This window comes from Nicotiana tabacum, chromosome 9 (assembly GCF_000715075.1).
Source record: "Nicotiana tabacum cultivar K326 chromosome 9, ASM71507v2, whole genome shotgun sequence".
Taxonomy (NCBI): domain Eukaryota; kingdom Viridiplantae; phylum Streptophyta; class Magnoliopsida; order Solanales; family Solanaceae; genus Nicotiana; species Nicotiana tabacum.
This window is the reverse complement of record NC_134088.1, coordinates 114,803,297-114,875,385: the sequence shown is the minus strand read 5'-3', so window position 1 is coordinate 114,875,385 and position 72,089 is coordinate 114,803,297. Positions and strand designations below refer to the sequence as shown.

At 38.7% G+C, this 72,089-nt stretch overlaps 2 protein-coding genes, 1 long non-coding RNA gene and 1 pseudogene across 5 annotated transcripts; 2 read left to right on the top strand and 2 right to left on the bottom strand.

Moving 5' to 3' along the window:
• Positions 1-22,120: 22,120 nt before the first annotated feature.
• Positions 22,121-22,552, bottom strand: LOC142164099 (uncharacterized). Its single transcript, XM_075221276.1, has one exon. It carries the CDS (start codon positions 22,550-22,552, stop codon positions 22,121-22,123), a length of 432 nt encoding a protein of 143 aa, XP_075077377.1.
• Positions 22,553-35,501: 12,949 nt separating this feature from the next.
• Positions 35,502-39,557, bottom strand: LOC107786241 (uncharacterized). Of its 3 annotated transcripts, none has more exons than XR_012695033.1 (5): positions 39,219-39,557; positions 38,700-38,770; positions 38,413-38,454; positions 36,493-36,759; positions 35,502-36,419 (listed from the first exon to the last, which is right to left on the bottom strand). It is a non-coding gene; the product is annotated as an uncharacterized LOC107786241 (long non-coding RNA). The 3 variants fall into 3 exon arrangements; XR_012695032.1 differs by having other exon boundaries at positions 36,493-36,684; positions 39,219-39,545; XR_001648093.2 differs by lacking the exon at positions 39,219-39,557 and having other exon boundaries at positions 36,493-36,684; positions 38,700-39,212.
• A 5,978-nt stretch (positions 39,558-45,535) lies between these two features.
• Positions 45,536-51,177, top strand: LOC107786238 (nudix hydrolase 9-like; annotated as a pseudogene).
• Positions 51,178-52,549: 1,372 nt separating this feature from the next.
• Positions 52,550-56,481, top strand: LOC107786240 (ankyrin repeat-containing protein At5g02620-like). Its single transcript, XM_075222366.1, has 4 exons — positions 52,550-52,947; positions 53,494-54,065; positions 54,534-54,943; positions 55,590-56,481. The coding sequence occupies exons 2-4, from the start codon at positions 53,732-53,734 to the stop codon at positions 56,457-56,459; spliced, it is 1,614 nt and encodes a 537-aa protein (XP_075078467.1). The 5' UTR covers positions 52,550-52,947; positions 53,494-53,731; the 3' UTR covers positions 56,460-56,481.
• The last annotated feature ends 15,608 nt before the right edge of the window (positions 56,482-72,089 follow it).

The window sequence follows — 72,089 nt, the reverse complement described above, 5'->3', positions numbered from 1 at the left end:
AACGATTCGCCCTGAGTTCGATTCTAACTAGGGTTTGGATTCCGAATTTTCTTTTACTGGTTCTATCATTGATTGCATGTGATATTTTCTTTCCTTATTTTGTGCTTAATTGACTATCTTCTATGTTTGTCCGTTCAACTTCTACCACTATATAAACCCCTCCCCTAATTTCGCAGAACGAATGGCTTATTCACTGAAATTAACCACTATTACTCTCTTGTTCTCTCATTCTATATTGTTTTGAACTTTGGCTTTTGACCGGCTGAAAGCCAAGGCCATCGAAATTTGACTAGTTAACCTTTATTAGTACGAGCACTGCCCGGGGTTCATCTAAAACCCTTGGGAACTCTGACGCACTAAGATTATTTTGGGTTATGTTGCTCTGTTGACATTTGAACTACCGTTGAGACTGCTCTGTCCGTTTATTGGTCTGTCAATTGATAGCTGTTTATTGTTGTTCGGGTGTGAGTCATTCATTTGGGCTTGATGTTTGGTTTTATATGATGTTGGTTTTGGCTGTTGGATTCAGATTTACAATACTGGTCTTATGAGCTGGGGATTTGAGTCTACTGGTCATATGAAAGGGAGTTGTCGAAGGCTCGGAAAACACTGGGTTATTTTGTATTGGGCCTATCATTAGGCCAATAGTTTTCGCTTTTTGTAACTGTTCATATTTGGTTTGTATTATTCCATTTGGGTTGTAATAACGAATAATGGGGAAATTATTGAAAAGGGGTTGGGGTATTCTAATGTTTACATAAAAGGGTTAGAAAACATGCCTATAGGGTCTACGTATTTTGTTTGCTATCTTGTTCAGCATGACTTATATTCTATTTAGTAGGTTGTATATTAATAGAATTCACTGCCTATAGGGATTACACACACCTCACTCATACATTGTTCAAGCATGTTAATCCAAGGTATTTGCCCCACTTGTTTCTATGTTACTATTGTGCAGTTAGATACCATGATTATAGGTCGTGACGACATATCCTTTGTAAATTTAGATACCATGCCTATATGACCCCAATTAATCAATGAATCACTTGCTTCTGTTACGCTACTCCTTTAGATATCATGCATATAGGATCTTAATCAACTACTTGGTGACTTTTTCGCTTTACCATACTTAGACGACATGACAATAAGGATAAATATATTTTTCAACTGTTAGAAACCATGCCTATAGGACATTGTCATTTTCCTAAGAAGCATGCCTATAAAATCAGTACTGGTAATTCAGATTGTTTCACTACTTCGTTGTGTAAACAATCAGAAATCATGCCTAGGACCTGCAATGCTTTAACCTACCTATACGCTGCAGTACTACCTAGGTAATATTAATTAGAATCACATAGGAACCATGCCTAGAAATCTGATCACGTGCTTTTGTGCTTATGTGTGGAGGCTAACTTGAGCCTTTCATTGCTATTATGTGCAGTCCTACATGTTTTGAATGTCGCCTAGTTTTATCATTTTGAGCACATTAAGTGAGGTCTAGAACCACCCGAATAGTAGGTCCAAAGCCTCCTGGACCATAGGCATGGGACGGGTAATGCACGCATAAGATACTATATAGAATTGAATTAGAGTGCCTTTAAGTAAACAACTTCAACGTAGTAATTGAGTAGCATGAGATGATAGTTTGTGACCGCTAAATAATATGAGCAACCCCTAACCTAATAGAGTTGTGAAGTATTATTTATGTTGCACGGGGTGATCCTTTAGGCTAAAAAACTTAGGACCCCCTACCTTTATATGCTTGTTGTTCACACTAATTAGTCATTAAATATAGACCAACACAGTTGTGTCCCTGTAACCTTTAAGATTTGTATTGATTTAATTTAATTCTTATGGTATTTTCTTTCCATTTGTTATAATAGAGCCTTCAATTCCCACATCTTTCTTCCCTCATATGATCACCTAGCCTAATTATCTAATCCACATAGTTTAAAATTCGGCCGGGAACCACAGTTATAGACCTTGAAGTGTGCCTAACCCCTTCTCTTTGAGGTAATTTGAGCCCTTACCCGGTCTTTGGTGACGTAGACTAGTTAAATAGATTTATTTGCAAGTAGGTACCCTAACGCACCTTAAATATCGTTAGGTGTCGACTCTTCTTTTTTAATACCTCTTTTTAAAGAGTTGTCACACGTCAAATCCCGCTTTCATGAGAAAACAGGGCACGACACTCGCTGCTTCTGGGCGGCCAACCGGACCATGTCGGCCTCCCATTTTTCGTCCAACAGTTCTAGGCTCGAGATCATGGCCTCACCATTTGACTCTTCGGTAGCATACTAGAATCCGAGGCTCGATTCCCCCACCTCGACTGGTATTAAGGCTTCAGCTCCGTAGACCAGAGAAAACGGGGTGGCCCCGGTGCATGATTTATAAGTCGTACGGTAGACCCACAAAACATCGGGCAAGATTTCATTCCATTTTACTTTCGATACGATCAACATCTTTTTTCAGGTTTTGGAGTATAGTTTTGTTCGTTGATTCTTCCTGCCTAGGGTTATACATGGATCAGATCGGATTTAGCACATGTCGGATTGTAATTTCGGATTTTGAATTCTATAAAATGCAATCCGAATCTTATCCGAATTAATATCGGATCATATCGGATTTTAAAGTTTGGATTGGATAAATATTTCGAATTTTCGGATCAGATTATACGTATTATTAAGTCTACTGCTAATCTAATTGGCTGATGCATCTGCTTCTTTTGTGTTCTATGCTAATACAAACATCTCTTTGATTTTCATCCCCTTTATCAGTATTGCATCTCTAAGAAAATATTTCTCCGGAGGTTCAAGTTGTTATGCCTCTAAGTTGCAAAACTCATACTTGTATTTTCTTTGTAGAAGAGGCAATACCGCAAGAAAAATTCATGTTTATGCAATTATGAGGGTACTATGGTGCCAATGTAGCTAAATCCAGCAATTGTAAAGGTAATAACTTGGAGAAAGATCTAAAGGAAGTATTGGCTATCCAAAATTAAAGTTTAGTATTTATACATGCCCTAATAATTTTGGATTTCGGATCGGGTTAAAATTATACCAATCCAAATTCGATCCGGATATCCGAATTTTAATAAACATAATCCGAAATTCGATCCAAATATTCAAAATCCGAAATCCAAAATTGAGCGGATAGGTTCGAATTTAGGATATCCGATCCAAATGCACAACCCTACGCCTGCCCATTCCCACTAGGGTGATAAAGCGTTGATAATATCTTTTTTATTTTGTGATCTTCGAAAAACTTACTCACCTTGTTGCCGACGAATTATTTCCCGTTGTTGCAAACGATCTCGGATGGTATTGCAAATCGACATATTATGTGATCCCAGATGAAGTCAATGACTTCTTTCTCTCAGGCCTTCTCGAACACCTGAGCCTCGACCCATTTGGAAAAATAATCAGTCATGAATAATATGAATTGAGTTTTACCGAGCACCCATGTAGGGGACCGACGATGTCCATCCCCCACTTCATAAATGGCCACGGAGACAGGACCGAGTGGAGCATTTCTCCCGATTGGTAGATCATCGGGGCATGTCTCTGGCACTCGTCGCATTTCCGTACGAAGTTTTTCAAATCTTTCTCCATTTCGGTCCAATAGTATCCATCTCTAATTAGTTTCTGAACTAAGGATTTTGCCCCCGAATGGTTCCCGCATGTGCCCTCGTGAACTTCTCTCATGGCATACTCGATCTCTCCCGGCCCTAAACGTCTGGCCAGTAGATCGAAGAAGGATTTTCTGAACAATGCCCCTTTGACTAAGCAAAATCTGGCAGCTTTGGTACGCAGGGCTCTCGATTCCTTGGGATCCGAAGGCAACTTTCTTGTCTTTAGGTAGTATATGTATTTGTTTCTCCAATCCCAAGTTAAACTTGTCAGGTTTACTTCGGCATGACCTTTCTCTACCACCAAGTTCATCAGTTGCACCACTGCCCCCGAGCTGAATCCATCAGAGCTGACAGACGACCCCAAGTTGGCCAATGCATCGGCCATTGTCCATGACCTCGATGTCAGCCTCCGGTCCGTTAGATCTTCACGGAAAAATCTTTTCGCTGAGGTCGGCCAGCTTAAAGAAGAATTTCAGGCCGACCAGCATCCCTCATTGTTGAAAAAACATATGTTATGTATAGTATGAGGAGAAAAACCTTGGAAGAGGCCAAAGCAGGTGTCATTGACTTTGATGCCGAAATCGCTAAGGCCCGTGAGCTGGAGTTAGCCACAAAAAGGGGTCTCCCGGCCTGACCTGATGCTACCGATTCTTCTGGTTCTGGTTTTGAGATCTCGATAACTGAAGAGGAACCAGATGGCGATGATGGTGAAGGCCAAAATGACGAAGGCCAAAATATCAAACCGGGGGGGATCCACCTAGTTCTCCTAGGGGCGTAGATGTTTCTCTTCCTCCGGGTTCCGGAGATGCTGCAACTTAGTTTTTGTTTTCGTTTTCAAACTTTTGTACTTGTGCTGTTTGGCACATTTATTGTAAATAAGAACACTTTTTCGTTCAAGTATCGTATAAGTTTTCCTTTCTGCGTACGTTCGTTTAAATATTTGCGCAAGGTTGCTCTTTGCGGCTTTTATCGTTTAAGTATTTGTGCAGGTTTTACTGTTTTGCGTTTTTTTTGTTTAAGTATTCTCACAAGTTTTCCACACCTAGATATACGAGGCTTAGTGTATTTTTTATTTGGATTCCAGGCATAAATTCTTCCGAAATCAACCCTTTAACGTGTGGGTTTTATAAGAGAGGTCCCTATTATGTTTACGGTGCTCTTGAAGAGGACATCTGCTATCCATTACGATACTAACATTTGAAGTACTTGTTTAACTTTCAAATGAAAAAATCAATTCATCACTCAAACAGGAAACAAGATGGAAACAAAAGGATTTTATTATTCCTTCCATTTTAAAAAGTACATAAGCATTCGTTGTGCTACAAAGAAATTACCATTTCTTGTGGCTAACTTGTACAACTTGAAATTGCCATTTCTTGTGGCTAACTTGTACAACTTAAAATTGTCATTTTTTGTGGCTAAGTTGTACAACTTGTTTCTATGGGGTTGGTCGCGCAGTCCCCGATCCCGATGATACAACTATGTTTCTATATTTCGTATTCCAATCGAAGTGGCAGTCGTAGTTGTCGTATCCTCGTATCATTCCCCCTCAGTGGTCGAATGCGAAGAATGCAAATTGGAACACTGGAACTTTTTCACCTTTGAGGATTCCACTAGTGAATTGCTAGATAATCTTCAGTTTGATAACAAACTTCTCTTTTCCTTAGTAATTTATGCTATCGAGCCAAAGATTATCTAACAATCCCTCAGTGTCCTGCACTTGTGAACGGTCGGGTAATCTCTGTTCTACAGCAAACTTAACTTCCCGGTAGGAACTTTTCTATCGAGCAAAAGACTATCTAACCGCTCCGTAGTGGATTTTAGCTTGTGGGCCTTGTCATTTAAAGGTCTTATTGTTGCTGCTAAAGCTTCCTTCGTAGTATGTTTTCTGCTGCTGCCTCATTAAACCTTGCTAGAAAAACTTAAATGGGACAAAACCTGGATGAAGGGAAAAAGAGTCCAGTATATACTTTCAATACATGCGATGTTTATCAGCATTAGTATCTATTAAGGTGTGCTACGTTCCAGTTGCTTGGAATCTTTTCTCCGTCTTGATTTTCTAACGCGTATGATCCTTTCCCAGTGACAGCTGAAATCCGGTAGGGGCCTTCCCATGTTGGACTTAGCTTCCCCATATTGAATTCCCGGTTGTTCTGAGTTATTTTCCTTAACACTAAGTCTCCCACTTTGAAATAAAGGAGGTTGGATCTTTGATTGTAATATCTCTCTATTCTCTATTTTTGGGCGGCCATCCTTATATGCGCCAAGTCCCTGCGTTCATCGAGCAACTCCAGATTGACTGACATTGCTTCATTGTTTGCTTCTTCATTTTCCCGAAAATATCTCAGGGTAGGCTCCCTTATTTCCACCGGGATAAGGGTTTCTGCTCCGTACATAAGAGATTAAAAGAGTCTCTCCCATGCTTGATTTGGCCGTTGTTCGGTACGCCCATAGTACACCTGACAGCTCTTCAGACCATTTACCTTTAGCTGCTTCCAATTTCTGCTTGAGATTTTATATAATCCTTTTGTTTGTTAATTCTGCTTGTCCGTTTGCGCTCGGATGATGGGGCGATGATGTGATTCTTTTGATTTTCAAATCTTCAAGGAATTTCGTGATCTTTGCGCCTATAAATTGTGGCCCATTATCGTAGGCTATCTCTTTTGGTATCCCAAATCTTCAAATTATGTTCTCCCACAAGAAATCTTCCACTTCACGCTCGCCGATCTTCTGATAAGGACCTTCTTTAACCTACTTAGAAAATTAGTCAGTTAAAATCAAAAGAAATATTACCTTATCAGGGGCCGACGATAGTGGTCCGACAACATCCATTCCCAGTTTATGAACGGCCATAGTGACAAAACTGAGTGCAATGGCTCTGTCGGTTGATGTACTAACGGTGCATAGCGTTGACATTTATCACATTTTTGAACATAAGCCTTAGCGTCTTGTTCCATCCGGGGCCAATAGTATCCTGCCCTTATCAATTTTAGTACTACAGAATCTGCGCTTGAGTGATTTTCGCAGATCCATTCGCGGACTTCTCGCATAACATAATTGGCATCGGAATCTCCCAAACATCGGGACAACGGGCCTTGGAAAGATCTTCTGTATAATTGACCCCACTTGAAGCTGTATCGTGCTGCTTTAGTGCGCAGTTCCCGAGATGCCTTAGGATCTTTAAGCAATTTCCCATTTTTAATGTAGTCAATAATCTCGTTTCTCCAGTCTGAAACCAAATTAGTTGCGTTTACTTCGTAATAGCTATTTGCGTTCAGTATCGAGTGCATAAGCTGCACGACCGTATCGGAGTCTGATCCTTTCATTTCCGTAGACGAGCCAAGGTTAGCTAGTGCACCTTCTTCGATGCTTTCTTCCCACGGGATGTGCGTAATTGACCACTCCCAGAATCGAGCAAGGAAAGCCCATTATTATGTATTGTTGCATGCATTCCTCTTTGTCTTCGAAGATCCAGTAGACTTGATTTACCACCAACTAGGAGTCGCATTTTATTTATATGACCTCGGAGTCCAGTCCTTGGGCCAATTCGAGCCCTACAATCAAATTTTCATACTCCGCTTCATTGTTAGTCAGAGGAACAGTTCTTATGGGCTGCGTTAGGATTTCTCCCGAAGGCGTGGTTAATACTATGCCGAACCCGGACCCTTTCACATTGGATGATCCGTCCGTGAACAAGGTCCAAACTCCTGATATCGATTCCGACACCATTACTACTTCTTTGGTAGCCAGAGGTTAAAGTCCTGGACTGAAATCGGCCACAAAGTCAGCCAAAACCTGGAAGTTAATTGTAGTCCTAGGTTTATATTCTATGTCAAATTCGCTCATTTCGACGACCCATTTGGCTAGCCTACCTGAATCTTCAGGCTTGTGAAGAATGTTCCGCAGGGAAAAAATGGTCACCACAGCTATCAGATGACATTGGAAATAAGTCCTAAGCTTTTGTGAGGTGACTACGAGATCTAAGGCCAATTTTTCCAGATGTGGGTAGCCTGTTTCTGCTCCCGTTAGAATCTTACTAACATAATAAATAGGAGATTACGTACCTTCGTACTCACGGACTAAAACAGCACTTTCCGCTACCTCCGAGACCGCTAAGTAGATCAATAGTTGTTCACCTTCCTCCGGTTTTGATAGCAACAGAGGTCTTGACAAATACCTTTTTAAATCCCTCAAAGCCTGCTGACATTCCAGGGTCCATTCGAAGTTGTCCTTCTTTTTTAGAAGCAAGAAGAAATGATGTCATTTCTCTGAAGACCGGGAAACGAATATGCTTAATGCGGCCAGTCTCCCTGTTAGCCTTTGAACTTCTTTTACGCTTGATAGCTGGTTCGGGGATGTCTTCGATGGCTTTGATTTTATCGGGTTAACATCGATCCCCCTATACGATACCAGGAATCCCAGGAACTTACCGAAGCTGACCCCGAACGCATACTTCTCGGGTTTAAAACTTCATGCTTCCTTAAGATATCAAAAGTTTCTTGAAAGTGTTTGAGATAATCACATGCGTTCAAATACTTGACAAGCATATCATCTATGTAAACTTTCATGGTTTTCCCTATTTGCTTTTCGAACATTTTGTTCACGATCCATTGATATGTGGCTCTGGCGTTCTTTAGCCCAAAAGGCATCACATTGTAACAGTATGTGCCAAAGTTCGTTGTGAACAAAGTTTTTTCCTAATCCTCCGGGTTCATCTTAATTTGGTTATACCAGGAGTAAGCATCGAGGAAACACATTAACTTGTGCCCGACCGTTGCGTCAATCATTTGATCAATGTTCGGCATGGGAATGAGTCTTTTGGGCATGCCTTATTTAAATCCTTATAGTCTACGCACATGCGAAACTTATTCTTCTTCTTTGGAACTACAACTACGTTAGCTAGCCAGGCAGGATACTTTACTTTTTGGATTGAACCATCTCCTTCTCTACATCTGTATCTATCAACTTTGAGGGAAACTTTTGGGTTATCACTATGACATTCTCATGATTATATCTAAATATTGGTTGCATCTGTAAGAAACAATCTTTTTGAGTTGAACTTTTCTTTTTTCATAAATATCAATAACTTTGTTGTATATATTATGCTAAGACTAAGTCATCCCTTTTCATAAAAGCTAAGTCATAATCATGTTTGTTATAGTTGACTGGTAGTTGGTTTAAGCTGAACACACTGCCTCATGTTTAGATAAAGCCTTTAGTTACATGTTTAAGTCAAAACATGTCTGGTATAGTACTGTCTTGTCTTTTATCTCTTTTGTGACACTGTTAACTTTGTGAAGCTTACATCCAGCTATTCTCAAGTTGTCTTTCATAAAAAAATAGGACATAGTCATTCTTTTTATAATTGAGTGATAACTATTTTCAACTGAATATGACTGCTTCATATTCAGATGTTAATTTTAGCCTATACACTTGAGTTGAACCCGTTTAGTATAATCCTTCCCTTGTCTATAACTCTCTCCCTTCATGGCATTGCTGATTTGATTCTATAATAGGTAAAGCTTACCCTGCCTTTGCAACATCATTAAAGTATATGCGCATAGTTAATTTTAAATGTTGTATGTTCCCCTATTTGGCTTATGTTCCCTATAGCCTATATGGATGTTTTCTAGGTGAGCAGTGTGATAAGAATAGCAACAACAACAGTTTAATTAATCAATTAAGGTCCTATAGACATGGTATCTAGATGAGTCACGTGGGTGGAGGAAATATCAATCGAAACAAGTCTTAACTACTTAACACGATCCAATAGGCATGATATCTAACAATCACACAGAAATAGAGCAAGTTGAGCAAAATAGCCAATGATGTTTAAATCCTATAGGCATGCTATCTAATAGTGTATAGAAGTGGAGCATGTGAACAAGTGAAACTCTTAGATTCTTATAGGCATGCTTTCTAACAGTGTGCAGGAATAGGACATGTTGATCAAGTGAAGTTCTTAGATTCTTATAGGCATGCTTTCTATCAGTGTATAGAAATAGAGCATGTCAAACAAGATTGCAAATAAAGTATTTAGACCCTATAGGCATGTTTTCTACCCATTCATGCGAGAATTAGAGTACCTCAACCCCCCTTTCACTACTGTTGCATTATTGGAAGTCCGAAGTCTTCTGCTTCTATCTCTTTACTGCTCGGCCTGCCTTCTTGAGGCCTAATTACCAAAGTCCAGTCCTCTTTCCCTCAACTCCTTTATTATTGTTTATTGTTTCAGTAGTTTAGCCCATTGCTTTGTTATATCTTTGTTATTCTTCTATCTCACATGTATATAACACTCACATAATAGATCACATACTTTATTTTATGCTTTAATGTCATATAAAACTTAGGCAAGCTCTAAAGAACATAGGACTAAAGGAATTAGTTAGTAATTAATCCCCAGTTTGCTAATTATATTTATTTATATCATATTATGTTTTTTGATCACCTACTTTTCTTAACAACATTTTGAAGCCCATAACTTAGCAAAAAATAGCAGCCTTCATTTTCAAAGAAGAATCAGATCCGAATCACAAGGCTAGCTTTCTAAAAATCGACCCTTCCAAAAAACCAAAGTGATGCTGCCCAGCAAAGATTTCTAAACGACTTCTCAAGTCTAATACTGAAGATTTCAGAAACTAAGGTATATCTTAGGCTCACTGTTTTATGAACATATCTTAGAGTTACATGAACACCCATTCTCTAAACCAAGTGTTTTCACAACTTAACCTCGTTTCACAAGCTTTATAAATATAAACCACTTACATACATATTTCAAACATCTTTTAATTATATCCACCAGCATATCTTTAGACTCATTTATAAATTCATATCCCTTTAAAGGTCTCGGGCTCCTTTTTATCATACCATCATTTAGATATACAGTAAGCCGTACTCTTTAATTCTAATTAAGGTATAGTATAAAAAATTGATCCCAAATCTAGTCTAAGTCCTATGGAGCTACCTCTGGTAAATTTTAAGGAGTGCCTAATACCTTTCCCTTAGAAGAACAAGATCCCTTACCCATAATCTCGCTGGTTAGCGGAATATTAATGAATATGACTTAGTAATTAAATAAGTACCCTAGTATACCTTTAAATATTAGGTGACGACTCTCTTTTATTAACAGAGAAACCACAAGTTGAATCTTGTTTTGACTAATACAAAATAGGGTGCAACAACATGGCGACTCTGCTGGGAACATTTCATGTACTTAGGTTCTGACCTTAGCAGACTTAAACTAATTTGGCATCTAGATTTATTTGTACATTGCATTAATTGTAGATAAAATTGCAATTACATGCTTACATGATTTATGTGCTCTTTATGCTTATTGTTGCTACACCCTTGTCTGTTACTACTTTATATACACTGTTATCACATTTATTCCTATCGAGTCTTGGCCGTACACTATCACACACAATGGCACGCGAGGGTTGTCTTTTACAACCATCCAACCCTTTTTTTTCAAAACTCTCTAGTTTCAGAGAATGGATTTGTTAGGTAAACTGACATAACTTCTCACAATCTTCAGTCCAGCTCATAAGTAGGAAACACTCTACTCATAGTAAAATAGTTCATACTGCATAAATCTTAGGTGAGTTGGTCTTTGGCACTAACGCACAATTAGGAAAGCCACCCTAATGTCAACGAGTCATGCACCTAATGATATGACTTCTGTGGAAAGACAAACAAACCTAACAAGATACTTAAAGATCCTAAGCAAACACTTACCGAACATCTTTCTTTTACCCACCTCAGAAAATAGAAATCAACTGATGGTAATGGGAGCACCACATAAATTGAAGTAGTGGTGAAAGAATATTCGTCGGGAACACGAAAATGAGGTTCGAACACACCTGGGGGCATTAACCGTTTTGCTGAATAATTGAGCAGATAGGGTGCTCACTCGCCTGTTGATAGAATTTTGGGATCTGGCTAAGGTGGTGTTCAAATTTGCCAATTGTGAGTTACTACCAACATTGGAATAATTCAAAAGTTTCACGGAGCTGCCGTTCAATGGAAAGAAGCCAATATTGGCAGTTACTATGCTCGGTTACCGGTTCTTGGATGCTTTAGGCCTGGCCAATAGTAGGAGTCTCAGAAGTATCGAGGACGGATGGGTGAGCCTCGACCAGTTGTTTGACAGATTTGTGCACCGTGAAAGCTAGGAGTGGTATTCAGGAGAGTTTCAATATGACCGAGCAATGTGGGAGAGTCTCAAGCCTATCACTTTCTCAATGGAACTATTGGGACTATTGATCTTCCCGTAACGAAGAGGTCGGATCAACACCAACTTACTACCTGTGGTTCTGCCGACCTTCCGCGGCAATCTTTAAGCTAATTTAGTGCCGATGGTGCTAGCCGAGATGTTGAGGGCTTTGTCCGGATATGCATGAGGGAATGATTTCTTTAAAGGTTATAACTTGCTGCTTCAGATCTAGGCTACTGAATATTTCTTCCAGCGAGAGGCCACCATCGACTACTTTGTGGGCGTCAGCAATATGATCTGCAGCCAGAACGAAAGAATGAGACATTGGGTCTCCCCACATGGGCAAGAAAAGTGGAGGGAAATGCTTACCAACCTGAGTTGGGAATGGATCAACCAGAAGAGATCCTGGTTAGGTGGAAGAGCAATCTTGAGAACTCCTTAAAAATATTTTATTAAGCTGATCAAACTTGAAGGTATTCAACCATACTCACCCCTGCGGGTCCTCAGACAGTTCGAGATGATCCAAGATGTGCCTCTGTGAACAAGGACAACGATATACGCATGAGTACAATAGACAGATTCTGATCTTTAGGATAAGAAGGCTCCAAGAAGTGTGGAATGACCTAGTCACAATGCCTATGGGTCAAAACTCGTGGTGTACTCCTGAGTATTACGTCTGGATCAATGAGGAAGAAGAGATGGCCCGGGAAAACAGAGAGGGTATAGCCTGGTTAGAGAACTTAGTGGCTGCTTAGCAAATTTACCATGAGATCCTGCCACATTACCTTGTAACCACTTCAATGCACCGTCAGGTGGTCCCATGATCCATTGAACACATGTTGCCACCTGTTAAAGACGACGATCGGGTAGTGAAGTGTATCCAAATAGAGTCTAGCACAGAGCCAGAAGAAGATCTGAATGAGGAGTCGATGTTCAACGATGACGAAGAGGAGTTTGAGGAAGACCCGGAGGAGGATCCGGAAGAGGAGCCAGAAGAAGAGGAGGATATGGGAAACGACTCAGGGGATAGATATTAGAGTCGGTCGATTTCCCCCTATTCCCCGCTTTGTACCCTTATCCATAGTTTCTCTTTTACTTTCCAAAAGGGCAAATTGTCCAAGCCCATGCAGTTCTATGAAACAGTGATATAATCTTTGTTCCCACTTGTATTAGTCCAAATAATCAATGAAAATAAATTGCTTCGGATCTAAATGTATCAAGTCTAAATGTCTATCAAACATCTGCGATTTAGGCCTACCTCTGGCAATGAGAGGTCCCTGCGAATTCTAGGAAACGCGCTAGCTGTAATGCACGAATTAATTGCTTTGTGTGATTTCCTGTTTATATAAATGAAGAAATTAACTTTTGTTCCTTTTTCTTTTCTTTCTTCTTATTATTCTTTTGCTTTATTACTATCTCCCCCCCCCCAAAAAAAAAAAAAAATTGGTTTGTGTCGACCGTAATTGGCGGAACAACCATACAATCTAAGGTCAAAGGGAAAGATGTCAGCCGCAGAAAATCCAACTGAACATGCTCTGGTCATAGCCGACAGCCCGGGGCGATCGGGGGGAAATGATGACACTAGAAATGATGAACATGTGGCCAGGATGGCCTTGTAAATAGAGTCTCTAAGGTAGGAGTTACAACATATCATGGAACTAGCGCACCTGGCCGTGCCAACACTTCCTCAACCACCTCGATTCCCTTCTTTGGATTCACTCCCTTACCGCTTTCCTTCCACATCACGCCAAAACAAGAACACCCCAACTACAGCTCTTACCATTCAAGTCATACCCTCAGTAACCCCCGCAAATCCACCAAATCTCTATATCCACACTCCCTACGCACCACAGTACGTTCAGACACCACAAAACCCGCATATTACCACCAATGCAACTCACACCCCTCCTTGTAACGGGGTCACTTTTACTACCAACCAGCACATACATGTGGTACATGTTGCCGCCTATGAGCGGTATGTTCCCCCTGTATATGCCATTTCTAAACCTACCTTTATAGCACCTGTTACGGTCAGGGTGCCTTATGAGATTGACTAATACGCCGAGATGGAAAGAGAAGCCAGGCATAAGGAAGAAGAGTCAATATCTGAGCAGTTGCAAATCACGAGGAAGAAGATGAAGAGCCTCCAAGTTGCCCAAGGAAGTGAAAGTTTGGACTACGAGGACCTGTGTATTCATCCGGATGTAGATATGCCAGCAGGGTATAAACCCCTAAAGTTCGATATCTTCGATGGGACGGGTGATCCCCGCGCACATCTGAGGGCATATTGTGACAAGTTAGTCAAAGTTGGGAGGCATGAGAAGTTAATGATGAAGTTATTTATAAGAAGTTTGACGGGGGAAGCACTCACCTGGTACACTTGACAGGATCCGTGGAATTGGAGAACTTGGCAAGATATGGCGGAGGACTTAATGAATCATTTTCGATTCAACACAGAGATCACTCCCGATCGGTTTGCACTACCTGTAGAAAAAACCATCTGGGTCATTCCAAGAATATGCACGTTGGTGGAGGTTAGAGGCAACCTGGGCGCAATCTCCACTAGACGACAGTGAATTAACCAAGTATTTCATCAGATCCCAAGAAGGGATATAGTTTGAAAAGATGATGGGACTGATGAGACGGAAATTCCCCGAACTAAACAAGATGGGAGATTTCTTGAGGGCATAAAATCTGGTAAAGTAGAATCCATGGCAGCACTGCAAGCGTCCAGCAAGGCCATCCAATCAGGGTCAATCAATAGCGGAAAGAAGAAGAAAGAGGAGGTCTCAATAATCATCCCTTACTATCAACCAAATCACAAAAGCACTTCCTATTCCCCAAACAACCATTCACCACCACCCACTTACGCTCCAGTCTATAACACCCAGCCATATTACCACCCTCAACCACAATACAACCCTTCTCGAGCCAACAACAACCAAAATCCACATCGACCATATGCTCTTGTACAAACCACTATTCACTAAAACTGACGTGCCTATGCACCACGCCCTCATCCCAACTTTGAAGAGGGGGGTCCTAGAAATTATACCCTGATTGCTGAGCCTCTAGACCAATTATTCGAGAGCTTAACAAGGGTAGGATTGATACACCCAGTTGAAGGAAGGCTTTTTGAACATCCCTCCAAGTATTTCAACGCAACTAAAAGATGTGTGTACCACTCCATCGTACCTGGGCATGATACTGAAGATTGTTTTAAGCTGAAAAATAATATTGAAACATTGATCAAGAACGGAGCCATTCAGTGCACTCCGGGGCCACCCAATGTGAATCACAATCAGCTGCCAAATCACCGAAACTATGGAGTTAACATGATCACATTGGACGAAGAGTATAACCTAAAAGGAACAATCATCACTATAGGAAATGCAGAAGCCGCTAGGATCCCTCCTCAAAGGGTTCCAATGATTACAGTACAATTGAGGACCACGGTGACGGTTCAGACTTATCCGCAATAACCTGTCATCGCTACAGAAGATGAAGAAAGTTGGGGGTACAAAACCGTCCCATGGACGTACCAGCAAAAAGGAAAGGCCAAAATGATAGACTCCGGCACAACCCATGGTATGACTAGGTCTGGGAGATGGTATACTCCTAAAGATGTCAATCGAGGAAATCCAGGGAGAGAGCAAATTCTAAGAAGGAACATAACAGACACAGAGGCCGTCGAGTCCTGGAAAAGGATGTCGACCAAAGAGTATTCTGTGGAGGAGCAGCTGAAGAAAACCCAGCACAAATATCAATCATGGATCTATTGATGAGATCTGACAGTCATAAGAACGCCTTATTGAAAGTACTGAGTGGAGTAAGTTTACCAAGTAACACTACCAGTGAGGCATTGACCGTAACAATTGGGAAGATAGTCAAAGCAAATATGATCACCTTCAGGAGAGATGAACTTCCTGTCGAGGGTGTGAGCCAAAACAAAGCTCTTCATATCACTGTCAAATGTGGAGACAAGGTGGTGTCCCGAGTGTTGGTTGATGGAGGGTCATAAGTCGATATTTATCCGCTCTCCACCCTACGAGAGTTAGGAATTCATTTGAGGGAAGTCAAGGAAAGTCACGTGAGGATGAGGGCCTTTGATGGTTCGCAAAAGGATGTTATTGGAGAACTTTATTTGGCCTTGCATATCGGGCCGGTCAATTTTCCCATATTGTTTCAAGTAATCGACATCTCCTTTTCTTACAACTTGTTGGTGGGAAGGCCTTGGATATATATGGCAGGGGTCATCCTATCCACTTTACACCAATTCATGAAATTCGAGTGGGGATGTCAAGAGATCGTGGTTCATGGGGAGTGGGGTCACTCTGCTTATTTGGAGTATGTTATTTTGTTCATCGAAAGGCTAGACGGAGTTTCTTTCCATGAAGTGGAAATCATGCAGACTACCGAAAATAGAAAAGACTTAACAGAACCTAGGAATGCAGTATCCGTATAGATCTAATATGGCTATGATAGAGATGATGAAATATGGATACAGGCCAGGAACAGGGCTGGGAGCCAGGTCGAACGGAATCACAGAGCCAATTGAACATAATGGGCAGAAAGAAAGGGTTCCTTGCTAAAGCATGTTTTTGTGTTTTGGGGTGTGGGGGACGAAGTAGGGCACTAAAAATGACCCCTCCCCCCCCCCCCCCGGGTGCACTCCCACACACCTGAAGGCCCAACTGCACACCTGGGCGCGCACCTGGGCAGTAGCATTACCACAAGTGCGCGTCCGCACACGGGACCATCTGGGCGCGTACCTGGGCATGCATACTGTGCATTGTCCAGTAAAACTCACATAACCCTTGACTCAGAAATCCGTTCAAGCTCCACAATATATCATTGGAAAGCTATTTCAAAGGCTACAACTTTTATATTTTATGTTGTCCCAAATTCCTTACTGATGTTCACGAAATATTGATGGAAGACAAACCTTCCATTTTCTCACTCTCCGTCTTGATTTCAAAACAACTATTTCCACCTATACTCATCCCGGTAGGACTTCACATGCCTAAAATATCAAATTAATACCCATTTAACATATTCACACCTAGTCCAAATGTACGGGGTATTACACTGGTGCCATACGATTCGGAGGTATAGAAATGGGTTGAGTTCCCGGCACCAAGTCAATTCCAAAGTCAATATACCTGTCGGTCGGCATGCCTGGCAGGTCTGACAGAAACTCACACCACCAGAACAGAGTCAATAGCAGGAGTATCAGTACCAACATCCCTCACAAAAGCCAAATATGACAGACATCCCTTCCCAACCATCCGTTGGGCCTTTAAATATGAAATCACTCTGCTGGGAACATAATCTAGAGAACCTCTCCACTCGATCCTTGGTAGCCCCGGCATCGCCAATGTCATGGTCTTAGCGTGATAATACAGAATAGCATGATATAGAGACAACTAATCCATACCCAAGATCACGTCGAAATCAAACATACTAAGCAGCAAGAGATCAACTCTAGTCTCCAATCTTCCTATGGTCACTACACACGACCGGTATAGATGGTCCACAATAATAGTATCGCCCACCGGCGTATATACATGAATAGATGAAACTAAGGACTCACAGGGCATATCCAGATAATGAGCAAAATATGATGATACATACGAATAGGTGGAACTAGGGTCAAATAATGCAGAAGCATCTCTGTGGCATACTGAGACAATACCTGTAATCACTGGTCTGGCAGGAAGAGCATAGAATCGGGCCTGAGCGCCACCTGATCAGCCTCCCCCTCTAGGGAGACCCCTAGCTGCCTGAGTCCTACCCTGAGCTGGCTGGGCGGGTGGTGAAGTAACTGGTGCTGAAGTCGTAGTCTAACTCCTCTGCTGAGATGGACCTCCCGAAAGGCGGGGGAAATGTCTCTTCATATGACCCAAATCTCCACAATCAAAACAACCCCTCTCGAACAATGGCGACAAGCACTAAGGAGGACCCCGAGAACCAGAATAACTATCAGAAGAACCTGGAACAGATGAACCTTGAACTGATGGTGCACGAGATGAACTCTAAGATGGAAGAGCACTGAGAGATGACTAACTCGGACGGGCACTGAATGAACCATGGCTAGATGATGCACCACAGTGAACTGGACGAGCCATCTGAGCGAGCCTATAAGGATGACCCCTGTTGTGGTAAGACTGTCCCATAGAAGGAACACCACTGGGACCACCCAAACCTCGAGGCCTCTTGGCCTCCCTGTCTTCACGCTCCTGACTACGGACCATCTCTATCTGCTGAGCAAAATCGACCACCTCATCCAAAGTAGCACCAGATACCCTCTCCCGAGTTATAAGCAAACGCAACTGATAGGTGAGGCCATCAATGAATCTCTTAATCCTCTCCCTCTCGGTGGGAACCAACTAAACTATGTGACTAGCCTACTATGAGAACCTGATCTCGTACTGGGTCACAAACATGCCGTCTTGACGTAGCTGCTCAAACTGTCTACATAGCTCTTCCCTGCGAGACTGTGGTACGAACTTCTCCAAGAAGAGAACGGAGAACTCATGCCATGTAAGTGGTGTTGCACCGACAGGCCTGCACCTCTCATAAGCCTTCCACCATCTAAAGGCAGCCCCAGTAAACTGAAAGTAGTAAATGAGACCCCACTGGTCTCCAGAATACCTGTCGTGTCAAGAATCCGCTAGCACCTGTCCAAAGAGTCCTGGGCATCCTCAAACTCAGCCCCACTGAATGATGGAGGCTTAAGTCTCCCAAATCTCTCTAGTCTCCTCTGCTCATCATTTGTCATAACGAGACCCACCTAGGCCTGAGCAGTTACAACCGGCTGGACTGGTGATACCCCCGGTGTCTGAAGTCCCTACATCACCTACTCTGGAGTACGGGCGGCGGGAGTCTAAATACCTCCCCCGGCCTGAAAAGTGGCTGCTACGGCCGGAATAGAAACCGCATGAGCAAGGCTGGTGCACACAGTCAAAATCTAAGCCAAAGCCTCTTGAAGGCCTAGAGTCACAATGGGCACAGTTGGTGCTAGAGATGGCCCCACTGACTAAACCATATATGGTACATGCTCCTGAGCTGGAGCAACTAGTGGATCTACAGGTACTGCTCTAGCTGCTGTACGAGCTGCACCTCTGCCGCTACCGCGACCCCGACCTCTCGTGGCCCTAGTCGGTGGTACTGGTGGCTGTCCATCCTGACCGGTAGCACGTGTCCTCCCTATCTGTGAGAGAATAGAACAACAGAAGTTTAATGATCGGAATCAACAAATCTGCACGACAAGAATACAAGAATGTGACGTTTCCTAAGGGTTCGGCAACCTCTCAAAGATAAGTACATATGTCTTTGTACCGATCAGCAAGACTCTACTAAACCTGCTCATGACTCGTGAGAACTATGTAACCTAGGCTCTGATACCAACTTGTCACGAACCAAATCTTAGCCTGTCGTGATGGCGCCCAACGTGGTACTAGGCAAGCCGACACCTTAAAAACATTTCCAACACTTTTAAATGAAAAAAATTAAATAACACAGGTTTAACTAGTTAAAGCTCTCATAAACTGGATAGAAAATCATAACTCAATACGGAAGTTCCCAAAATCAGGGTGTCACTGAGTACATGAGCGTTTATACAACATGAGCCTGAAAATATTGTCTATGAAAAACTGAAACTAAATACATAAAGCTGAAAGATAGGGAGGAGAGTCAAGATCTGCGAAAGTCAGGCAGCTACCTCGAAATCTCCGAATGATCAAGCTGCTCAGAAAATCAACACCCACGTTGTCCGGTAACACCTAGATCTGCACACGAAGTGCAGGGTATAGCGTAAGTACAACCATCTCAGTAAGTAACAAGATTAACTATTGGACTGAAAGTAGTGACGAGCTCAGCAGGTACAGTTCAATATAGAATTAACAGTATAGAGATGTAGGCATGTTTTCAAGTTCAACAGATAAAACTCAATACAAGTAAAATAGATCAATTCTGAATAATATGAGGGACATGACATTTCTATATCTACATGCTACTATACATGTTGTATGTGGTACACTACAATGGAAACTTCGCATACTCACACTCTCAGAGTACTCAATCACTCAATACTGTACGGTGCAAGTCTAGCCCAGTGACGATCCATCCCTCAATATAAATGTATAAGGCAACTCCATGCCAAGGGAACTCCATCCCAAATATGAATATATAGGGCAACTCCATGCCCAGTGAACTCCATCCCAAATATAATATCCACTGCGCTCACTGTGGGGGTGCAGACTCCGGAGGGGTTCCTTCAGCCCAAGCACTATAATTAGCCAGGTTTAGGCATAAATAAATAAAAACATGTTGTGGCGTGCAACCCGATCCCTTAATTATCACTCACAATCAGGCCCTCGGCCTCACTTAGTCATTAATCTCTCTAGTCTTTCGTACTCACAATGTCATGAAAATCAGCCCATCATGATGATATGCTGTATCAATGGACGAAAATAGAGACTGAGATATGATATGCAAATGATAGATGTGACTGAGTTCACAATTGTAATTTTAAACAAGTAATTCAATAGTAATACGACCTCTATGGGTCCCCAAAATATCGGCACATGGCCTAAGCATGATTTTAACATGAGTCTCAGCTCAATTTCTCTAACACGTGGAGGATATGCGGGTATTGACATGATTATTTGATTATGCAACTCCAAGGGAACAATTAAGTCACAATTTCTATGGTGCACGCCCACACGCCCGTCACCTAGCATGTGCGTCACCTCCATACCAATCATATAACACGTAATTCAGGGATTTATATCCTCAGAACCAAGTTTAGAAGTGTTACTTACATCAAGCTGTACAAATCCCTACTCCGACAAGCCCTTGCCTCGCGAAACGGCCTCTAAATGCCTCGAATCTAGCTACAAACAGTTCGATACAATCAACACGAGCTAAAGGAATCAATTCCATAAGAAGATACTAAGTTATTAATCAAAAGTCAAAAAGTCGACTCAAAAGCCGGCCCCCTAGCCCACATCTCGGAATCCAATAAAAGTCACAAAATTCGGAAGCCCATTCAACCACGAGTCTAACCATACCAAATTTACCAAAATCCAACACCAAATCGACACCCAAATCCCCAATTTAAACTCTCCAAATCCCTAGCCTCAACTCCCAAAATTACACCTCAAAATCACACAATCTAGGTGGGAAAATCAGTGGGAAACAAAATTATAGAATAAAACTGATCACAAGTAACTTACCTCAAGAAACCCCTCGAAAATCCTCTCAAAAACCGCCTTAGACCGAGTTTGCAAAGTCCAAAATGAGAAACCATGAAACCCTGGAATTTAACATTCTGCCCAGTGCTTTCGCTTCTGCGGATAATTTAACCGCACTTGCGGTTTCGCTTTTGCGAACATTCTTCCGCTTCTGCAGTCCTGTCTCACCAGGACCCCCTTTGCTTCTGCGATACTTCCTCTGCATCTGCGAACTCGTAGGTGCGGAAATCCCCTTTGCACTTGCGCAACTCCCCCAGCTGGCCAATCTCCGCTTCTGCGCCCAATGCACCACATCTGCGACCACACAGGTGCAGAAAATAACCTCGCACCTGTGACCACTGCCCACTTCCTCCAGGCCACTTATGTGATTCCCTGCTCGCTTTTGTGAGCTATCACCTGCAATCAAAACTCCGCAGGTGTGATTGCACCTGACCTGGTGCATTTCAACAGTCTTTCAAATTCCAAACTTGATCCGTTAACCATCCGAACTCCACCCGAGAACCCCGGGACCTCAACCAAGTATACCAAAAAGTCCTAAAACACAATACGAACTTAGTCGAGCCCTCAAATCACATCAAACAACATCAAAAATACGAATTGCAACCCAATTCAAGCCTAATGAAAACTAAGGAATTCCAACTTCTACAAACAATAGCCGAAACCTATCAAATCACCTCTGATTGACCTCAAATTTTGCACACACATCACAATTGACACCACGGACCTACTCCAACTCCCAGAACTCTAATCCGTTGCCGGTAACCACAAATGTTCACTCTCAGTCAAACTTATAAATTTTCAACTTTCGCCATTTCAAGCCTACTTCAACTACGGACCTCCAAATCACAATCTGGACATGCTCCTAAGTCCAAAATCGTCCAATGGAGCTAACGGAACCATCAAAACTCTATTCTGGTGTCATCTACACATAAGTCAATATCCGGTAAATCTTTTTAACTTAAGCTTCTAACCTTGAAACTAAGTGTCTTGATTTATTTTGAAACCCTCTCCGGACCCGAACTAACTACCCCGGCAAGTCACATAGTAGCTATAAAGCACAGAATGATCAATAAATGGGAGAACGGGGCCATAACTCTCAAAATGACTGGTTGGGTCGTTACAATCTCCAAAACCAAAACCACCATGCACATCAACATACCCCTCATACGTCGCTCTAATGTGGCCGTTGAAATTTCCTCCTATGAAAAACTTCTCGGTATGTGGGATACCATGCACCATCTCATCGAAATCCTCCCAAAAATGTCTTTTGACTTCCCTATCCAAGCCTTGGGGTGCGTACGCACTAATTTTGTTCAAAGTAAAACCTCCAACAACTAGCTTAATAGCCAACAGCCTGTCATTCACCCTCCTAACCTCCACCACTAGTTCATGGAGGTCCTTATCAACCAAGATACCTACCCCATTCTTGCCCCCACCCTCCCAGAATACCATAGTTTGAACTTGTCCACATCTCGCGCCTTATCTCCTACCCATCCAGTCTCCTGTACACAAGCTATATTAATCTTTCTTTTTTCGAGAATCTTCGTTAACTCTACAGATTTACCAGTCAAGGTTCTTATGTTCCAAGACCCCACTCTCAGCCTAGTATCTCTATTAGCCCTGTTACCTCTCGCACACCCCACACACAATATACTAAAATTAACCAGTCAAATCCTTATTGCTGAAAGGTAAAAACAGTTTTCTGATTTCTTTTCCAAATCTTGTAAAAATAAAAAACAAAAAGAAAAATCAACTTGTTTTAGACCAAACTATCATGTCCCGCCACGTAGGTGCCATTTGGAATATATTTTTTCCATATGGAAGGGTTACATAAGTTAAGGATTAGCTCTTAGTGGAATATTCTAGAACTATGGAGAACTTCCTTGGGAAAGCTCTAGATATTTATGGACTTGGTAGGAAGACTCTTTTGGAAAGTCTTGGAGTGTTCTAGTCATATAGAAAATTCTAGAGGGTGTACTTATTTGTAAATATGGAAGGATTTGTGGAACAATTACTATTTATACATTAGCCCCTAGGTTATTAGTATAAATAGGGACATTCATTTATAGCTCACCAAGCAAAACAATCAAGTTCTCTCTAATACAAAAGCTTCCTTTGGCAATTCTCTTGTGTTCTAACATTTCCTTAGCGATCTTTAGTGTAATAAGGCTGACTTGGCATAGCAAAAACATAAGCAAGTTGTGCAAAATTATGAGCAAGTTGTCAAGTGCCGCATGTGCTCTTAGTTGATGATTAAGGACGTGACAACGTGGTATCAGAGCAAAGGTAATGACTAAGGGAATGTTAGAAAGAATACAAGAGATTGCAAGAAGGAAGCTTTGTAGGGAATCATGGTCAGGATTACCAAGAGCATGGTACTTGCAAAAGGGACAGATGTGAAGGTCCCTAAGCAAAAGGAGTATGGCGGTGCACTGGACGCATACGAGGTGGGAGACTTACTTTGGATGGACAAGTACTTTGAGGTAGTCAAGAAGGATGACGAAGTTGTTAAGGTATGCAATGCCTCAATGTACTTGACCGAGGTTGCCTATGGTGGCGTCGGAAGTGTGCCAATATAGAAAAAAAGGCTATGCAAGATTAAGACATGAGAGCAGTTAAAGAAGGAGTTGAAGAGCAGTTCTACTCAATGAATGTGGTATACGAGGCTAGGTGGAAGCTAAGGGAGCTCCAACATATGGCCACAATTCGGGAGTATGTACGCGAGTTCACTACCTTAATGTTGCAAATCCCGTCGTTGTCCGAGGAAGCTTCCCTCTTCTATTTCATGGATGGGTTGCAAAATTGGGCAAACCATGAGTCAAGAAGACATCAAGTAGACAACATGGACGAGGCCATAGCGGTTGCCGAGTCGTTCGTTGACTTCAAGATGGATCCTGCCAAGTCCAAAGAAGGCAACGCCGAGAGAGGTGGAGGAGATCATGACAAGGACAACGGGAAAGGCATAGCCAAGATATACAAGGGCAATGGCAAGGGGCCATCCCATAACGAACAGGGGTCCAAGAGAAATGGCAATGGGCCGAAAAATGGTCGCGAGTACGTGCCTAAGGGAGTGTGCTACTTCTATAAAGGATCACATCGGGCAAGTGAATTCCCAGAGTTGGGGAAGCTTGCAACAATGATCGGGAACTTTGCTCAGGCACACAAGGGTAACACAGGAGGGACCGCCTGCATTGGAGGGATGCTCTTGGAATCTAAGCCAAAAGTAGGGGATTCCAAAGCCTATCTTGTCTCCTTGCAAATGGAGCATGGTGGTAGCAAGAAAAGTTTGGCGGACATAGTTGAATAGGATAGCAAGTTACAAAGTGATGGAATGATTTCGGACTTAGACGATGCACTAAGCAGAGGGGTTAAGTTTGCTAGCAAAGCAGGGACCACAGAGGGAAGCCAAATAGGGAGTGCAAGCATAGACTCGATGCTTGAAAAGCTGCTAGACTTGGTTGAATCATGGGGAGATTCAGACCAAGAGCAAGGAGAGGCATCCGATGGGCGGAGGATCGAGACCATCATTGCTAGCCGTCCAAAGTAAAAATGGGGCAAGAAGAAAGGTGACCAGTAACTTGTGACATGGGAAGGCGAACCGCTCCATAGAGCATCATGGCTAATGGACAAAGATCTCCGGCGACGCCAAGGCGAGGTATGCGCTTACGTGTCGATGCTTTGTGCCGAGGGAGCCACAAAATTGGGTGGGGAGAGTGTCATGGTCTGCCACATCATCATTCCATATAGGTTCCACTTGGTATATATTTTTGCCATATGGAAGGGTTACATAAGTTAAGGATTAGCTCTTGGTAGAATATTCTAGAACTATGGAAAACTTCTTTGGGAAAGCTCTAGATATTTATGGACTTGGTAGGAAGACTCTTTTGGAAAGCCTTGGAATGTTCTAGTCATGTAGAAAATTCTAGAGGGTGTACTTATTTATAAATATGGAAGGACTTGTGGAACAATTATTATTTACACACTAGCCCCTAGGTGATTAGTATAAATAGGGGGCATTCATTTGTAACTCAACCAAGGAAAACAATCAAGTTCTCTCTAATACAAAAATTTTCTTTGGCAATTCTCCTATGTTCTAACATTCCTTTAGCAATCTTTAGTGTAGTAAGGCTGACTTGGCATAGCAAGAACGTGAGCAAGTTGTGCAAAATCGGGAGCGAGTTGTCAAGTGCCGTATGTGCATTTAGTTGAAGACTAAGGACGTGACAAAACTCCCGGACATTCACAAGTCTAGTAAGGTGTCTTAAGCTAGCTACTTGTATACTATTCCGAAGCATCATTGTTAATTGCAAACAGATAAAATAAAGAACGTCTCATGGCAATAATAAATACAACTATATATAAACACTAAACAGATCCTCCAACGTGTAATGTCTTTGACCAGTTGGAAAAGTTGATTGGGACCCAGTGTTTCAGCAATTTTATGGCTATTTTGTCCGGATAAGAAAACGTACAATATACAAAGCAATTTAGCACCACAGGATTAAAGCACAATTCTGCATGAAATGTCAAAATTGCCCTTAGTCGGCAGTCTGACATGACGATCCTCAGCTGCTTCCACCGCTCTTATATATAGTATAAGTAAAGTAATTACGGTAATGATGTGACTTATCAGCAGAAAAAGAACTCTAATTGTGTGTCGAGAAAATAATTTCTAGTTTAAGGAATAAGCTCCTTCACTATTATGTAAAAGCAGAGTTGTACATGAAATGTCAAAATTGCCCTTGGTCGGCGGTCTGACATGACGACCCTCAACTGTTTCCACCGCTCTTCTATATAGTAGTAATTACGGTAATTATGTGACTTATCAACAAGAAAAGAACTCTAATTGTGTGTCGAGAAAACAATTTCTAGTTTAAGGGATAAGCTCCTTCACAATTATATATATGTGTTTGTATATATATATATATATATATATATATATATGATTATGAACTTCAGCTAACAAAACAACTACAAACTACACAATGCATTTTCTGTTGGCATTAAAAATATTCTTATCGTATATAAACTGATACGTCTACATATACTGAACATTTACTTAGCCGAATCAAAACATCAAGACCACTTAGCAATTGTCATCTAATGTTTTTGTATAATGAAAATGGAAAGCATGCAGGAAAGAAATAGTATCTTCTGTATGTTATGCCATATTTTAATTTCTAGCAAGTCGCAACACTATCTGAAAATAAAAGCACCACACCAACAAAGTTTATTAATGGCTATTAAGATATCACTAACCTTGGAGAGCAGGTGCTAAGGACTCCAAATTCCAAAGTCAGTTTTTCAAATTCAACAAACTCAATTTTGTACTTTAGAATTTTCTCTGTAATAATAGGTTCAACAATATTATTTGCAATCACCATGATGACAGCACTCTGAAGCTCCTTTGCAGTCCTTCATTACTGAAGGCATCCATTGGCTATACTGGCAATAGTCTCTCGAAGTTAGACAAATAGCAGAATTAATGCTCTAATAAAATTAGAGATGGAAACAAAACATCACAGTTCACAAAGACCTTACTGTAAGCAGAGGCGGATACATGATTTATACTTTATGGGTTCAATTTTTAAGGTTTTAGCATTGAACCCATTATATTTTTAAAGTTATGAGTTCATATCTACTATTTTTATAATTTTAAGGAATTTTTACATATAAATTTTTGCTTTGCATGAAAAGTTATGGATTCAATTGAACCCGTCGTCAACACTCTACATCCGCCTCTAACTATAAGACGTCATACACCACTTTTGACCAGAGTAACACCAAACGTACAAATCATCTTATACAATTTACATTTGATTTATGGTATAGAAATGTGAGTAGGATTGTACTCACTAATTCAGATTATCATATAATTTTCACCGTCAAAGTAACTGTGTTGGTGAAAAAAAGGCATGACACGCGGAACATCAGTAGGCTGACGAGGCATGACGCATGGAGCGTCGATATAGCGACAAGTGACATTCTCAATTAACTGAATTAAGAATGCATGGAAGGTACGGGAGAAACACCCACGGGGTAGAATAAGAGAAAAGAACTGACCCTGACAGTTGTCAAAGGAGAAACGGGAACGAAATGAATGAAGACTGCAAAGAAGGAAAGATACACGAACCAGAAGTAAATAAGGAAGGAGAATCATGACCAGTTATAAGGAATCTTTAGTCATAAATATGCCAGTTACGGTTATCTATAGTAATAGGCAATCAATACAATTAATACCCTTAATTAATCCAAATTAAGTATGAGAACCGTTATGATTGCATGCTCTTATAAGGATAAGAATTTCATTTGTAAGGACACGTTACGATTATTACTGAAATACATACTATAATTCTTTGCTATATGCTTGAAAGTTTTCAGCCTTAATTTTGGGGATTGATTGCTAGTCCATTCCTTATCTTTCTTGGCTAATTATCTCCATCACTTTTTTTCTATTTTTCCTAAGATTATTGGGAAAGTGAAGTAAATTTTGATTATCAGTAACCCGTTTTCTTCTAAATATTAATTTTGACCGAGAATTTTATTTTTGGTTAAACAAATTAGTTCCGTTGCCGGAAAACTCTGATAATCTTTTCACTTTCCAAATTTTATTTTTTAACAACCAACTATGTCATCTGTTAACGAAAATGACCAGTAAAACCAACATGATGGAACTCCACCACCCCCCTCTCCAACGGGATCCCCTCAGCAATCCCGTGGAGGTTCACCTGAAAGATCTACATCACGTGCTGATGATCAACAGGGGGACGAACAAACTGTAGAGCAAGACGCTCTAAAGCAATTGATTGCAGAATACGTGAATAGTGCTCTACAAGCTTTTGTTAGAGGATTGCCCAATGCGCCACAAACTCCTCCACCAGTCAATACAGCAACCTTACAAAACCCATGCTCAGGGCTTGAAAATTCTGGAAGTGGAGGAATTCCTAACGAATCTCGCGATGGAGGATCAGGTACACAAAATAATTCTAATTTATAAAGTTTGGTACTAACTTTGCAGAAACAGTTGAAGGAGCAAAACAATCGCATAGAGAAAATACCTGGCGTGCCACCCGTGATCAAAGGGGTGGATATTGACAAGTATTCACAACAACCCTGGAAGCCAAGTACGGCGCCTTTGCCAATTCTTAAAAAGTTTAAAATGCCTGATATTCCAAAATATGATAGAACAACTGACCATCGAGATCACGTAACTGCGTTCATAACTAGCGTGAAAGGCAATGATTTAACCAAAGCAAGAAATCGAATCGGTTTTGGTTAAAATATTTGGTGAAACACTCACGAAATGAGCGTTAATATGGTATTCTCTATTACCTGAAAACTCTAATGATTCTTTTGTTGAGCTTGCAAATTCATTTATAAAAGCACATTCAGGAGCTCAGAAGGTTGAAAAAAGGATGGAAGACATCTTTAAGGTAAAATAGGGGAACAGAGAATTACTCAAGGAATTCGTAGATAGATTCCAGCGTGAGAGGATGATGTTGCCTCGGGTACCTAATAACTGGGCAGCTATGGTATTCGCGAGCAATTTAAACGAGAAAAGTTTAGAAGCCACGAGAAGACTGAAGGAAAGTTTGCGAGAATTCTCAGCAACAACTTGGAACGATGTGTACAACAGATACAGTACAAAGTTGCGGATAAAGGAAGATACGATCGCACAGCCAAGAACAGATGAAAGAGCAGGATCGAGATGTTTGGAATTAGAAAAAAGGGCCGGAAAAAATAGGTACGAACCTTACATGGGACCTGCTGGGCAAGACCCTCGATCTAAATAAGAAAACACACGATTCGACTCAAGACCGAGGCAGAAAGATACGAGTTCCTCATCTAGGTTCGGAAAGGACCGGGATGCACAAGGCAACATTTCCAGTACACACGCAAGGATAGGAGATTACAGCTTTAATGTCAGCACCTCCGAGTTAGTAGTTGTTTTAAGAGGTATGGAAGATAAGGTGCGGTGGCCTAAAGAAATGAGATCAGATCCAAGCAAAAGGAATCCAGATTTCTGGTGTGAGTTTCACAACGATCATGGACATAGAACAACCGATTGTAGATTACTGTAGGAAGAAGTCAAGTATTTGTTGAAGCAAGGTTATCTAACTGACATGTTCAGAGAGAAAGGAAGACAATCATATATGAAGAACAGACAGGAACCCCCGAAACCACCATCACCAAAAAGAACAGTCAATGTAATAACTGGGGGAGATGAGGTCAATGGTGTAACTTATACAGCTGCAAAAAAATGTCAAAAGTCACGGTTACTCATAGGAAGCGAGTTCGCCAAGTCTTGGATGGAGAAATTATAACATTTGATGATGAAGATGTGGACGGCTTGATGATTCCTCACAACGACGCACAGGTAATATCTTTACTTGTACACGATACTAACGTAAAGCGAGTTTTGATTGATCCAGGTAGTTCAGTGAACATCATTTTAACGAAATGCAAGCTAATGACAAGGTGATACCAAAGGCACGATCCTTGTCTGGGTTTGATAATTCAAGTGTTATCACAAAGGGGAAGTTTTGCTCACCACGTTTGCATAAGGAGTTGTTAAGGATACAAAGTTCTAGGTGATAGATGATACGCTCAAATTACACCTAAATAAATGGTGTAAGGTGGTCGATGTCAAATATAATAACCCAACTAGGTTGGGGTCGAATCCCACAGGGAATAGGTGTGAAAAGTTACTTGAGTAGTGTGAAACTGGACTTAAGTCGTAATCCTACTCCGTTAGTTTAAAAAGAGAGTGTTGTGATTGTGAATTATCAGGAAAACTATTTTGCTATGAGTATGTAATTAAGTCAATTAAGGAAACCAAGGTTGTGTCGCCATCAATGGAATGTAATGCTATCGGTGTTAATATGATATATTTCTAATGAAAAGTTCTTTGATATGCAAATGGTTCCTAAATGACTACCCAATATTTCCCAATGATTAGGTAGTATTTTCTCTTTATGATTTTCCCAAATAAAAGAGTTACAGTTAAGAACAACCAATACATTCCAAATCGAACCCACTGATTCCTAAGTGATTCTATTAAATAAGGTTTAAAGCCTTGAGTTTTTGCTATTCAATTCTACCAAATCCTAACCCATTTTTTCAAGTAAAGATAGAGTAAAATGGCATTAGTCAATGTTTGCAACCATCAACAATAAATGAAGTGTGAGAAATGAATAGATACCAACCAACCATTATATATATATTCAATGGTAAACACTCATTAACATTACACTCATCTAGAGTCCACAAGCTTAGTATTTAAAACTAGCTACTCATACTAAAATTCAAGAACAAAGCAATAAATAAAGTCATAAAGCTTACAAAGATGACAAGATTCTCTCTTCAAAAGCTTCCAAAATAATGGTGTATTCAATGCTATAAGTGTAGCCCCTTTTTTCAGACAAGATCCCCCACAAAATCCTAGTTATTCTTTTTATAATTGGCTAAAAGTCGGGGTCAAAAAGTGACAAAAATAACCCTGCAGATCAAGTCTGCGGCCGCAGAATGCTTTCGCAGTCCGCATATCTTCAATTCCTTCGCAGAGTTGATTACCCAGTTCTCTAATTTTCCATCGCACTTCTGTTATGCGGTCCGCATATTAATTTCGCGCCCGCATATCGTACCGCAAAGTCATTTTCACAGAAACTTTTTTTGCATTTGTGCGATCATTATGCGGTCCGCACAAGAGTTGTGCGACCGCACAATGGATCGCAGAATCTACTCTCATAACTGGGATGGGCTGCTTCACTCTACGGTTGTTATGCGGCCCGCACATCACTTTTGCAGTTGCAAATCTGCTGTATTTCTGCTCTTCTATGGGGTTTGTCATCTTTTCCATGTTCTTGGCTCTTCAAGTCTGGTTTTCTGCAAAACACCAAAACTACATAAGAAATGACTTATAATGCTTTAATAAACGAGCTAAAGTCTATGTAATTAGTATCAAAAGTGTCGTAATTCTATGGCACATCAATAAACGCATACATGGCATATAATATAATTCTGGGAAGACCGTGGATTCACGATATGGATGTCGTCCCATCCACATTACATCAAATTATCAAATTTCCTTCACAATGGGAAATCCGTCAAATCCGTGGAGATCAGCAAACTTCAAGAAGTATCAACTCGGTGGTAGTTTCAAGCATGGCAACCAATGATGCAGATGCAAAGTAGCAACTACAGACCCCGGTTGAGGATATTGGTGCAAAGACCTCAACTGAAGGCATACCAGGACAGACTAGCGTTGATTCGAGACCTGATGTTGTTCAAGAGCCAGAAGAAAATGAAAATATTAAGACAACTGTTGAAGAACTCGAAGCTATAGTGCTATTTACACACTGGCCAGACATAAAAGTCTACGTCGGAGCAAATTTAAGCCCAGAAATGAAAGGTAAGTTAATTGAATTTTTACAAGCTAACGTAGATTGCTTTGCTTGGTCGCACTCAGATATGACAGATATACTACCGGAGGTAATGGACCACAAATTAAATGAGGACCCATCATACCCACCTGTCAAGCAGAAGAAGAGGAAGCAAGGATCCTTCAAAAATCAAGTAATCCAAGATGAGGTACAAAAGCTTATGAAAATTGGATCGATACGAGAGGTAAAGTACCCTAACTGGTCAGCTAATATTGTGGTAGTTCCTAAAAAGAATGGAAAATGGTGAGTTTGTGTAGATTATACTGATCTAAATAAAGTTTGCCCTAAAGATTCATTTTCTTTGCCACATATAGATCAACTAATCGATTCTACCGTAGGACATGAACTTTTGAGTTTTTTAGATGCATATTCAGAATATAACCAAATAAAAATGGACCCCCTAGATGAAGAAAAAACTTCGTTTATCACAGACAGGGGGACTTACTGTTATAAAGTCATGCCCTTTGGTTTAAAAAAATGCTGGAGCCACGTATCAAAGGTTAGTGACTAAAATATTTTAAGAACATTTGGGAAAAACTATGGAAGTCTACATTGACGATATGTTGGTCAAGTCAGCACAAGCGGGAGATCATCTTCAACACTTGTCATACACTTTTGAGATTCTCCGCAAATACAATATGAAGCTAAATCCAGAAAAGTGCGCTTTTGGTGTGGCTTCAGGTAAGTTTTTAGGCTTTCTCATTTCTAACAGGGGTATTGAAGTGAATCCTGCACAGATAAAAGCTATCGGGGAAATACCAGATATACTCACAAGCAAAAAAAAAGTGCAGAGATTAACAGAAAGAATAGCAGCCCTAGGGAGGTTTATATCAAAGTCATCAAAAAAGAATTTTAAATTCTTTTCAGTATTGAAAAAGCAGAATCATTTTGAATGGACTGACGAATGCCAACAAGCCCTTAAGGACCTAAAATCATATCTGTCAAATCCGCCTTTGCTAGTAAAACCAAAAGACGGTGAAAGGCTTCTCATTTATCTTGTTGTGTCAGAAGTAGCGGTAAGTGCGGTGTTGGTACGAGAAGATAAAGGTAAACAATCCCTAATTTATTATGTTAGTAAATCTTTGCTAGATGCTGAGACACGGTATCCCTATTTGGAAAAGCTTGCTTTAGCGTTAATTAAGGCATCTAGGAAGTTAAGACCTTATTTTCAATGTCATCCTATTTCGGTAATAACTGCTTTCCTCATGAGGAATATATTGCATAAACATGAATTATCAGGTAGATTAGCTAAATGGGCAATAGAACTCAGTGAGTATGATATCATATATCAGCCCATAACTGCAATAAAATTGCAGTTTTTAGCAGATTTTGTAGTGGATTTCAGCACGAATTTAGTTCTTGAAGCAGAAAAGGAACTACGGGTATTCACCGGATCTAATCCGGGGACTTGGACTTTATTTACCGATGGTTCTTCAAACGTTAAAGGAGCGGGTTTAGGAATTGTTCTAATTCCACCTTCAGGGAAAGTCATAAGACAAGCAATAAAATGTTATCCAATCACTAACAATGAGGCAGAGTACGAAGTTGTGATTGCAGGTTTGGAACTGGCACGAGAACTTGGTATAGAGCAGATTGTGATCAAAAGTGACTCGCAGATGGTTGTTAACCAGATGTAGAGGACTTACGTGGCAAGAGAAACGCCAATGCAACAATACCTGAAAAAGGTACGGGAATTACTTAGACAATTTCAGACGTAGAAGGCCATGCAAATACCCAGGGAAGAGAATGCAGAAGCAGATGCGTTGGCAAATCTCGCGTCTATCACGGATGTAACAAATGAAGAAAATGCTATCGTGATACATTTGTTTCATTTGGCACTTGACCAAGACAAGAACGAGGTAAATTTTAATAATCTAACTTGGGATTGAAGGAACGAATTTGTGAACTTTTTGTAGTATGGAATCTTACCCGAGGACAAGAAGAAGTCACAATTGCTTCGCCAAAAAGCCGCCTGGTATTGCTTATTTCGTGAAAATTTATATCGAAAGATGTTTGGCGGACCTTTAGCAAGCTGCCTCGGCTCATCGCAAACGGAGTATGTGATGAGGGAAGTACATGAGGGGCACTGCGGCAATCACGCCGGGGGAAGATCATTTGTAAAAACATTAATAAGAGCAGGGTATTATTGGCCAAAAAATAAAAGAAGAAGCAGAAATATTTGTAGCCAGGTGCGATAAATGCCAACGATATGCCAATAACATGCACCACCCAGCAAAACTGTTACATTTAGTTATTTCACCATGGCCTTTCATGAAGTGGGCATGGATATTATAGGCATGTTGCCTCAAGCTAAGGGAAAGGTACGGTTTCTGTTAGTTTTAACAGATTAATTTTCAAAATGGGTAGAGGAAGGAGCATTCAAACAGGTGCAAGAAAAAAAGTCATGGACTTTATTTGGTGAAACAGTATCTGTCGATTTGGAGTTCCAAAGGAAATCGTGTGTGACAATGGCCCGCAGTTTATAGGCACTAAAATCACAGAATTCTTTTGAAGTTGGCAAATAAAACGGATTACATCCACACCTTACCACCCTGCAACTAACGGACAAGCTGAATCAATAAACAAAGTTATCATTAATAACTTGCAGAAGAGATTGGAGGAATCAAAAGGCAAATGGCCGGAAGTGTTACCAGGGTGTTGTGGGCTTATCGATGACAACCAAAACAAGTACGGATGAGACTCCATTCTCACTTGTATATGGTGCAGAAGCTTTAATTCTGGTAGAGATAGGTGAACCAAGTATGAGATACACACATGGTACTGAGGAAGCAAATAAGGAGGAGATGCGAGTAAATTTGGATCTATTAGAAGAAAGGAGAGAAGCAGCATTAATTTGAATGGTGGCTCAAAAATAGATGATTGAGCGATATTACAACAGGATAGCTAATTTGAGATACTTCAAAATTGGGGACTTCGTCCTCAAAAAGGTGTTCCGATCGACAAAAGCGGCCAATGTGGGAAAGTTGAGTCCAAATTGGGAAGGCCCTTATAGGGTTTGAGGCATCATTGGAAAGAGAGCGTACGAGTTGGAAAACATGGATGGTAAGGTACTACCATCAAACTGGAACGCAGTTCATTTGAAGAAATATTACTTTTAGACAAGGAAAGTACCCATGGTCGGGTATCTCGCAGGTTCAATTTTGTTTTGTTCTTTTGAATTTTACTAACCATTTTAGATGATAGGAAAAAGGCTAGCACGTACAAAATGATGATATTAAACCCGAAAGACACGCGGAATACTGAATTATTTTCGGTCTAGGTTACAACCTTTCTGATGGAAAAAAGGTTATGTAGTCATCATCTAAATAAATATCTCTGAGTCCCGTTCGTATTTTCCTTTTTAGAAATGGACCAAAAGGAAGAAGTAATCCAGTGTTCGAGATTTCATGCTTCAAAGCTCCAACACTAGGGGGACTATGCATATATAAGGAAGCAAAAGAACCAAAAAGGCATACTTCAGTTCAGCCTGAATCAAAAACCTTGATGAAACCTACCTCTTGAATTTTTCAAAGGAGTATGAACTAGCGAAAAGGATGCAAGATATTACATATTCCTACGAGTTTTAGATATTATATATTCCTACGAGTTTCAGGTTAAGGTCAAAATTTAGTCACGGGATAATAGACCCGATTTTGTATTTTAAAATCTACTACAAGAAAAGCAGTTATGAAAGTGTTGTACGAGCAATTATGAAAATGATGTACGAAATTTATTTGAAAGTTCAAAACATAAAACTTTCTCAAATTATTTCTTTTCATGTCTACTTCATGTTTCATATATTTGCACTAATATGAAGATGAGATGCCATCTTCATCAGTGTCGTTAACATAAAAGGGCCCTCTTTTATAAAAACTCGGGTTAATCAAAGTCACGGATTGCTAAGGCATTTTTAAATGCAAGGAAAAGGCTCAAATGTCAAAAAACCAAAGAGCATAATATGTGGCAAAAGCAGCCAAAACATTTGTATATTAAACCTTGTAAAAATAAGGGTGCTAATTTGTCATTAAATTCTAAAAAGGAGACAGGGGTAACCAAAAACAAACCTTCCAAAAGAGTCGGTAAGCTAAGGGAAAAACAACATCAGGATGTTCCAAATAAAAGCTAAGAAAAAACAGGAGAAAGGAGAAAAATAAGGAGTATCATCAGCGGGAGAAAAATGGGTTAACTTAAGAAAAAAAAGGCTTGAACATCAGCCCTGCCAGGAACAAGTCCATCTCCATCACCTTTGGAACCTTCGTTTTCAGGTGAGGAAAAGCTTTGACGTTGCTGAGTTTATCAATTTCTTCTTTAGCCCTAGAAATATCAGCATTATGGTCAAAACCCTCTTGGTTGGCTTCAATTAGAGTCTCGAGGCGAGTGTTCAAAAAGGCCCAACTCACATCCAACGATAACTTATCCTTGAGAGCCTCATAATCCTTCTCCCACTGGTCAATCTCAGCTCTCAACTCTTCTTTCTCTGCTTCCGAGGCATCAAAAGCTAACTTCAAAGGAGCGAAAGAACTTTCCAAGAACTGAATTTTATCTGTAGAGGTGTGGAGATCTTCCTGAGCTTGGGTAAGTGTCTGAACCAACTCTCTCGCGTAAACCTCTTTTTGATTGAAGAGTTTTTTTTAACTCCTTATCTCTTCAGTTGCCTTGGAAAGTTGTTCAGCAAAAAGGGATTCCAGTATATCCTTGTCCTTTCCAACCTGACTGGAAGAGGCTTTTTCAACCGCTAACTCGGCAGAAACCATCCTCATTTGACGCTCCAAAGTTGAAGACTTTCGAATTGTTCCTTCCAGTTGTCAGCCTCGGTGCGCAACGTGTTGGTCTGCCTGAGAAACTATTTTTATAATTTCTGTACCAATCAAATTAATCTACAAAAAAGGTAAAGGAGGAAGAGTTATGAATGAGGAAGAAAGAAGAAAAGAAATATAATTAAGCTCGTACCTTCAAAGAAGAATGAACAATGTCATTCATTAAAGTCAGTGAGCTATGACTTTCTAACTTCTTCTTCTCCACGGGGCCTATCAGTGGCTTCAGCCACACGTCGGCTTGACCAGATTTTCTCAATAAGTTCCCACCTTCAGGGACCTCAATTATAACTTTTTTCATCTCTCCTACTGCTAGAAGGCTCGGCCTCTGTATGAGAAGCAGCCACGGGAGTAAAAACCGAAGTAACGTCAGGTAAAGGCACTGGGGTGATGGTAGATAAAGCTGGAAGGGGAATCAGGAGCAGTTATAAGGAATTTTTAGTCATAAATATACCAGTTACGGTTATCTATAGTAATAGGCAATCAATATAATTAATGTCCTTAATTAGTCCAAATTAAGTATGAGAACCGTTATGATTGCATGCTCTTATATAAGGATAAGAATTTCATTTGTAAGGACACGTTACGATTATTACTGAAATACATACTATAATTCTTTGCTTTATGCTTGAAAGTTTTCAGCCTTAATTTTGGGGATTGATTGCTAGTCCATTCCTTATTTTTCTTGGCTAATCATCTCCATCACTTTTTTTCTATTTTTCCTAAGATTATTGAGAAAGTGAAGTAAATTTTGATTATCAGTAACCCGTTTTCTTCTAAATGTTGACTTTGACCGAGAATTCTATTTTTGGTTAAACACTAACTAATTTGCATGCCAGAGTTATGTTGTTCATAGTAGCAGTACAAGCTCAGAAGTATACATACTTAGCGAAAAGAACAAAAGGATGAGTATACGTAACCGTTGTATAAAATACCACAAATTAGGTGGGATGACTGCATTATTACCTTTAAATAAAATGTATGATCATCTCAACATGATGGTATCCTCATATTTTCTGCCCATCTTCCCCAATCTAACCCTACTTCCATCCAAAATCAAACCTTCACTATATACTCATGTCTTCCATGACCCTTGTTGCATATCCCTATGAAGGAAAAATAATACACTAACTAACCATATAAGCGCTTTACCAAAAATCTACATTTATTTTTCTTTAGTCCTAACAGTTTTTCTTGTTTCTTACCAGCAGTGCTGAACTTCAAATAACATTAACTAAATTTGAATATGCCTTGTCAATATTGTAGGCCAACAACAATGGCCGATCTCCATAATCAAATAGAAACAGGCTGAAGAAGAAAGGGAAAAGGGAATGAAGAAGAAGAACGAAAAAATAAGGTGGCTGAACTCAACTAATTTTTCACTAAGAACTGTTTTCTATGTCGCACCTCCATTACTTTGATTTTATTTATATCAATTCCTCTCTCACTTTTTCTTTCCATTGCTAATTGAACAGAATTACTTTATTAAATACTTATTGAACATACTAACAGAATCTACTTGTTTATTTCTCATCCAGTAATAAAATGTATACTATAATTTATCTTTTAGATACCTAGTGTTGAATTTTTTTCATAAGTCAGATCGCATCCCCATTGTTTATCTCAGTCATCCTGCTTTGAAAATTTAAAGACTCCAAGTTGAAATATATGTTTCAACTGAAAGTCAAAGTCCTTATTTTTCAGCATTTAGGAGCAACATCCACATCTGTCATATTTGTGTGGGTATCAATGTCTCAGCTTCATAGCTATTAATATGGCTATCATAAAAAGTACTTTTCCATCATGGCTCAATCCAAGGTTATACGGAAGAAATTGGTCAGATCCCATAAACATGTGACATAACTCATATCATTGCTATAACCCATACTTAATACTTTTTTTAGGAAAACGAAAAAAGCAATCATATGCAGAAAAGGACTTCATCAACTCTTAAGACCAGCTATTCATGGACAGAATATGTTTAATCTATAAATAGGACAACAGAATCATATGTAAAGGAGCAAATTGTAAAGTTAAATAGAACCAAATTATGTACCTTTTAAGTTGTTGAATGATAGATTTGAATGTTGTAAAAAATCTGTTGAAAAAGAAATACAATAAAATATTATTAGTGGTTTCAAGCATATAATCAAATACCTTGAACGTGCATGATGCGGTAGTACTTAAGGTCTTTTATTTAAATCTCATGTTGCCAAAAATACAAGGAAGAATATGTAAAAGATTACAATTAAAAAATAACTTTTCGGCAAAGAAATTCTGACTGCATAATGTTTATGCGTTAATAAAGTTATAGCTAAAACCACCAAAAGTAATCTCAATTACCGTGTGTTTTGGAGATAATCTTGCAGAGCTTTTGATATTAGCAGAAACGTACTCCAAATTGCAGTACTGATCTACAGATTTATGATATCATATTTACTGTCAAATGTATAATTGAAAAGAGAAATTAAAAACAAAACTCTAAGAAAACGCGAATAAATGAGAAAAAATAAGAACAATCGGTTGGTTAATTAGGCATATTCTCAAACACCTTAGGTTCATCAGAGGGCAAACCCGATATAAGTTCTAACATGTATGTGAAATCCAGTAAGATAATGTCCGAAAGAACAAAAAAGCTACCAGATGTCCACCAAAATTTCGTTGGCAATAACAAGATGCGTTTAGAAAAAAGGCTGAATATAGAAAAGCTTACCATAGCTGAACAAAATTAAGCACATACCAGAAAAATATGGAACAAATTTATGAATTTGAAAAAAGATCCTCGACTATAGATGAATGCAAGCATGACATTTGCCAACACATGACCAAGCAAGAGGAGCAAAAGATTTAAACTTAACTCACAGGTAAGAGCAGACAGTAGAAGGAACCACGGAAGCAACCAAATCAGAAGTGTTGGTAAACTTTGTTCGAAACCAGAAAATATTATAAAGTAAAAGAGAAATAGAAATGCATAGGAAGAACAAAATTAAATATGAGCCCACTGAATTCACGGTGTATCATTAAAGAACTTAATCCCCTCCTAGTACCCGAGGTTTAAGATTATTTCCTCCCAGGATAGATAGAACGGATTATCCACACTGGTGTAGCGGTACCTCAAACTCCAGTGTTTCAGCGAACGCAATAAGGCGGAGCAAATCACACATGACACTTATATTTAATTTTGAAAAAATAATGCAAAGAAAATGGAAGAATTTCAGAATTTTTCCATATATGAAAATGAGGCTAAGCCTCTAAAATTTATAAACAATGAAAGGGTGAGATGAAGAGGTGCAATTCAAAGGGCGCCTCTTCCATTTCCCATTCACACCCATTCACGAAACCTAACAATCCCCCACATGAATGGGGAATGGCAATATGTTTAAAAAAAATATGCAAAAAAACTTGTGTGATTCGCAAGTAATGATTAATCGCATATGGATAAGTAGGTTTCCCTTTGAACTTTCCGTAGTGAACATATGTCGGATATACTCGGTCAATCGGTAGATTTGATATCTTTGAACTGTCGAGCTTTGATGTATACCTAGACAATCATAAGTCACACAATCAACCCTTAACCGTCGAATATTTATTTCAGCTATGAACATCGCCTGGTTTCATAAGTGCATAGAGAATTGGCCTTACAGAATTCTCCTTGAAGCGGCTAACACTTCACACTTACATAGGTGATTCCCAAACGTGTTATCCCGTAGATACACGATTTGATATATCCCGTATCAAACTTAGAAACCATTAAAAACCCTTAACGTTTTATCCTTGGTACTGAACATTGTCTCATCACGAGAATGGACCAAAAATTTATTTGACAATGTTAAATCGTCACAAATGACTTTGTTTGATCTCCTTGAACCTAGATCTTGGGATCTCCAGTTTTCTAGGTAGAGTTACCGCTACAGTGACTTGTCCTCGGCCAAAGTCCCATTCCCCGCGATAACCTTTCAACTACCACTCTAGTTAGGTCTTTTTTAAGTGAATCCGACACATTATCGCTTGACTTTACATAGTCAATTATGATAATTCCCCTAGAGAGTAGTTGCCTAACAGTTTTATATTTTCGTCGTATATAACAAGATTTTTTGTTATACATAATGTTCTCAACCCTTCCTATTGCCGCTTGACCATTGCAATGTATGCATATAGGTGCAAATATTTTGGGCTAAGATGGAATTTCTTCAAGAAATTTTGGAGCCATCCAACTTCTTCACCGGCCTTGTCTAAGACTATAAACTCAGCCTTCATTGTAGAGCGGCAATGCACGTTTGTTTGGACGATTTCCAAGACACTGCTCCTCCACTAATTGTAAAAATATATCCACTTGTGGATTTAGTTTAGGTTTATCCGATGATTCAATTTGCATCACTATACCCCTCAATACCCGCAGGATAGTTATTATAGTGCAATGCATAGTTATGGATATATTTTAAATATCCAAAAACTCATTTTATTGTCCTGATAGTTCAATGCGAACTTCCTTATGTCGTAGACTAATACGTCTCGACATTCTATAGCATATCAGATTATTGACTACACTTAATGTAGCAATAATGTATTATAACAACAGCATGAATGATTGGCATTAGTTGTGGCCACAACCTTTTAGTATATAACATATTTTACAATCACCCCGCTATTTTCAAGTATTTGTATGTTATTTATTCATACGTCTATATGATATGCAAATTATACCACCTCCATTCATGAAACAAATCCAACTTGCAATAGATTTTGGTCATTTTTATCAGTTGGTTCGCCTCATTATGAACCAACGTATTAATACATTCGTTCATGAACGGTCATGTTTATACAAAACATACAAACACACTTTTCATAAAAAGTCACAGCCTTTCAGGTGACACACTTTCATAAAAGAGCTAACACTATAAATGTTCAAGAAAGAACAAATCATTTCTGGAAAGGCACGTAAACAACTTTCGAATTTGTAGTTTCATCACTAGTTATCACTAAGACTGAACAAATAATGAATTCACCGACTATCATATCAATATCCACTAAGGATTGGTGGGGTTCAAAAATTATATGATTTAGACATTGTATCTAACATTGGCTTTTGTCATGCATAAGCTAAATCCCCCACATTTCAAATATTTTATCAACATATCATCCATATATAATTAAATAATGACTATATGATTTGAAGTATTCTTAACGTAAACACATTTGCTTACACTCATTAATTTCAAAACCATTTGACAATATTATTTGGTCAAATCTCGCATGTCATTGTTTGGATGCTTGTTTTAGTCTGTAAAGTGACTTAACAAGTCGACACACCTTCTTTTATTTTTCAGGAACCACGAACCCTTCAGGTTGTTCCATATAAATTTCTTCCTCCAAAACTCCATTTAAGAAGATTGTCTTTACGTCCATCTGATGGATTTCAAGGCCATACACGGTGGCTAATACTATTAACACCCGAGTAGATGTAATCCTTATTACCGGCGAGTATGTATCAAAATAATCAAGACATTCTCGTTGTCTAAATCATTTGACAACTAATCTTACCTTATATTTGTCAATATTTCAAGTTTGGTTTTCTTCCTTTTCATTTTTCATATGGAATGGATTATGTCTTGCTATGGGGAACACGAATGAGTATTCAGTTAGCTATAAGCATAGCTCCTCCCCTCTCCCCTCCCCTCCCCTCCCCCCCCCTCCCCCAGAGGTTTTGGGTAAACCAGAACTTATCAACTAGGCATTCATCGTCTCATTTGACGTTCTATTCTTTCTTTCCGCAATTCCATTAGATTGCAGTGACTAAGGGGCGGTCTTTTGGTAAATAATTTCATATTCTAAATATATTTTTTTCAAAAGGAGATTCATATTCGACGCCCCTATTACGTTGTTGAGCCAACCACAAGAACTGTTATTTATGTCACGACAGAGCTAAAATTAATAAATGAGGAAGTTTTTAATCTTCAAACCAATCTGACATATTCATAATTAATAAACAATAAAATTTTTAATCTTCAAACCGAGTAACATCTTATACAACTAGATCTAATAAACGGTGAAGTTTTTAATTTTCAAACCGAATAATATATGAAACAATCAAATTTAATAAACGATAAAATTTTTAATCTTCAAACCGAATAATAAATTTGAGTAGAAAATTACTAAGATTTTAATCTCCAAAACGAGTATAAAGTCACTTAGACTTTAATTTCTGACAAATGAGTAGAAAGTCACGAAGACTTTAATCTCAACGAACGAGTAAAAAGTCACGCAGATTTTGATCTCGAAGCAGGAGTAGAAAATCACGAAGATTTTATTGTAGAAAATCACGAGAACTTTAATTCCCATGGTTTTTCAACTAAACTATTAAAACACTTTAAACGGGTTGATCTATTTCTCTAATCAAACACATATATGTTAATCTTTACATATATTATATTCATGATCTCAAGATACTTCAAGTATTACTGTAAGCCTAATTCATGTCTTACAACCTTGAAATATAATTTCATGCATACTAACCAACTGTATACCAACAATTCAATTTTATTTGATAAACAGAATAATAATTTTCTTTCAACAATATATTATTCTTAATCCCAACATAAAAATAAGATATATTTTGAGATCATCACATAATAAATATCTACCCTAACATTTACAAAATTAAATTTCGTAAATCACATTGGATAGAAGATTAATTGAAAAAGAGTAGAGTAAAGAAAGTAGAACCCAATTTTTATCAATTTATAAATTAATCGTGGTCTGCAATCAGGAATTCCTCTACTTTACTTCTACCACCTACATGCGCTTCAGAAAAATTCCAATAACTTTGAGATTTTGTCTACTTTTAATTTCACCATGGTTGAACACTCCAAATTGACATGAGTGCTCGATGATAATATCTTTCTAACCGTATGCTAAAGAAATCCTCTAATTGCACGAGGGAACCAAGCCTTTCTTAAAACTTAAAAGTATCACACTGTCCCTTGAAAATGTCAAGTCCTCTGAAAGCAATATGTAGTTTTCAGTTTTTCTTCTTTTCCCGTGATTTTATCTTCACTAACCTCTTCTTTTTATTGTGGCTATACTTGAATAGTCGTGTTCATCTCTAGTGTCGATCCACAATGTCGCCTACTGAGATTCAATGGCAGTCCCTTCCGCTCCAATGTGTTTTAAGACATTGAAAACACCAAAAATTCTGAACAGAAAAGGGATGTAAGAAATTCTGGATCCTACATTTACAATTATGACAAATTGCTTTGTCAATTGCTCGACATGAGGCATACAGGAACCAATCAGTGTGTAACATATCATTTCAATTCTAACATTTTCTTGTTATATCAGTAAGCAAACTTGAACTGAGGCCGAGGCATAACGAGCGCCAAACGTCCATGTAGCAGTCCATAAGATTGCATTGCCTCACCTATAGAGATATTGCCATATAACACCCAGTAGATCGAAGTAAATTCAATAATCCGTTACTTTCGTGTTCCATCTCTTGCCATGGCCACAATACCAGTAACGCCTTCAATTCTCGTAGGAACACACATATTACTTCATCAGATTATATTAAGTTCTTTAAGTTTGTTGGTAAACTGTGTTCGAAATCAGAAAATTTTATAAAGTAAAAGAGAAACATAAATGCATAGGAAGAACAAAATTAAATTCGAGCCCACTGAATTCACAGTGTATCCTTAAGGAACTTAATCCCCTCCTAATACCTGAGGTTTAGGATTATTTCCTCCCAGGATAGAACGGATTATCCACACTGGTGTAACGGTACCTCAAACCCCAGTGTTTCAGTGAATGCAATAAGGCGGAGCAAATCACACATGACACTTATATTTTATTTTGGAAAAATAATGCAAAGAAAATGGGAGAATTTAAGAATTTTTTCATATATGAAAATGAGGCTAAACCTCTAAAATTTATAAATAATGAAAGGGTGAAATGAAGAGGTGCAATTCAAAAGGTGGCTCTTCCATTTTCCATTTACGCCCATTCACGAAACCTAACAAGAAGTACAATCAGAACAAAGGACAAACAAAGTAGTTAATTTGGTTTAATCAAGTTGAAGAAGAAGAATTTTCAAAAGACATATTTTATTTTCCTGGTCATATTCTTTGTTTAGTTTTCCATTACGAAGTTAAATTTTATTTGAAGTTCTTTTTATTTATTCAAAATTTTCTCAAAAAGTTTCTAAAGGTTCGTGAAGAATAAAGAAGGGAGAAAATAAATGAAAATAGAAATCAATGTTTACTTGACATACAATTACTAACTTGTATATATTAACTAAGCTTACTTTCTAAATAACTCAAACGTAAATGAGATAAATGGAGCACACAAGGGTATTGAGAGTTAACTACTTGTAACTAGCCTCAAGTAAGCAAGATAAAGCTAATGGAGAAAAATAACTTTTTAAAATACCAAAGGAATACTTTACATTCAAGTGTTTTTTTACTACTTTTTAGAAAAATTTATTAACAAAATTAAAATTGGATGTCCTTCAAAGAGCTTTGTGTTTATTTTCATGTGCATCTTATTTTTTTCTTAATTTTACCTTAATATCCTAATAAGTTGACAATATAGAAATACATATTTGCTTCATGATTACTTTTGTACTCCAAGACTAAAAAGAAAAAACTTTGAGCTCTGTTAGTTGAATTTGAAATACACAACTAATTATAATAAATCATAAATTAATGAGTGGAAGATAAATGAACTTTGACATAATTCACATTGTTGCCAATCTAGTCAAATTAGAAGAGGGGGAGTAGAGCTTTTCCCTTTTATAATTTTATTAACTAAATTCCATAAATATTTTACAATAGACATGATATACTCACATAGATGAAACTATATGTAATCTCACAAACCGTCGCAACCAACCGTTACCCAATTTGAACAAAGAAAGAAACAAGATCGGAAAACCTGGATAAAGAGCAGTAGATGCGTTCTTTTTGGGATATACGCGTCAGAACAAACAAGGGAAACTACGGATTCCACGTGTGTTAAAAAAATATTGAAAAAGGTTGCAGTTTTCCCAAAATACCCCTGACGAGTAACGCACTGTCCCAAAATGCCCCTGATTGCAGTTTTCCCAAAATGCCCCTGACGGGTGACGACCCCAAGCTCCTCTACTGTCCCTTATTAATAAGAGGAAATTTCACTGTAATTTGATCGATCTCCACTCTCTCTCTCTCTCTCTCTCTCTGTAGAAGAAATGGAGGAGAAAAGCAGCTGCGACTGTGGTCACGAATTCAAGCTGCTGCTTCATGTCCTTCTGGTCTATCTCCTTCACAGGTTATTTACTTGTCTGTTTTCTCTCTTCGTTTTCTACATATTTATTATGCTCATTTTTGTATTCTGAATGTACTTGGGTAAAAGGTTTCAGTTGTTTTCAATGAAGCATACGACAGGATTCCCCATCCCGATTCTTCTTTGGAGCAGTCCATTTCCGAGGTTTTGTTTCTAATTCTCTTCCTTTAAATGACAATTTTGTAATTAGAAATGCTTAGAGAACATTTGAAAAAATCATAGTCTAAGAAAAAATGTTTGATTTCTAAATAGTAATGGTTTCATGTAAAATGAAGCAGAATTAATATTATGCAAATAACGCTGTTTCTTTTGTGGATTGTGAGAATCACACTTGATTAAAAAGACCAAATACCAAACTCTAATTTTTTAGGTAATTGTCTGTATGTTTAGGCTGATGGATCAAAAAGCTATAATTACTCACTTGGGGAAAAACCGGTATTTGTGCTGAATCTTTTCATTGGCGTAACGTGTTGTCATGTTGTTAGGTATGGGATGCAAGAGATCGACAAAATTCATCACTTTACGATGGGACGAAGTTTAGGGTATGCTGCACTCTTCTTCCATTGCATTTATCATTCAATTTTTATATTGAAACATAGATAGTTTGGCTATATCTGTTCAGTCTAGAATTTTGACAATGTAGTGTTGTCACTTTGCTGGTCACAGTTGCAGCTCCATTACTTTTAAGAGAGTTTAGTTAGTCATTTATAGTTTATCAGATACACCCAAATATGATATATGCATTTTTGTGTTATTTCCTTCTCAAAAAAAAATGTTAAATATACTGATACTTTTACAGTATGGAGGATACACTTTCGATGTAGGAAATGATCCCAAGCAACAGCCTCATGTTTCCCTTCAGCTTGGTCTAACAGATTATAGGTTCTTCTCTATCTTGGTCTTCTTTCTTCCTGCCTTCTTTTATTCTACATGTTTTTCCATTTAATGTGCATGTAATGGAAAACATATATCCGTCCAGTGCAATTTGGACAGGCTAATGTTACTGTCCCAAACTTATATCAGCATGTCGAAATGGTAAATTATTAATGAATTGTTCTTTATTTGTGTCGCTAAAATCTTGGGTGAAATACGAGAATTTGTGTATACCTGCAATGTGCCGTCAACACTTTAATTTTGCCATGCATTTACCCGAAAGGAAGAGCAAAAATAGGGAACAAAATAGAAAATACAAATAAAATATTCTTACACTTGGACTTTTCTGCTCAGGGCTTTGTGGGGACAAATTTAAGTCCTATTTGGGAAAGATATCTTGTTCCATCTGAAGGTAAACTTCCATGAAATACAATTGTTTGTTGAGTTGCTTCTTCCTAAGGAAACGACTGTTCCCTGCACATCTCTAATGTATCTGCTACCCTAAACTGCAATCTATTTCTTAGTATTTCTTTTAGTTTCCTTTTCTATACTCTTTCGCTTTCCAACATAAGGTCTGCAGCTAATTTGATATCTTATGAATTCTAAGAGAGATATGTTACAAGGTTCTTATGTGATGCAGAACTGCATATAACATTGCACAGAGCAGGCACTTCAAGTATATGAAAAGGGATGAAAATGCTTCTGACTGATGTTCCAGCTTGCGAGACTACAATTCGTTTGTGCTAAAAAATGTGACTTGGTTTTCTGCAGATGATTGCATACAGTGTCAGCACACATCAAGTCCTCTGGGTAATGGTGCAGTTGTAGAAACTTCTGATAAGAAAATACTTGTGCTTCAGAGAATTAATAAAGTTGGAGAATTCCCAGGATATTTTGTTTTTCCTGGAGGCCATCCAGAGGTATCTCATCTCATGTTGTAAGGACACCTTTGAGATAATGGCAACAAAATTCTGATAAATATAATCTTTCGCAACTCAAAATGGGAGAGCAAAAATGGTTGTAACCCAGCAAGCTACTCAAAACCTTTCATATTTAATAACGTGTGAGCTATGGCAGCAAAAAGCAACTGCCATATTTCCGTTTGTCAATTGGTTCACCATTTAGACCTTTAGCTAAACAGTGTTTATAAGTTGGGTAACTTGTTATTCTATATTTCATTAAATTCACCTGTTTATAATGTAACTACCAATTTGTGTGACCTTATCTGACATTGCTTTCTGCAATTGTAAGCTTTGTTCTAGGTTTATTTAATTAGAAGATCACCTAAGGGATTTCGAATGTCTGACTGCTTTCATGCAAAGCACTCTTCTTTTGCATCAAGATTAAGCTGTGGAATCTTTGTTACTTCACTGCCCAAATATGTCCGGATAATAAGCAATGCATGGCATGATTGTATTTATGCTTTTAACAGCCCCAAGAAGTTGGAATAATCTCCCATGACGGCTTCCAAGAGCTGAATCAAGGTCGCACAATTAACAGCAAAGTTTCTCAAGAAATGTTTGACAGCATTGTCTGTGAAGTTGTTGAAGAAACTGGAGCTCCTGCAAATAGCCTTGTAAGTGATGATTTGTGTTACTCTAATCGCCTTCTTTCTTTCTTCTATAGCCTTTCCAAATCCAATTTGTTATATAAATTAACACCACAAAATTGGGATTGTCAGCTCCTATCTAAACTTTCCACTTCGCACTGCTCTATATAAGTATATAATTCCTGTACGCTCAAAACATTTTGGGTAGCAGACAAGTGAAATGGGTCAACTTTGTAATCTGGAAGGAGAAGAAGGACCTTGATAAGCAATAGCGCAGACTGGATAAATATAATGTCTAATCAACATTGTATCAGGGCTCAGCCTGATTTTCATTCTGGGTTTTTTATACCAAATAGCACAATCACGTCGAATCTTGAGAATTATCATGCTTGTTGTGTTGTCGATTTGTTGTATACAAAGGTCATTTAACTGTACCTACATTTTTTTTCTTCTCTTTCCTTTTGTGGCCCTAATAGGAAAATATGACCGTTTATTTCGAGTAATGCGTTCTTATTTCTCAATTCATTTGTCAGCTATAACATTAAGATTTAGCTCAAAACTGTAATCAAATAATTCACCAAGATTATTAAATGTACTACTGTAATCAAATGTAATATACATAATGTAGGACACATTGATTGTCAGGTACAAAATAAAGTTGCATTTGGAAGCTGATCATTGGAGACTGGTGACTAATTATGAATATGACTGTCTGCAACTCTTGAGGGGGCTGTTTTTACATGCACCCTTAGATTGTTGTTTCCTTTCTGATAAGATTGCATCATTTTAGGATTCATATTTGTAGAAGACACCTAACTCTTGTTCTTTATTCTTTATCTTTGATGTATTATCAGTCCAGCCCCATCTTTATTGGTATATCCCGAAGAGTATTGAATGTTAGGCCAACTGCTTTTTTCTTCATCAAATGCAATCTTCAGTCGGATGAAATTCAACAATTGTATTCTAGCGTACAAAATGGCTTCGTGTCAACTCAGCTTTATGCTGTTTCAATGGTTAGTTTTACAAATTGTTAAAGTAGTTCTAGTGACTTGTCTTATAAATTAATTTTTGCTCAGTTGCCATATGGATCCACTTTTGCTGAGCTCTGTGGAATCTATGGCTTAGCCTTGCGGGAGTCCCATGTGGAGGGAAAGGGACCATCTAGCATGAGGTTGTGGTCTAACACACAATGCTAGCAATGTAATGCAACTAAAATTGTCGTAGCAAGGCATGTAAGTGCTACAAGAGTTGGTTAAAATTGGAGCCAATTGAAGCTAGTCGGTTAAATTTGGAGTCTGAATTTAATAATTAATTTTGGATTATCTGTTTTATTTGAGATTCCTTCTGGAATTTTAGCATTAGCGTCATCTTGGCAACTGTACAGAACTCCAGTCGTTCATAGAACATTCTGAAAATGTCTGATTCATCCCAATGTTATTGGGATTTTCTATTTTGAATTTCTCGATAAATACACTAATGGTACAACAAGCAGAGGCGGAGCTAGGATTTGATGTGTGGGTTCAAAATTTTAAAATAAAACACTGCTTTCATAGGGAATTGAACCCCCGTCTTTCCCGGTGAACCCACAACCCTTACCATTGAACCAAGGCCTCTTTTGTTACTAGGTGCGGCAGTATATATTTTTATAGATTTAGTATATATTTCAATACTAAATCAAGGTCTTTCCCGGTGAACCCACAACCCTTACCATTGAACCAAGGCCTCTTTTGTTACTAGGTTCGGCAATATATATTTATATAGATTTAGTATATATTTCAATACAAATACAGGATTCCGGAAAAAGTCACTGGGTTCGCCCGAACCCGCACCCACTACTGTAGCTCCGCCCCTGGGTACAAGGAAGTTTATTTCTGAGTTGGTGTACTAAATCTTTGGAATCAGAAAAAAATCTAGTCTATAAATCATATTATGCTTCTTTCTAATTAATTAGAGTTCTGTCTATATTTTTCTCAGAATCTTTTGTTTATTATGAGTTGCGTGATGCAACTATAGCACTAGCTGTTGTGCCTGAGAGTAATAAAAAGTGATAATTGCAAATCTATCCTATGGTTCTGTCTTACAGCTTCACAACATCAGTGATGCTTGTTCCTTGTTCCTGGCATGGCATCTTATTCTAAGCATCACCGAAACCCTTAAGATCCTTCTAGCCAAATAATCCTCCAACCTTTTCAGCTTGAAATTGCATAAAATCAACCTTAGAGGTATCTCCTTTCTGTCCTACCTGGGGCCATTTAGCAGCGTTCAGACTTGTCATGTGAAATTGAGTTTGAGCATTTCTAAGGCTCTTTTTTCATGTGCTGGACTACTTTATTTTATTTTTGGGTTCTTTCCTTTCTTGCATTTGATACTCTCTAATCTGTTGGACATTGCGGGCATCACCATTTCAAGACTGCTGATGATAGGTCTATATTATATTTAGCAATGATCCGTTGTTTAAGTATGTGTTGCTAAAAGTAGTTCGAGAGGTAGTTTTGCTTCTTCATCCATAAAAGAAAGGTTCATATTGCTTTAAACAGTTTATCTATGACTTGCAATTATTAATTTCACATGTTTCCTTTTTTGTCAGAGTGATTTGGAGAACACGGCTTCTAAAATGCCCGGCTGCCACAGAGGAGGCTTTGCACTCTACAAATTAATGGTACAAGGCGCAAATGGTAGCTAATATCTCCATAGGGTCGAATGAGGATCTTGCAGCCTTTTTATCTCTTGTATGCCTGATTTATTGACTTTAGTCCTTGGTGCGCAATCCCATGCTATTCCATTGACCAGAAGAGAACTTTCCATGTAAATGAGCTCGCTTGCCGATATGCGATTTAGAGCCCGTTTGGATTGGCTTAAAAAAAGTAGTTTTTTCAGCAGAAATAACTTTTAAGCCAAAAAGTAATAAGTTGGGGTGCCCAGCTTACTGCTTTTCGCTTGTTTTAAGTAATTTTTAATTTTGTCAAACACTGAAAAAAGCTAGAAAGAGCTTAAAAGTCAATCCAAACACCCACTTAGTCATATTGAACCACAAGTTTGCTTCTTTACTTTACTATGTATTGAGCTGTATCAGTTTTATTTTTGTCACTTCAGGATTCAATAATTGGCTTGCATCGTATAGCTTGTTGAACCCCCCCCCCCCCCCTCTCGCACAGAGAGAGAGAGAGAGAGAGATATTTGGTTGGCTGCATGTCCAGTAGGTATAATTAAAAGAATACGAAATCATTTTCATAATGATCATATAGTAATATAAAGCACATAATGCTGTATAATCCTATTACTGGATGGCTAACTATAATCCATAGATCAGCCTAAAAGCTTAGTTTGAAAGGTGTGGCTCACTATATTAATGTGCCTGTATATTAGCTACTTTCCTTGGCGTAACTGGTAAAGTTGTTGTCATGTGACCAGGAGGTCACGAGTTTGAGCCGTGGAAACAGCCTTTTGCAGAAATGTAGGGTAAGACTGCGTACAATAGACCTTGTGGTCCGGCCCTTCCCCGACTCTGCGCATAGCGGAAGCTTAGTGCACTGGGCTGTCTTTTTTATTTTTTTCTGTTGATTTAGGGATAACACAAATGCTTTGGCTTATTTACACCATTGACTGTCCGTTCGTGCACGTTCTATCAGCTATACCGTATACGCATGATTTAGTCTCGTTTTAATATTATATCAGGAGAATATTATTTACTATGACTAGTATTTTAGAAGGGTAAATCAAGACAAATGATGACTCTGATTTGACTGGATAGGCAGGAACTATTGACCTAATTTATATTCAGAGTCGGTAGTGTTATAGGAGTGAAAATATATATTGTGAAAATAGAGTTTAAATGTAAATAAACGGATGACTTGTGCCTTATATCGAAAGATTCTTTTATTTTTAGAGCTCAAACCCAGTAGCTCCTCTTAAAAAAAGCGAGTAACTTGAAGAACAAACTTTCAAGATTTTCATTCGTTTTATATTAGCTTCAAAAATTTGAAGAAATATCTCACTCAAACTTTTTAAAAAAATCGAAAGAAAAATTTCAACTAAATATTAAAGAGGATTTTTTTTCAGTTTTTAAGAAGCTGAAAAACTTGGTCGCATTTGTTTCAAAAAGAGTGAAAATACTTTTAAGTGAAACTTTTCTCGACCCAAAAAAAAAAAAATCAAACCAAACACCATTTAAGGATAAGTGTTTCATTTTTTGGAAAAACATAATCTCTCTGTCTTTCTATTTTTGGAATGATATGTCTAACAAAAATTACATGCACAAATGTAAAACAGTTGCTTCTGGCTCCTGAGAGCGCGTGATACACACTTTACTTTTATAAAGAACATATATGTGTGTGGTTATAGACCTTCTGGTAATATGGTTAGTGAAATTATTCACCAACCGCAGGGAGCAGTTTTTTTCTTCTGTTTCATCTCAAATTATTGAAAGAAAATTATAATAATAAAAAATAAAAATAAACATTAATATTTCAAATGTGATTCTCAAAATTCAAATCATCACCATCCTCTTCATGACCACCAACTTCAGAAAAAGTTCCATTCTTTTGGTTCTTTTTTCTTTTTGTTCAAGAACTCAGGGTGATGATTCTCACTTATAATATATACACAAATTTTGTTTTTTGAATGCATGTGCCATTTTAATGTCCCTTTTCTTCTAGCAATTGTATATTTTACACATTTTCCTTGTTCCAACTTATATAGACACCCCATACTTTTTAGAAGCTTTTCTTCCATTTATTAAAAGCAATATACATTGGTTGTTTTCATCACAAAAAAAAACTCTTTGTTATTGTGGGGTTCTTGAATTTTTATCAGGAAGCTGGAAAAAGTTTGAAATTTCAGAAGTTTATTCATATCCAGGTAAATATTTTCCCTTTTTTCTTTATCTTAATTGGCAATCTTTTGATTGTGTTATGCATGTACTTAGGAAGGAGAAGACAATAGCCATAAGCTAACAAAGCTTCAATTTTGTTTACTGGTGGCTAGATAGTGTATTGAAAATCATGAATTGAAGGTCAAAAATTGAAAATGAATGCCTTTCTTCATGTGGAAAAAGAAATATTTTAAAGATTTTGTAGTTTATGCTGTTTTGAGGATCTATCGAAAGCAGCATCTCTACCTTCCAGGTACGGGTAAGGTCCAGTGGCAGACGCACATGGTCGTCAAAAAATAATATTGTGTATATGTATAAATTACGATTAAAGCTGCATAAATTTTGTATAAATATTTTATTTGAACCCACTTGACAACTACTATTTTACGACTAAAGTTATGTACTTTTAAGATTGAACCCACTTGCACAAAATTCTGGGTCCGCTCTGCGTACACACTACCTCCCCAGACCCCCATTATACTGGGTTTTTTTGTTGTTATTGTTGTTTATATTGTTGTTGTTGTTGTTACCAGGGTATTGATTTTGGCTCGAACTTGAAAAGGAATGTGAGTGAAATTCAAGTTTTTCGCTTTGATGAATCGAGCGAAGTGTGATTATAGAATAAAGTTTTTCATGTTGGCTCTTGAACCGTCATTAGAATTGAAATTATGATTGTTGATTTGAGTGTTTGAGGGAAGAAAAAAGAGGATTTTGGTTCAAGATTAGCATAGGGGGGAAGAGAGAAGTGGGGTTTTGGGCACTTTTAATAAGATGGAAGCCCCAACAGCTCAGCCGACCACACCCCGGAAAAAGATGACGAAACAATTAACCGGAAAACGTGATGATTCTGCCTTGCATTCGGCAGCTAGAGCTGGAAATATTGTTGCAATAAGAGAGACTATAAAGAACACGGGCGAGGAAGAATTAGCAGAGTTGTTGATAAAGCAAAATTCAGCAGGAGAGACCCCCTTGTATGTTGCAGCTGAATATGGTTATTATGAGGTGGTTAGGGAGATGATCATGTATTATGATCTTGTCGCAGCTGGAATCAAAGCGAGGAACGGGTTTGATGCATTGCATATTGCTGCCAAACAAGGAGATTTGGGTAAGCTCTTGATGTTTGTGTATATGAAGTTATGAACTACCCGCATCATTTTAGCCTTTCCATTTTTCTGATGTGTAATCAACGAGATTTCAAATGAACTTGTTTGTTTGAGATTTTTATGCCAATAGATAATATAGAGAATTTTCTAGTATTTCTTATTTCTATTTTGTATAATATTAGACAGAGATGAGCTTAAATGGAGCAACTTGGTCAATGAGTGGTGGAGCCATGATTTACACTAAGGCGATCAAAATATAACGAACTAAACTTATGATGAAGCCAAGAGGTGTCAATATATTATGTGTATATATATAATAAAATAAGAATGACCTAGCTATACAGTGTAATTTTCCGACGCCTTGAGTACATGTGGCTCTGCAACTGTGGCCAATAAGGATTTATATAACCAACCCAACTTTCTTTAGATTGAGAAATGTTGTTGTTTGTTCATTTTTGGTAATGTTGCAGATATGGTGAAGGTATTAATGGAAGCACATCCAGAGCTAGCGATGACAGTTGATGTTGCAAATACAACAGCTTTGCATACTGCAGCGAACCAAGGGCATATAGAGGTGGTGAATTATTTCTTGGAGGAACAGAGTAGTTTGGCCACTATAGCTAAAAGTAACGGGAAAACAGCGCTGCATTCTTCTGCAAGGAATGGACATTTGCAGGTTTTGAAGGCTCTTTTGAGCAAGGAGCCAGGTATTGCGACACGGATGGATAATAAAGGACAGACTGCACTTCACATGGCTGTCAAAGGACAAAATCTTGAGGTTGTGGAGGAGCTGATCAAAACTGATCCTTCATTAATTAACATGGTTGACAATAAGGGTAATACGCCATTGCATATTGCAGCTCGGAAAGGGAGGTCTGAGGTATATTTCATCTAAAACTCTGCTGTATTGATGATATTTTAGTTAATGAGTGTTCTATGTTTACCATAACAAGAGATGGAATCAGTTTCTAATTAGAGGCTTTAAGACATTGTTTATTGCAAACAGTTACCCTTTTGTTATCCTGTTAATTCGGCGATACTAAATAACATCAGAAGAAAATAGTGGAATAGAAACCAGAATTTAGAGGATGTTCTGTTCTTTTTGCACCTTTCACTTATATACAATTTACACTCTTTTCGTGTCATTGATGTATTCCTTGCGCTGGAACAAATGCCAAAAGGGCCTTGTTTTGTTGATTATACACTAGAGTTGGCTATTTTTAGTTGTCAAAACATTTTAACCCGAAGTATATGTCTTGTTCATTGCTCACTCACTTGAGAGACATGTTCGACTAATTTTATTTTTGGTTACTTCTTCTTTGAGCATGATGCTGCTAGTGCTTATTAGTAACTAAGTGTAAAATATCAATATATGATTGACAGAATATTCAAATGCTCATGTTCTTCCAAAAATAGCTAGGCCACTCGTACCAGTTACTTCATATATGAACCAAATTGTTGACAGTATAAATGAAGTGAAATTGTTGATCATATGGAGAGCTGACTTGTTTTGACTGATATTGCAGATTGTTAAATTGCTACTTGGGCAGAATGAAACAGACAAAAAATTGATCAATAGGTCCCACGAGACAGCTCTCGACACTGCTGAGAAAATGTCACAGGCTGAAACTGTAGCCATCCTACAGGAACATGGCGTTGAAAGTGCGCGAGTTCTCAAACCACACGCAACAAATCCAGCAAGAGAGTTGAAGCAAACCGTTAGTGACATTAAGCACGAGGTGCACGATCAGTTAAAACACACGCGACAGACAAGAAAACGCATACAAGGCATCGCCAAACGCCTCCACAAAATGCATCGAGAAGGCCTAAACAACGCGATCAACTCAACAACTGTCGTTGCTGTACTTATCGCTACGGTTGCCTTTGCAGGAATATTTCAAGTGCCGGGGCAATACTATATGGATCCACATAACCTTCCACCTGGCCATATAATTGGAGAAGCAAACATATCAAACCACCATGGATTTCTCATTTTCTTTATCTTCGACTCCATCGCGTTATTCATCTCGCTTGCAGTTGTGGTTGTTCAGACAACAGTTGTGGTCATTGAAAGCAAAGCAAAGAAGAAGTTGATGTCAATTATAAACAAGCTAATGTGGGTGGCTTGTGTGCTTGTTTCAGTGGCATATTTGGCACTGTCATTTGTTGTTGTTGGCACACGTTATAGGTTGATGGCAATTATTGTGTCAATTCTTGGAGCAGTTATAATGATTTCAACAATTGGAGTAATGTTATTTTGGGTTATAAGCCATAGGATTGAGTCATCAAACAAGAAGAGCATGAGAAAGAACTCTATGGCTAGCAAGTCATTGGAATTGTCAGATTCAGTCCTCTCTGATGACAATGATGAATACAAGAAAATATATGCTATATAAATATTGTATTTTTTTTCCTTAAGTTAGGTGGGATTTGAAATTTTTTTTTAAAAAATATAACCCCACTTCCACTTATCAAGTTTGTAGACAATTTTGAGGCTGTATTTTTTTTTTTATTTTAAAAATAACAATGCATAGCCGTTCTCGAAAGAATAGCCGAAAAAATATTAGTTTTCGTGTATATATATATATATAGAGAGAGAGATAGATAGAACAACAACAACAACAATGAGAGAGGCTGTTTCCAATAGACCCTCGACATCCTTCCCCTCCAAGAACTCCCCACCTTGCTCTTGGGGTGACTCAAACTCACAACCCCTTGGTTGGAAGTGGAGGTTGCTTACCATCAGAGCAACCCCTCTTGTCACTTTTGTATATATCTATATATATAGATAGATAGATATTATATATAAATTTAATACACTTTTGTATAAATTAGTTTTGTATAAATATTATATACAAATTTTATACACTTTTGCGGCTACCGTGTGTAAATAATTTCGGTCGCATGCTAAAAGTGATCTTTGCCCTATTTTTTTGTTCCCCTCCCGACCTTGGGAGTTTTGATAGTGGTGCTTTGGTAACACTTGACTCGAACTTTCAACTTACCGGTTGGTGGTACATACTCAATCTAACGGATTTTTTTACAAAAAATTCAAATTTCTAGTGTTATTATCTTAGTAAATAGCTCACCATTCCTTCCTACCTAGTAGAGGATGAAATTTCTATGGTGATGAAAATTGTTGTTGCAAGGGTCAGTTGTGACTCCTTCCGTGTAATTAATATGATTACTTTATCTATTTTGGGACATTGTAAATTGTTCAACATCATTTCAGTCATAATATTATTTTAAATAACTTTTGAAACTTTCATGAATATTATTCAATAATTGTTAGGAAATCCAGCGTTTCCTTCTTCAAGTGAATGTCATCCTATGGTTTATGGTGAAATTCAAAAATAGCCAGATTTACGGGTAGTAACTGAAAATTAGTCACAATTTCAAAAGTAATCGGAATTTAGCTAATTTCATATAAAGATAAGGCTATATACATCGACATCCCCTTAAAGTTGTCCACACTTTTCACTTAGACACTCTATTTTAAGTCTGTTCCATTTGAACACTCCAAGCACAGCTCAAATATGTCATTTGAACACAAAATTCTTAGGCAGCTAAACATAAAAGGAGCGTGTAATTCACACGCCATATTAACGAATAAGACAATGACACGTGTATTTTACGTTAACCCCATCCGTCTGTCATCTTCCCCAATGATCCCCTGGCCATTTTTTTTTCCTTCAAAATGCAGCAGCAAACGACCAATAAAATCATTGGCAAACAAATAGAATATAATACAATAGATGAGAGTAGTGAAATCAAACCCAATCTAAATGTACCAAAGATGGGACTCAATCATAAAAATCAACGAACATAAGCATGAAGGTTGCCGGAAAAACGAAAATCCGACCAAACCGCAAAGTTGTCGGAAATAAAATTCCGACCGGATTAAAAGTGTAACGACCTGACCGGTCGTTTTGAGCATTTACGCTCCTTTCAACTATTTGAAATCTTGAATAACTTCCTACGAGGTATTATGACTTTGTGTGAATTGTCGGTTTTGGTTTTAAGATATTTTGGAGTTAGCTTGAAAGAATGAATTTTCATGTTGGAACCTTAAGTTGAAATAGTTGACCGGATATTGACTTATGTGTAAACGACCTCGGAATAGAGTTTTGATGATTTCAATAGCTCCGTATGGTGATTTTGGACTTAAGAGCGTGTCTAAAAAAATTATTTGGAAGCTCGTAGTAGAGTTTGACTTGAAATGGCTAAAATAGAAAGTTGAGTTTGGAAGTTTGAGCAGGGAGTTAATTTTTTTATATCGGGCTCAAAATCTGATTCTGAAAATTTAAATAGCTTCGTTATATCATTGATGACTTGTGTGCAAAATTTGAGGTCAATCGGACTTGATTTGATAGGTTCTGGAGTCGTTGTAGAAATTAGAATTTTCAAAGTTCATTAGGCTTGAATTGCGGTGTAATTCATGGTTTTAGCGTTGTTTTAGGTGATTTGAGGGTTCGACTAAGTTTGTATGATGTTTTAGGACTTGTGGGTATATTTGGTTGAGGTCTCGAGGGGCTCGGGTGAGTTTCAGATGGTTAACGGGTTGGATTTTGGACTTGGAACTCTGCTGGAATTTTTCTGATGCACCATCTGGTTTCCTTCATCGCTTCCACGAGTGGAGCCTCGCATTCGTGAAGAGGAATTAAGAGGTTGGCAATATTTGCTCTTCGCGTTCGCGAAGAGAAGAACGCGTTCGCGAAGGGAGGACTGGGTGTGCATCGCGAACGCAAGAGGTGTTACGCGAGAGGTATTACGCGTTCACGAAGAAGAGAGGAAGCAGCTGAGGATCCCAGACAATTGGTCTACGCGTTCGCGTAGGGGGTGTCGCGTTCGCATAGTGAGGGGGAATAAAGCATTGCGTTCACGATGGGTGGAACGCGTTCACGTAGAAGGCATTGAGGCAGAGGCATTTTGTGCTTTGCGAACGCGAGGGTGATGTCGCGCTCGCGAAGGAGGAATTTGGACGGGAACTATTTTGTGCTTCGCGAACGCGAGGCACTGACCGCGTTCGCGAAGAAGAAATGCCTGGGAAGTGTGTTTAAGTTCTGAAACAGTTTTTGACGGATTGGAGCTCAGGAAGAGGCGATTTTCGGGGGTTTTTCAAGAAAAAAAATGGGATAAGTGTTCTTAACGCAATATTGGTTAAATTACCCGAATCCGTGATTATTTTAGCATTTAATTGGTGAATTGAGTTGGGAAAGTTTGAAAACCCTCTTGGTTTAAATTGAAGATTTGAGGGTCGAGTTGGAGTCAGATTTTGATAAAATTGGTATGGTTAGACTCGTAGTTGAATGGGCTTCCGGATTTTATAACTTTTGTTGAGTTCTGAGACGTGGGCCCCATGGGCGATTTTTGAGCTAATTTTCGGATTTTTATGGAAAATTATTATTTTCTTATGGAATTAATTCCAATAAATTTTATTGGCTGAAACGAATTATTTATAGCCAGATTCGAGGCGTTTGGAGACCAATTCACGAGGAAAGGACATTGCAGAATAAGAATTTCGCGGCTTGATGTAAGTAACACTTCTAAACTTGGTTCTGAGGGTATGAAACCCCGAATTTGGTATGATATGAATTGTTGAAGGTGACTCACACGATAGGTGACGAACATGTAGACGTGCACCACAGAAATTGTGTCTTGAATAAATCATGTGAAGTTGTAAAAATTAAAGAATCGTGTTATTATCTGAACATATGGCACGTGTTAGAGGAATTAAGCTGAGGCTAGTAATAAAGATCATGTTTAGGCTATGTGCCGATATTTTAGGACCCATGGGGTCGTGATGCTGTTGAATTAATTGTTCTAAAATGTACATTTCACACTCGGTAATAATTGTCCATTGTGAGGATATTTATGGGATTGAGCTGCGCAACGCAGCAGGCCATTTGGCTTTATATATGTTATTATTAAATGGATCGGGGTTGTCCGCCTGCAGCAGGCCAGAATGGCTTTATACATTATTATTGTTCTGGATCGGGGCTGCCCGCCTGCAGCAGGCCTTATTGGCTTTACTATTTTATAGATCGGGGCTGCCCGCCTGCAGTAGGCTTTAAAGGCTTTGTTATTATACGGATCGGGACTGCCCGCCTGCAGTAGGCCATATTGGCTTTGTATTACGCTTGGGCTGAAGGAGCCCCTCTGGAGTCTGTACACACCCCCAGTGAGCGTAGATGATCATCGATATTCGGGATGGACTTCCCAGGGCATGGACTTGCCTTACTTACTGTTTGGAATGGACTTCCCAGGGCATGGACTTGCCTTACTTACTGCTTATATATATATTTGGGATGGATTCTCCCAGGGCATGGACTTGCCTTACTTATTTGTATTGTAATGAGTTATGTGGACATGGATCTTGTCAGTATTATTTATATTTAGGGATAAATTATTCCAGGGCTGGATTGGCCTTATACGGTATTGGGTGACTGACTGTCAGTCGATGTACATATATATACGGGTTGGAATACCCCTGGGCTGGATTGCCCATAGACAGTACCAAGTGACCGGATAATTTGTGACCAGTATTTACTTGAGGTCTTTCTACTGAGATGGAATATGCCTCATATCATGCATTATTGATCTATTTCACTTGTACTGAGTTTACTGTTGAACTTGAAAGCATGCCTATATTCCTGTACCATTATTTATGTACTGACTGTACCCGCGGAGCTCATCATTTCTTTCAGTCCAGGGGTTAGTCTTGTTACTTATTGAATTAGTTGTACTCATACTACACTTTGTACCTCGTGTGCAGATCCAGGTGCTTTTGGACACGGAGATTGTTAGATTTCAGAGTATTATCAGTTGGAGATTATCAAGGTAGCTGTTTGGCGTCCACTGACCTTGTCTCTCTTTCCTTCAGTTATTGTACTGTTCTATACTTTCAGACAGTGGCTTTTTATCAGTCAGACATTGTATTCATATTAGATGTTCATGTACTCAGTGACACCGGGTTTTGGAAGTGATATATTTGAAATTTTGAGATTTCTTCTGTTGAATTAATTATGTTATTTTCAAATTTAAAAGAAATAATGGTTTATTGGGATTTTTGGCTTGCCTAGTATTGAGATAGGCGACATCACGACAAGTGAGATTTTGGGTCGTGACAAAAAGATGGTGGAGTTTCACCATATGGTGGAGAAATGAGGTAGGCAGGTAGGGACGCTGCTACTTTTATGGCCAGAATTGCAGCGGCCAACCAGATCTTCAAAATGAGAGGAAAAATGAGAACTTTATGATGGTGGCAAGATTTAAAGGTGGTAATGGTATGCCCAGATCCAAAGAGGGATACAGTTGTATTAACGCGAACAAATCTAAAAAAATTGGGCTAAGAAGATGGCCTGAAAATATTCTGGCAGAAGCTGTACATTTTTCGACAAGAAGTATGTGGAGTTTATTTTTTGGAATGATTTCACGCGCTTGAAAAATGTAAGAAACACATGCCTTGCCATGTCAGCATATTGTGTCTAAATGACACAGTAAAGACTTGGTTGAAATGTTAAATGGAACGAACTTAAAATATAGTGTCTAAGCGAAAAGTGAGTACAACTTTAAGGATTGTCGATGTATTTGGCCTAAACATAAATCTGAACGAAAACATTATTCAAAATCCGGAAAATATTCCAGCATAATATACTGGAGTTCGAATTTTTTACATGTGAACTTCCAGCAGTTCCAGTATATTATGTTGGAACTCTAGTATATTATGATGGAGTTTCAGTATAATATGCTAGAAGTTCGTACACAAGTGCTCCAATCTCCAATATATTATGCTGGAACTTTCCGTGTGATGGAGTTCCGGCATAATATGCTGGAAGTTCATACATGTGATGACCTAAAATATCATCATTAAATTTAATGATTAATTATGCGATCTAAGTACTATTTACCATTACTCGACTTGCGTGCACAGTCCATAAAATTTTTCGGAAAGTTTTCAGGTGAAAAATTGATTAAAATATGAATTAGAGCTTTAAAACTCAATTGAGTTGACTTTGGTTAATATTTTGAGCAAACAGACTCGGATCAGTACTTTGATAGTTTTGGTAGGTCCCAATCATGATTTGGGACTTAGGCGTATGCCCAAAATCAAATTCCGAGATCCCTAGCCCGAGATATGGAATTTTGATGAAAAATTTAAAGTTTAAGTTCAAATAGTGACCGGATGTCGAATTATGTGCAAATGACCCCAGAATAGAATTTTGATGATTCCAACAGCTCCGTATGGTGATTTCGGACTTAGGAGCGTGATCGAAATTTTATTTGAAAGTCCGTAGTGGAATTAGGCTTGAAATGCCGAAAGTTAAATTTTTGGGAAGTTTGTCCGAGGGGTTGACTTTTTGATATCGGGGTCGAAATTCGATTCTGAAAATTTTCATAAATCCATTATGTAATTTATGACTTGTGTGCAAAATTTGAGATCAATCGGAATTGATTTGATATATTTCGGCGCAAAATATAGAAGTTGGAAGATTTGAAAACTCATAATTCGATTCGATGCGCGATTCGTAATTTCGGCGTTGTTTGGCATGGTTTGAAGCCTCAACTAAGTTAATATTGTATTTTGGGACATGTTGGTATATTTGGTTAAGGTTCCGAGGGCCTCGGGTGGATTTCGGATGGTTAACGGAATGGATTTCAGACAAAAAGGAACTGCTGGAATATTTCTGCTGCAGAAGCTATTTTTGGACAGCAACCGGTGCAATCGCAGAGCTGACTTTGGAAGTTTATATCTCAAAATCTATAAGGAATATGAACATTATCAAAACATGAAAGTTGTAGCCCATTGATTCTAGTTTGTAGAATGATAAACCATTTATCATTCAGACATTTATACAAAATGTTATGATCGATTGACTGAAGCTGGTACTGCAGATTTTGGCTACAGCAGTGTGCATCGCCAGAAATTTCTGCTGCACAGGGCTGACTTTGGGAGCTGATATCTCGCAATCTATAAGGAGTTGGGCGATGAGAAAAACATGAAAGTTGTAGTACTTTGTATCTAGTTTGCAGAACTTTAAACCGTTTGGCAGTTGGAGTTGAGTACAAGAAGTTATGATTGATACACTACAGGCTGTCGAGGAAGAGTTTGATGTTTTCAACATAAGCATGTAATGATCCAAAAGTCCATTTTTAGTTCTAAAGATCGAAATTCAATTTTGAGACTTTCGACATTTTGATAATGAATTATAGGAGTGATCTGAAAAGTTTAGTCTAATTTCATCAAGTCGCGATTGAGTTTTAAGCGTGAAATATGAGTTAATTATTTAACGAGCAAAATTGGTATCACATTGAGAAAATGAGCTCCGAATTGAGTTTCGATTGAACGAATGAGTTCGTAGTTTTATTTGTGACTCATAGGAACAAGAATCGTCGAATTCCGAGTTCGTATGATGGAGTTAGAGCCTTTTTAGTGAAATAAAACTGCTGGTGTAAATAGTCCTGGTGTGTACCTTTAGCGACCAGATGTGACACTTTTAGCGACAGGATTGGAATTTTAGCGACCGGAATAGTATTTTGGGGCAGAAACTTAAGGACCAAAAATGGTCATTTCCTTCATTTCGTTTTGGAGCAAGGTTCTTGGGCGATTTTGAGGACTTCTTCAAGACTTCAACTTGGGTAAGTGTCCTATATCCAAATGTGATTATATTTCATAAATCCATGGTCATATTCATCATTAATTTCGGATTTAAATGGAAGAAATCAAGATTTTTGCAAAATCTTTCAAAAATAAAAATTTAAGATTTGGAGGTCGAGTTGTTATCGGATTTTGGTAAAATTGGTATGGGTGGACTCGTAATTGAATGGGTTGTCGGATTTTATAAGTTTCGCCGGATTCCGAGATGTGGGCCCCACGGGCAAATTTTGAGCTAATTTCGGATTTTAATGAAAATATAATATTTTCTTATGAAATTGATTACTATAATTTTTGTTGACTGTATCGAATTAATTATGACTAGATACGAGTCGATCGGAGTCGGAAATTCGAGGAAAAAGCATAATACTTGGTTAAATTGGAGCAAGTCGAGGTAAGTGACTTGTCTAACCTTGTGTGAGGGAAATTTCTCCTAGGATTGATATTGATGTGATTATTAAAATGTCTTGAAAGTCGTGTGCACGAGGTGACGAGTGTGTACACGGGCTAAATTGCGAAAGATTATATTTTAAAATTGTGTAGATCACTGTTGCGCATTTATTAAATTATTTTATCTTGTTATATTCTTCATCATTGATCTGAGATATATACTTCAAATTTGTTTGATCTTTTCTTACTAATTGTTTTACCTGTTTAGTTGAAACTTGGTTTCTTTTATTCTGTGCATTATTTGAAGATTGATTTTCTTTAAATTAAATATTATTAATATGAAGTATTTGACATTTTTAACCTTGATATTGAAGCAACATAGTAAAGATTTTGAAATATTATTTTCCTAAATTATTTACTCTTGAATATTTTTATACTCATTGTGAGAGAGCCGTGAGCTCTTTATTGTGAAAAAATATTATTGTTGAATTATTTTGGCAAGTTAAATTATTTGAGCACTTGAGGTGCAAATTGTGATATATTGTGATATTGATACGCATGCGGTGGTATAAGGTCTGGGTGTTGAAACGCATGCGGTGAGATAAGGGTGGCTTGATACGCATGGCTAGTAGGGAAACTACTAGAAGTCATGCGGTGTGATAAGGGTGGCTAAAACGCGGGATGCTATTTCGGGAAAAAATATTTTTTTAAAATAAATTGTGAAGGCTCCCGCGGTGATATAAGGAAATGAGATATTGTAAAATTATTTATAACTTGGGACTACGAGTCGGTACCTCGGTAGTGCCCTTGTTGATATTGATTTATGTCCATAGTTGCTTTCGATTAATTGTTGTGATTTTCATAAAGTTGAAGAAATTCTGTTTTGATTCCACGAGATATTATTTGCAATTATTTGGTGTAATTAAATGTGACATACTATTTGATTCATTTCCAATGTCATTTTATTTTACTACATTGATAAATATTTTATCATGCCATTATTATATTCCAATAGGGCCTCACCTGACCTCGTCATTACTCTACCGAGGTTAGGCTTGGCACTTACTGGGTACCGCTGTGGTATACTCATACTACGCTTCTGCACATCTTTTTGTGCAGATCCAAGTACATTTTTACCATCCTAGACGTTAGTGAGTTACCTGCGCACGGAGACTTTGAGGTATATCTGCCAGCTTCCGCAGACTCCGGAGTCCCCTTCTATCATTTTATGTTGCTTTCTTATATTTTATTTAGACCTTGACATATAGAGATATTGAGAATAAATTCTTAGAAGCTTGTGACTTATGTCTACCGGGTTTTGGGAGTTGAAATTGTTTGAATTGTAGTTTATTTATTTCAGATATTTATTATTATTTCGCATTGATAGGCTTACCTAGTCTTAGAGACTAGGTGCCATCACGACATCCTACTGAGGGAATTTGGGGTCGTGACAAGTTGGTATCAGAGCACTAGGTTCATAGGTGTTATGAGTCACAAGTAGGTTTAGTAGAGTCTTGTGGATCGGTACGGAGATGTATGTACTTATCTTCGAGAGGCTATGGAACTGTTAGGAAATATTCACTTCTTTGACTCCTTATCGTGCGGCATTGATTTAGCTTGAAACATATATCTTATATTCCTTTGTATCCACCCATGTATGATATTGCGCACTCGGTATCAGTTGTGCGTCGACGGTTCGTGATGCCGTAGATGGACTATGAGGGAGTTAGAGATGCTCAAACATTGCCTCAACGTGTGGTTCCGACTGAAGATGCGGACGTATTGAGAGATCACCTAGTGAATCATGTGGGGGTGCAACGGACGTTGGCATCTGGTTGATTTATACAAGCTGTGAAGATTATTATTGTGGATCATCAGACGTTGTGACCTATGACTTCGCGCCGAGTGGGGGGAGTCCACTACCAATGGGTGGATTGCAGGGTCATGTATTATATCAGTTTTGGCCTAAAATGTATATATGTAGTACTGAAAGGTTCCCTAAAATTTACACATGTTTAAGACCTGAGATTTTGTGGAGGATAAGGTTAGGACTTGCGGTATGTACGCCTCCTTAATAATCCTATACTTCAATACCAAAGGAGCTATAGAAACAACTCTAAATTTGTAGAAGGTCTACTCAGCGTGGACATCACTGTTGCGGATTTTGGGGTGCTTCGGAGTAAGTACACTTGTTGACGAGAGTCTGGACTATGTGGTTCGTGACAAAATTTGTCTGTATGGAGCTCTACTTTTGTGATCGTTGTGTATAAATAGGGGTAAGGGTTACCCCAAAGAAGAGTCGAAGAGTATGTTAAGAAATTGGCCAGCTCAACACTATAGAGTCAGTATAACAAAAGAAGAAATTCACCTTGGGAGAGATAATTCTCCACCGGTGTTCGTGGCAAGCCTATGAAGAGAGCAGACCAGCCAATGCAACACTGCCCACTTGGCTCAGTTCTCAGAAACGCTTTTGAAAGAGTTTGTTTTCTAGACTCTCCGTAATGCATGGCGCATAGGGTTTGAACGGTTGCGTGATGTCACCATTGACGATGTCAGAATATGCCATCAAGTTCAATAAGTTAGCCTGTCATACTCCTACTTTGCTTCCTACATCCAGAGGGCGAGTCCACAGACTCATTAAAGGACTTAATTATAATCGTAAAATTTTGTACGACTCGGGAGCTACAAGTTGATACTTCATTTATGCTAGTTGTACAAATTGCCAAGATATTAGAACGTATTCGGGGTAAGGAAAAAGGAAACTAAGGAGACCAAGACATCTCGAGGTTCTGGGGGATTCAGTGGATTCTACTCTGCAAGTATAAATCATTATGGCAGGGGCTCAGGCAGTCGTCCAGCCCAGTCCGCACATCGGATTACTCGGGGTGCTCCAATAAGTTCTTTTAATGCACCGCCGATATGAGTTCCTACAATAGTTATTCCAATTATCTGGCATAGACTCAATATGAGCAGCCTAACCCGCAAAGGGGTTGTTATGAATACGGTGATACTAGGCACATCATGAGAAAATTATCCCAAACTTGGGAGAGACTTATTTCATCAAAGCACTCAGGCTACGTGCCTCATTGCAGTTACTACACCACCCACACGACCAGTTAGGGGTGGAGGACAGACGGGTAAAAGGCGTCCTAGATGTGAAGACCCAGCCATTGATATATTTCTTTTATGGTATAGCGGAGGTCGCTACATCACTTGATGTCGTTACAGGTATGACCTTGATATAATATAAAGGAATGATTTCCTTAAGTTGATTCGGTTCTCAATATCGAAACGAGTCTTCCTATTGTGCTCCACTTATGAGTGAGCTTCATAATTCTATAATCTACTTATGTGTTTACCCTGTTGGGAGATTTTATGGAGATAACTACGCCTATCATTTCGTATTGGTCACTAATAAGAGCTGTGAGGCTAAATGTGGCTTTCTGTTACTCATTTCAGTAAATTTGATGTAAATTCCGAATAATTAATTACAAATTATGAATTATATGCCCTACCGGTGTGGGGTTCATTATGTGTTGTGATTTGGTGTAACCGAAATTATTTAAAAGGAGAAAATAGAAATTTTCAATTGGCACGATGTGCATATTACTTGTGATTCAGAACTGAGGACGAGATCATCACATTTTTATATAAATTGATATGTTTAAACCGGGCTACGAGCTGCGGTGGAAGTTATATAAGGACGAGATCCTTGTGAGAAAAATTCTTGTGTTTAAGTTCTCCCTTGTGAAATTAAATTTGTACTATAGTACTAATAGGGAGTCATGCCTGTTAGGCTTATTTGAAAATTCTTATATGAAATTCTCTGTGCATAGTTGTCAAATTCGTGTTGTAATTATTAATTTTTAACCTACGAGGTAGGTGCCCGCCTAGGTGGCGTTAAATGTGACTCGTTAATTCAGGTAAATAGTTATGAAGTCTTCATGCCTCGCATCTAGTTATCAGTATTGTGAAGGTTTGCAACGAGATTTTTGTTAACATGAGGTTAAATGACGATTTTGTAATTGATCATGAATAACTATTAAGACCAAATTGATCCAAGAGGGTGCCCTATTTGCAGGGTCAGACGAGTGTGAGTTAAGCTTTTAGAAGCTCAAGATCACTTTGACTCCGACACAAGCGTTGGTATTACTTACATGTTCAAGGTCTTATACTGTGTATTGTGACGCATCGCGTATTGGTCTCGACACGATGTTGATGCAAGACGGTAGGGTGATTGCCTACGCGTCTAGACAGTTAAAGGTTAAAAAAAAAAATCGGTCCACGACCTTGAGTTAGCAGCTATTGTTCGTGCCTTGAAGAATTTGGCGGCATTATTTGTACGGTGTCCATTGTGAGGTCTACATCGATCACCGAAGTCTACAACATCTGTTTAAACAGAAGGATCTTAATTTGCGGCAGCGAAGATGGTTGGAGTTGCTTAAGGATTATGATATCACCATTCTCTATCATCTTGGGAAGGCCAATGTAGTGGCCGATGCCTTGAGTCATAAGGCGGAGAGTTTGGGAAGCTTAGCATATTTACCGGTAGTAGAGAGGCCTTTGGCCTTGGATATTCAGGCCTTGGCCAACCAGTTTGTCAGATTGGATGTTTTCGAACCGAGTCGAGTTTTGGCTTGTGTGGTTTCTCAGTTTTCTCTTTATGATTGTATCAGGGAGTGTCAGTATGATGACCCGCGTTTTCTTATCCTTAAGGATACAGTTCAGCACAGTGATGCCAAAGAAGTCGCAATTGGAGATGACGATGTATTACGGATGCAGGGCAGGCTATGTGTGCCTAATGTAGATGGTTTTCGTGAATTGATTCTCCATGAGGCTCACAGTTCGCGGTACTCCATATATCCGGGTGCTGCGAAAATGTAGCAGGACTTGAGGCAACATTATTGGTGGGGGAAGATGAAGAAAGACATAGTGGAGTATGTAGCTCGGTGTCTAAATTGTCAACAAGTGAAATATGAGCATCAACGACATAGTGGATTGCTTCAGAAGTTAGTGATTCCAGAATGGAAATGGGAGAGGATCACTATGGATTTCGTTGTTGGGCTCTCAGAAACTCAGAGGAAGTTCGATGCAGTTTGGGTGATTATGGATAGATTGACTAAGTCAGCTCATTTTATTCCTGTGATTACTACTTACTCTTTAGAGCAGCTGGCTCAGGTATATATTCGCGAGATTGTCAGACTTCACGGTGTACCGGTATCCATCATCTCTCACCGGGGTACACAGTTTACCTCATGGTTTTGGAGGGCTTTACATAGAGGGTTAGGTACTCGTGTGGAGTTGAGTACAATATTTCACCCTCAGACGGACGGGCAGTCCGAACGCACTATTCAAATACTAGAGGATATGCTTCGTGCGTGTGTGATAGATTTTGGGGGTGCTTGGGATCAGTTCTTACCACTTGCGTAGCTTGCTTACAACAACAGTTGTCAGTAAAGCAGTCAGATGGCTCCGTATGAGGCCTTGTATGGTAGGTCGTGCCAGTCCCCAGTGGGTTGGTTAGAACCGGGCGAGGCTAGGCTATTGGGTACAGACTTGGTTCAGGATGCCTTGGAAAAGGTTAAGTTGATTCAGGATTGACTTCGTACAGCCCAATCTAGACAGAAGAGTTATGCGGATCGGAAGGTTCGCGATATTGCATTCATGGTTGGTGAGCGGGTATTGCTCCGGGTTTCGCCTATGAAGGTTGTGATGAGGTTCGGGAAGAAGGGCAAGTTGAGCCCTAGGTATATTGGGCCTTTTGAGATTCTTGAGAGAGTTGGAGAGGTGTCTTACAAGCTTGCACTACCACATAGTCTCTCTGGGGTTCATCCGGTATTCCATGTTTCTATGCTTCGGAAATATCACGGCAATCCGTCTCATGTGTTTGACTTCAGTTCGGTTCAGTTGGACAAGGATCTATCTTATGTTGAGGGACCAGTGGCTATTTTAGATAGGCAGGTTCGAAAGCTGAGGTCAAAGAACATTGCTTCCGTAAAGGTTCAGTGGAGGGGTCATCCGGTCGAGGAGGCGACTTGGGAGGTCGAGAATGATTTATGCAGCTGTTATCCACACTTATTCACCAGCTCAGGTACATTTTCTAACTTCGTTCGAGGACGAACGTTTGTTTTAGAGGTGGAGAATGTGATGACCCAAAATGTCATCGTTAAATTTAATGATTAATTATACGATCTAAGCACTATTTACCATTACTCGACTTGCGTGCACAGTCCATAAAATTTTTCGAAAAATTTTCAGGTGAAAAATTGATTAAAATATGAATTAGAGCTTTAAAACTCAATTGAGTTGACTTTGATCAACATTTTGAGCAAACAGACTCGGATCAGTATTTTGATAGTTTTGGTAGGTCCCTATCGTGATTTGGGACTTAGGCGTATGCCCAGAATCAAATTCCGAGATCCCTAGCCCGAGATATGGAATTTTGATAAAAAATTTAAAGTTTAAGTTCAAATAGTGACCGGATGTCGAATTATATGCAAATGACCCCGGAATAGAATTTTGATGATTCCAACAGCTCCGTATGGTGATTTTGGACTTAGGAGCGTGATCGAAATTTTATTTGGAAGTCCGTAGTGGAATTAGGCTTGAAATGCCGAAAGTTAAATTTTTGGGAAGTTTGTCCGAGGGGTTGACTTTTTGATATCGGGGTCGAATTTTGATTCTGAAAATTTTCATAAATCCATTATGTAATTTATGACTTGTGTGCAAAATTTGAGGTCAATCGGAATTGATTTGATATGTTTCGGCGCAAAATATAGAAGTTGGAAGATTTGAAAACTCATAATTCGATTCGATTCGCGATTCGTAATTTCGGCATTGTTTGGTATGGTTTGAAGCCTCAACTAAGTTCATATTGTATTTTGGGACATGTTGGTATATTTGGTTAAGGTTCCGAGAGCCTCGGGTGGATTTCGAAAGGTTAACGGAATGGATTTCGGACAAAAAGGAACTGCTAGAATATTTCTGCTGCAGAAGCTATTTTTGGACAGCAACCGGTGCAATCGCAGAGCTGACTTTGGAAGCTTATATCTCGAAATCTATAAGGAATCTAAATATTATTAAAACATGAAAGTTGTAGTTCTTTGATTTTAGTTTCCAGAATAATAAACCATTTATCATTCAGACATTTATACAAAATGTTATGATCGATTGACTGAAACTGGTACTGCAAATTTTGGCTACAGCAGTGTGCATCGCCAGAAATTTCTGCTGCACAGGGCTGATTTTGGGAGCTTATATCTCGCAATCTATAAGGAATTGGGCGATGAGAAAAACATAAAATTTGTAGTACTTTGTATCTAATTTGCAGAACTTTAAACCGTTTGGCAGTTGGAGTTGAGTACAAGAAGTTATGATTGATACACTACAGGCTGTCGAGGAAGAGTTTGATGTTTTCAACATAAGCATATAATGATCCAAAAGTCCATTTTTAGTTCTAGAGATCGAAATTCGATTTTGAGACTTTTGACATTTTGATAATAAATTATAGGAGTGATCTGGAAAGTTTGGTCTAATTTCATCAAGTCGCGATTGAGTTTTAAGCGCGAAATATGAGTTAATTGTTTAACGAGCGAAATTGGTATCACATTGAGCAAATGAGCTCCGAATTGAGTTTTGATTGAACGAATGGGTTCGTAGTTTTATTTGTGACTCATAGGAACAAGAATCGTCGAATTCCGAGTTCGTATGATGGAGTTAGAGCCTTTTTAGTGAAATAAAACTGTTGGTGTAAATAGTCCTGGTGTGCACCTTTAGCGACCAGATGTGACACTTTTAGTGACGGGATTGGACTTTTAGCGACCGGAATAGTGTTTTTGGGGCAGAAACTTAAGGACCAAAAATAGTCATTTCCTTCATTTCGTTTTGGAGTTTTGGAGCACGGTTCTTGGGCGATTTTGAGGATTTCTTCAAGACTTCAACTTGGGTAAGTGTCCATATCCAAATGTGATTATATTTCATA

Coding starts and splice junctions, on each gene's coding strand:
- LOC142164099 (XM_075221276.1), bottom strand. CDS start 22,552: ATGGTATTCTGGGAGGGTGGGGGCAAGAATGGGGTAGGTATCTTGGTT.
- LOC107786240 (XM_075222366.1), top strand. CDS start 53,732: ATGGAAGCCCCAACAGCTCAGCCGACCACACCCCGGAAAAAGATGACG. Junction 54,066..54,533: donor TGCCAAACAAGGAGATTTGG/GTAAGCTCTTGA, acceptor GTAATGTTGCAG/ATATGGTGAAGGTATTAATG. Junction 54,944..55,589: donor CTCGGAAAGGGAGGTCTGAG/GTATATTTCATC, acceptor CTGATATTGCAG/ATTGTTAAATTGCTACTTGG.